This window comes from Amblyomma maculatum, chromosome 10 (genome assembly GCF_055883805.1).
Source record: "Amblyomma maculatum isolate TAMU_Amacu chromosome 10, ASM5588380v1, whole genome shotgun sequence".
NCBI classification, from domain to species: domain Eukaryota; kingdom Metazoa; phylum Arthropoda; class Arachnida; order Ixodida; family Ixodidae; genus Amblyomma; species Amblyomma maculatum.
The window spans coordinates 115,050,367-115,122,455 of NC_139353.1; the positions used below are offsets into that span (position 1 = coordinate 115,050,367).

A 72,089-nucleotide genomic window follows, 5' to 3' on the forward strand; every position below is an offset into this window, starting at 1 on the left:
TGTGTTCTTGTGAAATGGTATGAACCAAAGCCAGGAAATAAAGAAAAAAAAGCCGATGTAGCTCAGTTGGCAGAGCACCGGACGCGATATTCGGAGGTCGTGGGTTCGGTTCCCACCATCGGCACGTTGTTTTTTTTTCTTCGACTTTGTGTTTAAATATTTTTCCCCTAAACAGATTACATTACTAATTTCTGTGATTATCTAAGCAAACATTAAAAAAAGACATAAAAGTACCATCCCCAACGCTTTCCTTGGCTTCGCCGACTGTTGGCTTCTTCTCTTCATGTATTATAACGAGCACCCTCATTTCCCCTTAATGGATCTGCTTGTAGCTTACGGGGGTCTCAGTTCAGCAGTCTTGAAGCCATAGGTAGCGTAAGAAGGTTCTAGCACAGCTTCCGCTATCGCTCTTGATCACGTTCTACGTGACGCTGGCGGTAATAAAGGACGTTCTACGTCCGCCGCTATGGCTGAGGGTGGCGCTGGTGAACACTCTCAAGGTTCGTATACAGACAACATAAATACCTAAGCAAGTAGCAGGGAGGACAGCGGCCGATGTAGCTCAGTTGGAAGAGCACCGGACGCGATATTCGGAGGTCGTGGGTTCGGTTCCCACCATCGGCACGTTGTTTTTCCTTCTACTTTGTGTGTAATAATCTTTCCCCTAAACAGATTACATTACTAATTTCTGTGATTATCTAAGCAAACATTAAAAAAAAGACATAAAAGTACCATCCCCAACGCTTTCCTTGGCCTCGCCGTCTGTTGGCTTCTTCTCTTCATGTATTATAACGAGCACCCTCATTTCTTCTTAAATGATCTGCTTGTAGCTTACGGGGGTCTCGGTTCTGGCAGTCTTGAAGCCATAGGTAGCGTAAGAGGGTTCTAGCACAGCTTTCGCCCTCGCTCTTGATCACGTTCTACGTGACGCTGGCGGTAACAAAGGGCGTTCTACGTCCGCCGCTATGGCTGAGGGTGGCGCTGGTGAACACTCTCAAGGTTCGTATACAGACAACATAAATACCCAAGCAAGTAGCAGGGAGGACAGCGGCCGATGTAGCTAACTGATCGTATGGCGTCGTCCTTTTCTTCTTTGTATGACGTATGCGTCTGCCATTCCGTCGGCGCGTCGGGTGGCTGCGTTTTATTTATTCGTAAAAGATTAGGCATCAATGTTGCTTCCGTTGTGGCTTCCCAATGCGGTCGCCTTCTTGTTGTTGACTTTTCGTTTTCGAATTATAGTTATCGTGTTGTCTGTGTTTATGCTCCGAACGTGGTGAGCGAACGCAGAACATTTTTCGAAAGTCTCGAAATGCATATTAGGTGCGACAAGGTAGTAATATTGATAGGAGACTTCAACTGTTTTTTTCGCTCAGGACCGCGCAAAAAATTTGCCAGTGAGGGATAAGAGTGCTCAGCTGCTGCACTCTTTAATTAATGAGTGTAATCTCGAAGACGTTGGCTATTTGTTCTCTTACGACGCACACCCTAAATACACGCATTTTCAAAGGGATAGCCACGCCAGATTAGATCGAATATATGTCTGTGTTGAACTGGCTTCATTGTGCACAGAGTATGACGTTAAGCCCGTAAGCTTCAGTGACCATTGCTTAGTAATAGGAACATTTGGCAGGAAACAGCGGAGGTCACTATTTAACTGGCACCTGTGAAAATTTAACGTGAAGATTTTAGAGGACGACAGTTTTGTAAGAGAGACAACGAAAGAACTCGATAAATTACTTTCGACGCAGGCCGAAAGCTATATAGTTGAGTGGGAGGAGCTAAAGCAGAGAGTAAAGCTTTTAGCTATCAAAACTGCAAGCGCAATTTGATATGACGAAAAAAGAAAAGAGAAAGAAATGCACGAGGAGCTTGTGTTTTTGCTTAGCATGTATAGCATCCAGCCGGGAAGATATGCACAAGAAATAAAAGCCTTGAAACGACAACTTGAAAACATTGACACTGAAAAAGAAGACGTGTCGCTGAGCACCGTGGCTACATCGTGTCCAGTAAGATTTCGAACTACGTCTGCAGTCCGCGCCCACACAGCGGCCATCAAACTCTTGGAGAAGAGCATAAAGGCCAAACATCCCGTGCGTGGGAAGAAGATCATCAAGGACACAGCCCTCCGGGTAGACACTGCAGAATGCCGACGCGGCCATGCTGCTAGGCCTACTGGGACTTCGCGGAGCCGCAGCTCTGATAATATGGCAAGAATGGTGACGCCAATGGACCCTCCGGTAGTCGCAGTGACTTCTGCAAGCACAACGGCAGGCTGCGGTAACGAGCCTTTACCTGGAGCTAGCACTTGGCCACAGAGCAACGTAGACATTACTTCGAATACGAGGACAACGCTCGAGCTGCTACCCGAGCTAAACGATACACATCAGGCTATGGATGTGCAACAGGAAGTCGTCACTAACGCTTCTCAACGTACAACCCGGCTGATCAAACTACCTGGGCCACCAGTCAACACACCACCGGCAAAGAAGGTAAGGGCCGCCCCTGATAAGCTAGCATCTGCTTATCCAACACCAGCCTTGCAGAAATCCTTCAGAGTGCATATCAGACCTACAGTGCAGTTTTATATCACTAAGATACCCACCAGAACAATGCAGAGAGTAATAGACGCAGCGCTTGGTACCACAGGTTACCAGGGGTTTGTAAGCCACAGGGCATCTAATACTGTCACAGTACATTTAGCCACCATTGAGGATGCACGCAAAATGACCACAGTAACACAGATTCCAATCACGACAAAGGAGTATCTTCCTGTCCAGACGTATTTTGCGTCAGGTCCAAATACTCAGCGATGTGTCCTCTATGATCTAGACCTACAAGATTCCCCGGAGACGGTGGCCAGATGGCCAGAGACCTAATATCAGGAACACATACTGTGTTAGCCGCACGTCGTATGGGCAACAGAGGCACTTTTCTCATCACATTACAGGGACCAGACACTCTTCCGGACAGATTTTACTACAATGGCCGCATAGTGCGACCCAAAACGTACAAACCTAGACCGGTTCACTGTTACAGGTGCTACAGAGAAGGCCATATGCAGAAATTTTGTCCATATGGAGTTAACCCCGAATACATAACTGAATCCGGAGAAGCGAAATTCAAATGCGGCCTATTCAAATCTGATGATCACGATATCACTTCATCTCAGTGTCCGAAAAAAAGCGAAAGCTCGAGTTAGCAAGGGTTGGACGACATAAACAATATGCACCGTTAATGGTTAAAAACAGATTTGCAACTCTGGCCGAAGAGCTGTTTGATGACCCACTAGAAGAAGAAGAGCCTGTTGAGGTGGTTGCACAGAACAGTGCATCTTTTGCTTCTACGCTAAAACATGGACGACGCACAAAACGGAGCACAGTGGCATTCACTACTGATGATTTTCCGGACCTTAAAGACTGCACAAGCCAGCAGGATGCAATAGAAAAAGAAATTGCGATGCTTTCAGCACAAATTGCACAGCTGCGACAAAAGAAAGCACATATAGCCCAACGACGAAAGGAGAGCTCAGAAAAACAGAAAGAAACGCTTGCAGGCAGTACGACAGCAAGGTTAGTGGATGCTCCGAATTGTAAACCTGCCGATAACATGCCTATTTGGAAGGCGGTACTGGACACACTTACGCAACTGACACACCTCATTCAGAGCAGCTTACATCATGGATAGAAGTAGCCGAAACAAGTGGCAACAGATTACACAATGGAACTGCAGAGGGCTCTGTAATAAAGTTGGGGAAATAAATACAAAATTATTGTACGGCAAGCTACATTCATGGGCGTTCTTGATACAGGAGCACAATAGGTTATATTCAATAACAGGATATATAGGGTACCAGTGTCCTTCTATCCCTGATAAACGAGCAAGAGCAGAGGCCGAAACACCAGGAAAAGCTGCCGTTTACATTAGGGCCAACATTCCCCAAACGCCACTTGACTTGAGCAAGTGGCGCAACACTCAGCAGGAAGTAGTTGCTGTACTCACGCGTCCGAACAAAACGCCCCTTATATTAGTGTCCGTGTACGCTCGGCCAAGAAACAGTACTTAATCTTGGATGGGTTAAGCATATTCGCCATTCATACCCTGGAATTGCGATACTAATCGGTGGAGATTTTAACGCTCCGCACACCGTATGGGGATATGATTATGATTCTAAAAGGGGTGATCAAGTTCATACTGCCTTCGCAGAAATGAAATTTACACTGCTAAATCATCCAGGAGTCGCAACACTACCTGCAACACAAACACGCTCACCAGACTTCACGTGGTGGAAGGGCCCTGGTGCACCACAATGGCAGGCGGAATTAGATGCGTGGGGTAGTGACCATGTCCCCATTAGTATTGGTCTTAATTTGGGGCATATGAAGAAAATTCGAAAGAAAGCGTCTGTTACACATTGGGATGGTGTACGGCAGGATACTCGAACGCATTCAGTTAGCCTGAATACTCTCGTTACCACCCTTCAAACGGTACTCAAGGATCACACCATTACAACTACAGTGAACGAAGATCAGCCAACTCCCGACCTGCACCTATTAAAACTTTGGGCACGCCGAAAGCGGGCCGAGATACAGGCTGGTTGCCATCCTGAAGACGTGCAAAGATTAATTGAGGTAAACAGAGTGACGGCACAGGCACGCCGATATGAAAAACAGCTGGCTCATAGGAGATGGGATGAGTGGTGCAATCGTTTGGGCTCAGGAACGCCTAACAAGGCCCTCTGGAGGACTTTCCATGGTATGGAAAAGAGGCGGCAGGTTAAAGATCATGCAGAAAGTGTTAGACTCGCATTACAGCTTACACCAGAAGAGTTTGCAGATCAGGCTGCTGCCCTTTTCTTCCCGAGCCGCGCACATTATCCGGCGCCTTCACCGACAGTGGATGCGGTTGATAAAACAGGAACAACATTACCATTTACCAAATTGGAGTTATTGGCTGCTATAGAAGAAGCGAATGGTAAAACTGCACCTGGACACGACGATATTCCTTATGAAGTATTCAAGAATTTAGAAGGAGCCGCAGTTGACGGCTTGTTGGATGTGGTAAATGAGGTATGGCAAGGAGGAGACATTCCGCTAGGCTGGAAACACTCAGTGGTGGTAACAATGCCAAAGGCTGGGAAACCTCCCATAAGTCTAGAATCTTTGCGGCCTATCTCGCTAACACCCACAATTTGCAAAATCTATGAAAAGATGATAGCCACCCGCCTGTCATGGTGGTTGGAAAGTAATAAAAAATACCATGCTCGACAAATTGGGTTCCGAACAAAACTTGGGACAGAAAATGGACTGGCTGTGCTCGCTGAAGAGGTCATACACGTGTCGCCTTATAGCCACCTAGTGCGCACTGTAGTGGCTACCGACATGGCGAAGGCATACGACAACGTGTTACATGCCAAGATTCTTAGCACCATGGAATGTATAGGCATTCCCTTGCAGGTCATAAAAGCAGTACATAATCTGCTTAAGGACAGGACGTTTTCTATCCGGATAAACGGAAAACAAATTGGCAATTACACCTCGAACAGAGGCGTGCCACAAGGGTCAGTGTTAGTACCTTTATTATTTAATATCGCACTGATCCCATTGGCGTGGAAATTAGCTAAAATACCAGAAGTGGGGTTCGTGATATACGCAGATGATGTCACGATTTGATCTGTTCATAAACAAATTGAGAGACAGAATCGGCATCTGCAAGAGGCTTTAAATACCATAGATGAGTACGTGCAAAGTGCAGGCCTGGAATTATCACCTCAAAAGTCCAGTTACATTCATGTTGCCAACAAGAATGGAAGAAAACAATTGGCAACGCAAAGAGTCTCCCTAAAGATTGGAAATCAGGCACTGGAAGAGGTGGACGAGTTGAGAGTTCTTGGCCTAGAAATTCACAAATCCGGCAAAGGAACACAATGACTTCATAAGGTGAAAAAAGTAGCTGCGACTTCCTTAAACTTGATAAAACGCATTTCGTCTAGGGGAGGAGGAGCTCGAGCGGACATGGCAAGACGTCTTGTACAATCAGTGTTACAGCCGAGGATACTATACCAGGCCTAATTCCAAAGACTCACGAGGCGGCAATGGGCAAAATTGGAAACAATAAATAGAAACGCAATGCGCACTATCACGGCCTTACCAAAACTTACCCCTATCCCTATTCTCCAAGAGTTTGCACAGATAAATACGTTGACAGAATTAATTGAACAACGAGAGGCAACAAGGGATATGAAGTGAAAGTACGTTACGCCCATAGCATCCTTGTACAACGAAGTGGCAGTTCGAACACCACCAATGGCTGACCCCCCCCCCCCCTCCGTGGGAATTCACTACTATCACGACAAACAAGACCACTCGGCTTCGTCGCAAAGAAAAGCTGGCATCTCGACCTCTGGTTGATGCACTTCCAGGTACCTTAACTGCATATACGGACGCATCAGTTATAGAAAATGGCGGTAGAACAGCAGCTACTAGTCCAACACACAGCGAACAAAAGGTACATAAAGAATATCTTTTAGAATACCCGGACCCGCTTGTGATGGAACTCTATGCAATCAGCGATGCTATGGAGGCCATAAATAAAAAAGATTCGATAACAGAAGCCCACATCTATACAGACTCCTTAGCCGCCATAAAACAACTAAAGAAAGTGACGAAGACGCTATGCGTTACCCAGGAAATCCACGCACTCAATAAAAAACAAAGATAAGCATCCAGATACATTGGACACAAGACAATGCTGAGAACGCTGAGCAGAGAAAAGTTGACCACCTCACACACGAAGTTCCACACTAATGCGCCCCCCACCAGGCTCCCTTTCGATGCCCGCTCCGCTGTTTCCATTTTAGCATCCTCTTTAGGGAAAAGTACACGTGCCCTCATTTCCCCGTGTACATTCCCACTCCCTCGTAACTTAACGAGATTGGAGGAGGTTTCCCTTAGAAAGATAAGAGCTGGGGCGGCCCTTACCCCGTCGGTAAAATGCCGATGGGAATCGCAAGCTGACATCGGACCAACCACATGCCCAAAGTGTTCCACACCAGCTGCAGAAGTGGATGTTCGCCACCTGCTATGGACTTGTGCAGGGACAAGGGAATCAAGGACACAGATTCTGCGCGAAGTGGGTCTAACCAAAGCAAGGGAAGATGACTTTTCTAAATGGCTCACCGACAACGCTAAGAGCGGGAGCCTGCTCCGGTTCCTCACGGAAAACCATTTACATCAGTTTATATAATATGCCTTATGGCAAGTTTGCGTACAAAAAAAGCATAAGGCAGCCGTGATAAGAGCAAGGTCTGAAAAATTTTGGGCGGGGGAGACGCCAACTAAGCGAGCGCTGTCAGATGAGAAACGGCACGCGTATCAAAAGGAAATACGGCAAATTGACAACCGAGCTGCTGTAACTAGTGACCCTGCTACTATCAAAAATACCTTTATAGAACACTACAATGAATTGCTCTGCCGTAAACACGAAGTCAAAAATGGCTTTCAGGCAGAATTTTTGCGCCAAACGCCAAAGCTCGATGAGGATGTTAAAACGCGTCTAGAACGACCCATAAGTTTGACAGAAATAGAAAGTGCGATAGACGCGCTTCCAATGGGAAAGTCGCCAGGACCTGACGGGCTTGGCGCTGCTTTCTCAGTTCAGTTCAGTTCAGTCGTTCAGTCGTGTCCGACTCTTCGTGACCCTATGGACCATTTCACGCCACGCTTTCCGGTCTCTCACTATCTTCCTAACATCACATAACTTCATCTGCAGTGCCTCGAGGATGCCATCTAACCATCGCGTTCGCTGCCTACCCCTTCTCCGGCGACCGTCAACCTTTCCCAACATCAAATCTTTCTCCAGCGACTCCTCTCTTCTCATCAGATGACCAAAATAGCTGAGTTTTAACTTTTGAATTTGACCCTCCAATGAGCAGTCAGGGTTTATGGTCGACAATATCGACTGATTTGATCTTCTGGCAGTCCAAGGAACTCTCAAGAGTCTTCGCCAGCACCACAATTCAAACGCGTCAATTCTTCGGCAGTCAGCATTTTTCACAGTCCAACTCTCGCATCCATACATCACAACTGGAAAGACCATAGCACGAGTTATACGGATCTTGGTTGGCAGACTAATGTCTCTGCTCTTTACTAGGCGGTCAAGGCTAACCATTGCTCTCTTTCCCAGAAGCAGGCGTCTCCTAATTTCATGGCTGCAGTCTCCTTCCGAGGTAATCTTGGAGCCCAAGAAGAGAAAATCTGTCACAGCTTCCACTTCTTGTCCATTGATGCTCCAGGACTTGATAGGGCAAGACGCCATGATCTTTGTCTTTTTGATGTTCAGTTTAAGCCCAAACTTCTCACTCTCTTCTTGTACGCGCATCAGAAGTCCTGAGTTCCACTTCACTTTCTGCAATTAAAGTGGTATCATCCGCATATCTAAGGTTGTTGATACGTTTTCCAGCAATCTTCACTCCATATGAAGACTCGTCCAGACCGGCCTTCCTCATGATGCACTCTGCATATAGGTTAAATAGGCAGGGCGACAGTATGCAGCCTTGCCTCACTCCTTTCTGAATCGGAAACCAATCGGTAAGACCATGCCCAGTTCTGAATGTGGCCTCTTGTCCTTCATACAGGTTCCTGAGGAGACAGATGAGGTGAATTGGAACTCCCATCTCTTGGAGAGCTTGCCACAATCTGCTGTGATCTACGCAGTCAAACGCTTTCGCATAATCAATAAAGCAGAAGTAGATGGGTTTCTGGACTCTCTTGCTTTTTCCATGATCCAGCGGAGGTTGGCAATTTGGTCTCTAGTTCCTCTGCCCTTGCGACACCCAGCTTGCACGTCCGGAAGCTCCCGATCCACATACTGCTGCAGCCTACCTTGCAGGATTTTCAACATCACCTTGCTAGCATACGAAATAAGTGCGATTGTGCGGTAGTTGGAACAATCTTTGGCACTGCCTTTCTTTGAAATGGGGATGTAAACTGACCTCCTTCAATCCTGTGGCCACTGCAGAGTTGTCCACATCTTCTGACATAATGTATGCAGAATGCTAACAGCGTCATGGTTGAGGTTTTGAAGCAACTCAGCTGGAATGCCATCACTTCCGCTGGCTTTCTTCTTAGCAAGACTGGCTAAGGCCCATTCAACTTCATTCTTCAGGATGCCCGGCTCGAGATCAGTAATCACAACCGTCTTATGTTGGGTTTGCACATTCGGGTCCTTCTTGTACAGTTCTTCTGTGTATTCCTGCCACCTCTTCTTTATCTCTGAGGCTTCAGTGAGGTCCTTGCCTCGTTTGTCCTTTATCACGCCCAGCTTAGCACAGAAGCTTCCTTTGATATCTTTGATTGTCTTGTACAGAGCTCTTGTGTTCCTTAATTGGCTGTTGTCCTCAACTGCTTGGCACTGTATGTTCAGGAAGGCATTCTTATCTCTCCTTGCTATTTTCTGAAAATGCGCATTGAGAACCTTGTATCTTTTTCCCCCATACTTTGGCCATCCTCCTTTCCTCAGCTATTTGCAAAGCCTCTTCAGATAACCAGTTTGCTTTCTTGCATTTTCTTTTGCTTTGGAACTACCTTAGTAGCAACTTCTTGTATTATATCACGAACATCGGTCCACATCTCTTCGGGCTCTCTGTCTTCTAGATCTAATTCTTGAAATCGATTGCTCACTTCCACAGCATATTCTAATGGAATTTGATCCAGATCATACCTGAAAGGCCTTCTAGTTTTCTGAGTTTTCCTCAATCGAAGCTTAATTTTGGCAACAACAACCTGATGATCAGTGCCACAATCGCCCCAGGCCTTGTTTTTACTGCTGGTATAGCGCTTCTCCATCTCTGCCGGCAAAAAATATAATCGATCTGATTCCTGTACAGACCGTCCGGTGAAGTCCATGTGTACAGGCGCCTCTTGTGCTGTTGAAAATGAGTATTCGCTATGGTCAGGTTGTTTTCTTGACAAAACTCTACTAGCCTCTGTCCAGCTTCATTCGACTCGCCAAGACCGAACTTGCCTACAATTCCGGATATTTCTTCACTCCCGACCTTAGCATTCCAGTCTCCAACGAGAAAAACGACGTCTGATGATGGGGTGCGGTCTAAAAGGCATTGTAGGTCGGCATAAAATCTCTCAACGTCAGCTTCTTCAGCAGTAGTGGTCGGTGCATAGACTTGGATAACTGTTATGTTGAGAGGGTGACCTTGGATCCGAAGTGAAATCATTCGGTCGTTTTTGGGGTTGTACCCTAGCACTGCTTTACCCATTCTTCTGTTTACTATGAGAGCGACCCCATTCCTTCTCTTGGATTCGTGCCCACAATAAAAGACATAATGGTCGCCGGAGTTAAATTCTCCCATTCCGGTCCACTTGAGCTCGCTGATACCCAAGATATCAATGTTCAATCGGTTCATTTCTCGCTTGACGACATCCAGTTTACCATGCGCGCTGCTTTCTACAAAGCATTTAAAGATTACACAGCCCAGATTTTGCTTAAAGTGCTAACGAGTCATACGAACGTAAGCAGGTCCCACCTTAGTTTTCTACCTAGCACATTGTTTTGATTCCGAAGTATGATGAGCCAGGAAAACGTCTGTTGTGGGTTTTTATCGGCCTATAAGCCTCACAAACGTGGATTACAAAATATACATGAAAGTGCTGGCGAAAAGGCTTCAAAGTGTAATACCGAGTCTGGTTGGGCCACACCAGACGTGCGGCATTAAAGGTCGAAGCATCGCAACTAATGTGCACGTGGTACGAACTGTTTTGGAGTGTTGTGACGCGATTGGATCTCGAGTGGCAATGATACAGCTGGATCTCGCCGAAGCATTCGATCGCGTTTCGCACGGTGCCTTGTTCGAAGTATTGACACACTCAAACATAGGGCGAGTGATTGAGGAAGGTGTTCGAATGGTGTATGCGAACTGCACGACACGGATAATTGTGAATGGAGAGCTCACTGACAGCATTCGTGTGCTGTCGTCAGTGAGGCAAGGCTGCCCCCTGTCACCCCTACTGTTTGCGGCCTACCTCGAGCCTCTCTGCCGGTCTATCATAAACAATGAACGTATAACTGGTTTTATGCTGCAGTCAGCACAGGTCAAAATGCTGGCATATGCAGATGACATCGCTGTATTCTGTTCAAGCGGAGAAAGCATTCAAGAAGTTACTGCCCTTGTTGAAAAATTTTGCCGACAGACAGGCTGTGAAGTAAATTGGGAAAAAAGTGCTGGTTTCTGGCATGGAGACTGGGATGTTACGCCTGAATACTTTTCTCGTTTGCAATGGTCAAAATTGCCGACCCAGTATTTAGGCGTGCCGCTTGAATCGTACCAAGATACCACCCCTTTCTGGGCTGGCCAAGCAGAGAGAGCGAGAGAGAAAGCTGATTCATGGCAGGGCAAGCCGTTGTCAATGTTCTCACGCGCTTATGTGTGCAATGTTTTCCTTGTGGCAAAGATATGGTACGTAACGAATGTGCTTTCGGCGACGCGTGTTAGCATTCAAAAATTCATCGTGTCTTTGCCGTTTTCATGTGGGCATCAACATGGGAAAAGTGCAGCAGAACCAACCTCTTTCTTCCTGTTAAAGGGGGGGGGGGGGGCTTGGGCCTTGTGCATCTCTTTTTGCGACAGGTTGTCTCGCGTTTTTTTTTTCCTTCGTGATCAAAACGACAAATTCTTGAGGACTGTCATGCAAGTACGACTGTGTAAAATGCTTCCAGAATACGTTGTCTGTTCTGGTGAGAATATGAGTGGCGCTTTAAAAGGGTACATGCGCGAAGTTGTCTTGTCTTTCAGAATGTTGCATGCACGTTTTTCAATGGAATACTTGGGCAAAGTGTGTAAGAAGAAGCTGTACAAAGATCTTCTGGATGTCACGATACCGTTGCCGATTTACCGTGCACCACACCGTGGAGGCCCCGGAAAGGATGTCTTAAAGCGTGTGAAAAAGATGACAGTTAGGCCTTCAGTTAAAACGTTCTTCTTTAAGCTACATTCCAACACATTACCTGTTAAAACCTGGTTACATGAAAGAGGCTTATTCGTTCCCTGGACAACAGACTGTCTCCTTTGCAAAAAACCAAAGACAATCGAGCACGTCTTTCCGGACTGCTGGGACCCAGTCTTTCACTGGGATGTTCTCCAGAGAACACTAAAGAAAGACCTTCCATTAGATCCGTATGGCATACGGTTCCTTCCAGTCGAGAGTGAGGGTATTCCTTTAGATTTAGACATGGTCTTGGGCCTCCACAGCCTGTGGAAAACAAGCGTGCAAGTGCAACATGCAGATGTCAACACGCGTTTTGTACGCGAGAACTTTATCGAGAGTGTGCTGCTCCTTAGAGAAACGTATCGGGTGTTTTATGATCCACCTGACTGGATCAGTGTGCTCGATGAACTGGCTGTCCTCAAAAAATTTTAAACCTTTTGTGACAGCCGAAGTCTGGTTGTTGCGAGTTTTACCATTATTGTGGATCCTTTTTGAATTGATGTGAACTCAAAACAGGCAATAAAGAAAAAAAAAGCCGATGTAGCTCAGTTGGAAGAGCACCGGACACGATATTCGGAGGTCATGGGTTCGGTTCTCACCATCGGCAAGTTGTTTTTTTTCTTCTACTTTGTGTTTAATTATCTTTCCCCTAAACAGATTATTACTAATTTCTGTGATTATCTAAGCAAACATTAAAAAAATGTCATAAAAGTACCATCCCCAACGCTTTCCTTGGCCTCGCCGACTGCTGGCTTCTTCTCTTCATGTATTATAACGAGCACCCTCATTTCCCCTTAATTGATCTGCTTGTAGCTTACGGGGGTCTCGGTTCTGGCAGTCTTGAAGCCATAGGTAGCGTAAGAGGGTTCTAGCACAGCTTTCGCCCTCGCTCTTGATCACATTCTACGTAACGCTGGCGGTAACAAAGGACGTTCTACGTCCGCCGCTATGGCTGAGGGTGGCGCTAGTGAACACTCTCAAGGTTCGTATACAGACAACATAAATACGCAAGCAAGTAGCAGGGAGGACAGTGGCCGATGTAGCTCAGTTGGAAGAGCACAGGATGCGATATTCGGAGGTTGTGGGTTCAGTTCTCACCATCGGCATGTTGTTTTTTCTTCTACTTTGTGTTTAATTATCTTTCCCCTAAACAGATTACATTACTAATTTCTGTGATTATCTAAGCAAACATTAAAAAAGACATAAAAGTACCATCCCCAACGCTTTCCTTGGCCTCGCCTACTGTTGGCTTCTTCTCTTCATGCTCATTTGAGAATTTCAATATGCTTGCTTTACAAATGGGGCAGTAGAGGCATAATAACCGCCGTGGCATGAGTTCTTCACTGTGACCACCAGCTTTGTTAAATGAAAAAAAGTAATTCTTATCATTTACTTTGCTCTTTGTAAAATGTTGCCTTTTTAGTTGAGAGTTCTTATTAAAGGTATGGCAGCAGTTGCTGTAGGCCCATAGCTAAAGAGCTGTTTGACTTATTTCTGCATTGTACTAGCTGGCTCGTACATGGAACTGAGCCTTAGCAAGCTTCGCGGTGATGCAAAGGGATATTCGCAGTGATACAAAGAGATATAGCCGAGTGCGGGCAAGCAGGTTAAAATTTCTTTGGCACTATTCTCAAATAAAAGGAAGTCGCAGTTCACCATTTTCACTGTTTCAGAGTTCAGGAATGGCTTTAAGATCATGAATAGCACATAAAGATGGTTTCCGCACAATGTCTTCTAGTCACACTCCGAGCTTAGGTCTTTAAAATTATTGAATATTACTGGTGCTCTTATACTTGCTGTCCTCAACTGTAAGCACTAGTTCATGACAGCAATTTGCATTCATAGCAGCGGCAAGTAATGATCATCTATTATGGAGTACAGAGGCCACAGTCAGCACAGCAGAGCATGCTACTGGAAATGGAAGGTGCAGCTGAACAAATACTCAAGCAAACTTCTAGCCGGTTCTGTTGATTTCGGCAGAGCAATCCACTGCTCCAGGGACCGATCTTGGCTCAGCAATCGCTCCCCATCTGCATTGCGAAGATGGGGCCTGTGTTCCGAATCTGCATGTGGAATACAGTTACTCCAAAAAGAGCAGAAAATAATGTTCTGTAAGTCCCTAAACCCTGTGATTGGAATTGACCATTAGTAAAGTCTTGTCATCTATCACCTCGATCTGCTCATAATTTAAGTAGCATTATAAAAGTCTGCGATTCTGCAGGAACCTCTGATCTCACACCAAGACTTCAGTGCCCATAGCAGTCACAACGCGCATCTAGAGATGGCAGGTAATGTAACTCGTAAGAAATGTTATGCTAACTCTTCTTTACCTACTAAGAGAGCAAACAGTATTTCTGTCATCGAACCTTCTTTTAAACACTATTTCACGGCAATGGTAAAAGGCATTTCGAGTCAACTGGAGGTTTAACCTAGTACAGTGGCGATGAACGAGCCCCTGAGCCTGCCATGTGCCAAGGCGTAAATGCGTTTCACTGCAATGTACGAGTAAACAAGCGGAAGGCTAGAAGCTTGAACAATCTGTTTCCAGTGAACAGTGACGTTTGGGTGGTTAGGTTGGAATACCAAGCAAGCACTCTGCCCGTAGCTTCATCTACTACATTTCCTCTCAAAGGTATAACCAGCAAACAATGTCTGCAACTTAAGCCAGGAGTACAATCCCAGCATGTCCTGAATGTTCTGAAGACTTCGATCATCACATTGACTTTTTAATCATGCCAGTCACCTCAACATCAAATCAAAGCAATATATGTGGCAGCTTATGGAACCCTCGCACATACAAAACACACCGAGAAATGCAAGCCAGTCAGTCTAAAGGCAGCCTATCATCAGAATATTTTTCATGGCCTTCACAGTGCCACCAAGTTTGCTCCCTCACCACCCTATGAACATGCAGTGTTTGCAACCCAACTCGGGTTACACAAAATGTGGCGGCTCTTTAAACGAAATAGGAGCAGTGCACCAAGAAAGGCGAAAGTTCGTCCCTAGCTCCCATTATGTCAACTGAAGAATGTGCAGAGTCGGACCAGAAATATGGATTTCTGAAAATATGTATTCTGTATAGAAATATGAGTGATATCTAGGAATCTAGGAAGATAGTGGTACCAGTGCAGTAAGCATTCTGCCCCTTGTGCATCATGAAGGGCCAATGCTCTCGAACTTCCAAACCTTTTATCATGGAAAAACACGCTCACCCGATCAATTATGAATTGTGAAAGGCTACACACTCTAAAGTGGAAACACTTCCATGCAAAAAAGTAAAAAGAAGCCAAATGCAAAATGTGATATGACTGTTCAAAGAATGTCTGGAAGTGCATGTGGCAACCAAGAAATTCATAAATGTGGTAGCCATTCATAATCTAGATCCAGACACAACACTAATTCCATGTCAACATCTACCGTCGCTCCTACAAACCATGCATAAACTTAAACAAAAACACCACAACTGAATGATACTTTAAGAAGCAAAGGCTTGTTTTGCTTGGAATTCTGCATGCACTCTTCATTTTGAAACCTGCATGAATTTCATATTCCCACATCTGTGATGAATCAGTGGTATACTGAGTAGAGAAAAACTGCACTCATTTTGATTTACATTCCATATCAAAGAAGATGCCAATGGGGCATCTCAACCCTAAGTCAGATTTTTTTCGCTCCATTTGTAAATAAATAAACAAGAAAATCAATACTATTGGTACTGTTGAATGCATAATTACATTTACACCTTATTGACATTTCTGGACTGAAGGTCTGAGTTTGGTGTCTGTCATTTATATGCGCTTAGTAGTTTTTGGGGATTACTTCAGTCACGATCAAAGTATGAAAAAGAAAATATCAAGCCCAATACAGGCGAAAAAATTCAAAATAGCTCAAAACTTTTTTTTCCCTTCTACTACCCAAGGCTCGACAATGGAGTTTAAGTACGTTTGCTGCTGAATCATACTGCCGTCGCATGTTCGCCGGCTCCATATCTCATAATCCGCAATATTTATGGAACATATAATAATGATCTAGCCCTGTTGTAACGCAGGAAGGTTTTACCGCTTATTCAATCCGTGTAGTTGCAACTGCACAAGCGTCGGATCTTCAACTGCAGCGCAACATAAGGCCGGGGCCGAGGCACTTGGAACTGGCCCATTCTAAATTCTTGCCGAAGGCTGAATTGCAGTAGGCACCCGCATCGTGCACCCCGCAATGGTCATACGAGTGATGATTTGTACGGCAGATTCTACTCTGAGCGAGCAGCCCCTGGCACTGTCTCTTTTCCAAGACACTGCAAACGCATTCACCCTTCCCTCTTCAAAAGCAAACTACCGTATGTTATAATGACATGCGCGTCTTGATGTTTACGAACTAGCGCTGTGTTGGCATGCATCATCAGTTCCGCGCAAAGTTTTTAGGAGAATGTACAGGGAAGATGGAAATTAACTTACCTCCGAGTTGTCAAATGTATGCCGGGTGGTGGCCGCCCTCCAATAGTCCCGTCGTCAGCGTAGTGTTTGCAGTGAGAGCGCACAATGGAAACGCACTACCTGTCGGGCACGCGAGCGCACTTTTTGCACAGGTATGCACACAACCTTACCACGCTTCTGCACATCGCACGAGCTATTTTGTTGCGCTCTGTGCGTCGTATATCTCGAAGGAATGAAGCCGCCAGCAGCAAGGCCCCCAGCAGCACACAAGAGAAAAAGGCGCGACGCCACCAACTCATAATGGCTACGGCTAGCACTTCGATCCGCTTCGGCTGCCTCGTCTGGTTTCGACTTCTTTCGGTTTCGGAAGTCGCTGACTTAACGACTTTGCTGCTCGCCGAACAGTGGCAAGCACGATGTCGGGCGTCTACGCGCTAACGCTGCATGTTTGTCGTGTATGCGCGCCTGTAGTTTGTACATTCAGAAATGTAGCAGTGCTAGCGAAAGGCCACCGTGAGTTTCGTTTATTTTCTCGCGATGCTGAACAAACTAACTGCGTGCTTTGCTTGTCATGGACGTTAGGTTTACCGCGGTCTGTGGTTCGGCGAATCGGAGCTTTGGCCCAAATTCATTGCCAAGTTCCTTGCGAAAACTCCTGTTCCTAAACAGTTACAGTAACAATTGTTTGTTAATATTGGAAGACTATACGGCGTTTTACAGATCAAGTGATTTGTTTGGAAACAGAAGATGCTGAATTGTGCTCGCTCATAAAGAACAGTGGGCGAGCCCAATTCGGCTCGCCCTCTGTTCCTTTATGGGCGCCACATCTATGGCTTTCAGCTCAAACTGCTCCCCTGAGAGCGATCATTTCTTGTGTGATATGTGCCTCACTACTTCAGTATTTAACTCTTGAATGGGGACAAATTTTTTTAATGCCTGTAGCTTATAGCAAAAGCAAGGACAGTTGGGTGAAAGCCTGACTCTCAGTCAGGAAAGATATGCGATATGCAAAAATAGCTTACCGGTCAAGCTTCAAGTGAAGACAAAGTGGGGTGTTTGCACGCTCTTTATTTCAATTAAGAAAGTGACCATAAAAATATTTCAACTTATCTCTGTGGCCTACAGCATATAGTGAAGAAGCTAAAGCAATCAAGCTGCTCTTTCCATGCAGCATAATGATTATGCACTGCTGGTGGAAACTGCACAACATATATTCGTGGAGTTGCACGTGCAGCTTTCCTCAATGCATCTTGCGTGACGCAGCCTACAGTGACACTGAAAAATAGGCCATCTAAAAGACATTTCCTTGCAATATGATGATTCAGCATGTGTGTGTATAGTGTGCATAGCTTCAAGATGCAACACATACTATTAGTATCACGTCTCATAAAGTACTAGGATTTGTGTATCTCTTCATTAGTCTATGATCACCGATTCAATCCATTCTTTTTTTCTTTTCATTTGACAATGAGACGGACAACATTTGCAAGTGTCATTACGAAGCAGAAAGATTCAATTCAGTGTAGTGCAGTTCAGCAAATGTTTGCTATAGTCTTAGGAAACTTAAAAATGGTGTATATAGATGTAGATGTGCAAGTCAAAACTCAAAAGGCTGTAGCAGCTGTTTTGCTCAGCCTATCCTTGTGCTGAAAAAGAGAGTCAGGCTGGTTGGTTATAATGAGTCAATTGCGTGAACAGGTGCTCTAAGATAGTAAGGGAGATAAAGAAGCAGAATTGTTGTCATCTTCTCTTCCATCCCATCTGTTAGTGCTGTTCAGTCGTTTGTGAATTGTCTTTCTGTGGTCTTTACAAGTGAATATGAGCTCGTGAAGTTCAGTACTGGAGTTGGCTTTCACATTTCTGCTATCACATTTACTTTTCCTTCTACAGATGAAACTCCAAGCCAGTTCTTCTTACAAACTTGTGATGCCTGATGGTGGTAATAGTGTGCAGTTATAGTGTGTTGCCTCTATTCATATGCAAAACACAATGTAAGGGAGATTTTGATCGCCAGTTTGACCGTCATCTACTTGGCAGGCAACACATCAATGTTGTGCACACAGCCTTTGTCGTGCATCTATGGCTGCATCCAACTTTCAGAAACGAATGGTTGAAAGAGAAGCAAATGATGCTATTAGATCTAGTTGAAGTATCTCGCTTTTGACATTGTTTTACAGTGAGCTCGATATGTCGAGTAGTTGTTGCTAGCATGCATGTTGTCATATAAAGATTTCTGCATAATGAAAGGAAGAAAGCACTTTTCTACTAATGTTGAAAATGTGCTGCAAGCCAAGACCAAAATTGTGAAATATAAAAAAATGTACCTGTCGCAAGTAATCATGAAGTAATCATTAGATGAAAGCTCTAACTTTGACATCTTTCATATTGGAAGGACCTACACAGTCTCAACGACTAATGTTTTAGCATGCAAGCATGTACATGGCCACGTAGTTTGCATGCTCTCTTAGAGCATCTGTTCACGCACTGGCTCCATGTGCTTCTACAAGCTCGCACAAATACGTGACCAGCTCATTCTCATTCAATCTTGCACAGTGGCTGTGCGTGCTTCTGTGAGCTCGCTCATGGGCTCATTCAAACTCACAAGAACTTGTACAATCTCATGCGTTCCTGCACAGTGGCTCTACGTGCTCTCATAAATCCACGTTTAATCTCCCAAGAACTAACATATTCTTATACATTCTCATTCGCTCTCACATTTTCTTGTACAGCTCACATACAGTTTTTTCAGTAGGGAGCTCTTCCAATTTTCTCCACACCTTAAGTAGTCGCGAAAAGTTTACAGCGGGCGGCTATCTAGCCGCGAATTCAGAGCGTTGGCTTCGCGCGCTAGCGTAGTTGTAGCCACCTAACATCATACTCCGACTGGCGCGCGACAAGACGAAAGGATGTACAGACAGGCATTGGACAGCAAGAGCTAAGAGGATAACTTTCTATACGCATCACATCTCAGGCGAGCTCTCAAGTTAACGCGACATATGTGACTGCTTTAAACAGTTTGCCTCGTACCGAAAACATGCGTTTGCGAGCCTTGGAGAATAACTCGTTTCGGCTATATAATGCAGAATAACCTGCGGTGCAACAAATGAAGCACTATGGAACAAGTTTTCATCTTGCTGTGCATGCAGGCCTGGTGAGTGAGGAACACGATCATGGCTGCGCAGCGCTCGTCCGACGCTTTCGTAAATCCTCGTCCAAATTATGCTTTTGTTTTTAAATACTATCATTCGAGTTATTATGCGCGCAAAATCAGTCAACGAGGCCATAGCAGGGGAGACACCGCGACCTATAAAGGAGATTTCCTCGCCTAGCAAACGACACGTCCGTCGTGCTGGACCATTCCTGGCAACAACAACCCAATGTTGCCCGCGCGCCACCCACTGATCGCGGTACTTTCAGTCTTCTAGTGACTTTAAAGAAAAGGTGACAGCTGCGTCTCCAACACGGTAGCAGCGCCGCTCCAGCTGCAGCGCGCCGTGCCTACCGACCGCCGCTACCCGATGACTCGACTTGGTATCCCATGTCTCGCCGCTGGTATGACGTCATCATCTCATCCACGGCGCGCCGTGTCTACCAATCACCGCCACCCGACGACTCGACTTGATAGCCCATCTCTCGCAGCTGCTATGATGTCACAGCCATCTGGGGTCATTAAAGATCAAACGTACCTACCGACCGTGGCTACGCGAAGTGCTCAAAATGGAGTAGTATTGCTCTCGCAATAAACATATGCGGTCTGTGCTGCTAAGGCGAGGCACGCGCAGACAGCCAGCCCCTTTGACAAATTTCTGTCATCTGCTCCGGTGGGCTGCCGCTGCAGCGGCTGCCGCCGCGCGCTCGTCGGCGCTGGTGACGCCATCCATCAATCGGCGGCAGAGCACCAAGCCGCGCTTCATCTCCTGGGGCCAGTTTTTGCTGAGTGTCCGCTATTTACCAATCTCTTTCTCTATGCCTTGTTAACCCGATTTGAAGCTGTCCAGACTGTCGTGGCTGTGAGAAACAGAAGGAAGGTTCCGCATCTAATGCTTGAGTAGGTAAGTAACATTGGTGATGTTTAAGGCCATTTCCCGACTATTCGTGGTACCGTTGCCGCACGCCTGTGCAAAGTCGACTTCACTTCATAGCCTGCTAGCAGTGTGGGCCGCCAATGTGTGCGTCACGCGGCGACGGCCTAGACTTCTATCAGCTGTGCACTAGCACATGGCTGATTGCTTTTCACAGTGGGCATGAGATGGAACGCTGACTGATACTGTAGGTTCAAGATCCTTACAGAAAAGCAAGTGACAAGCTTACGCTTCGCGTCATGCGCTCTGTTGTAGCTTTTGCATGGCTGTGAAACAAAACGATGACGCTTACTAAGTATTTCTTATTAAAAGGAGAAGGAAATGTTTCTCACAGAATTTATAAAGCTTACGTTCCTGTATGCGGCACGTATATCTCAATGCTAAGCGGCCTTATGTCAAACGCGGTCACAGGCCGAGGATTACGATTTTTCCATGCGATGCGTGGTATCGCGCGTCATTCTGCACTTCTGTTGCAGTGTGGTCACGTTTACTATTTTGCTTGTATTTTGGTACACGCTGCCTCTCATGCAGGCCTTGTCATGTGCTTCTCGCCCGACGTCCAATATCCCAGGCACGAAAAAGCGCCCGTTATGTTGTCATTTAGAAGATGTGCGCGATTCAATCGGGAACGCTCGTTCGCTACGCACGTCGTTTCGGCGACACTAGTGAACGTAGCAGACATATACCTTGCATTCAGGTGTCGTTCTCATGCAAGTTCTTTACGTACGCTTCATTGAGATGTCATGTGCGTAAAAAGCACCGAAGGCAGGCACGGGCATGGAGGCTTATTCAGGAAAAGCGGACTGAATTTTCGTTTATCTGCCGTGTGGAAGAATGTTCGCTAGTTTTTCCAAGCACGAGTATGCTTATGCAGCATTTGTATGGACATCTGCGCTCTGGAGTGCATGTTCAGCGTCCTGTTAGAAATTGTGAAGATGTAATTCGGCTTAAATCCTCTTCCCCGAGTCATTTGCTGAAGAAACACGGCTTTAGATGAAAAATTATTCAACCATACCCTTTCGGCACTGTTGATGTGCTCCAACTGCCGGTTCCTGCTGCGTCTGAAGGTGAATTTGTAAGCCACATGGCTCCTCTCGATCAAATTGAGATAAGAGGGCGTGCAACACCTGCTATACATGCATCGCATCAGGGATTGACTATGATGAATATGGAAAATGGAGGCAAAATTGCACGAATAAACCTTCTTTATCAATTGCTGCATAACCAACTTGCTCTTGATAAAGCTATGTACATCATGATATTAGCGGCGAGGCCGACAAGGCATAAACATTCTGAAACAATAAAAGAATACTCTTTCCGCACTGACTGCCTGAAATATTCGTTTCCCCCCTTACATTAAGAGATTACATCTTCGTCATCCCATCAATTGTATATTCACTGGATATTTTTCCAAAAGTTGTTGAAAATCACCTCCTCTCATTATCGCACATTTCAAATGTCAGCTTAAATAAGTAACTTAATGTTTATTGCTGCAATATTTGGTCGTATTATTGTTTCTATTTGAATCTATGTGTGCCTTGCCTGACCTATCAGTGTGATCATGTTTGTCAGGTGTCAGTGATCTTCTGTGTATAACTGTGCAATTAAGTGTGGCACTGTATTCCCATTGGTTACTCTTTTAATCTCCTTTTAAGACTACACATTGTGCATTTGACATTTTCACCCTGATATGCTTTGTATTAAATGTCCTTCTTGTTAAAGTCGACAGTGGATTGACAGTATGGTATATAAATAAATAAAGACGAAGTTATTGTTGTTGCCCGTTGAAGTGTTGCACGCACTTGGACACGTGTCACAGAGGTAACCCAAATACTGGTCTCATCGGCGTACATTGTTATCTGGACGGTGGAAGGGAGGTTCTATGAGAGGGCGATGAGCATTATATTAAACAAAATGGGCTGGGCACAACACCCTGGGGCACACCACGGTGGGTATAATACTCTCGAGTCGAGCCACTTTCACACTGAATAAAAAACGATCTTCTTGTGAGATAATTCTCTATCCACGCAAACATCCGGCCAGCGATGAACACAGTTTCCAGCGCATCAAAGATGGCTTCATGCTTCAGTTTGTCGTAGGCACCTTTGAGATCAAGAAATAGTGCCAAGGACAGACGTTTGTTTCGTTTCTGTTGTTGAACCGTAGACACGATGTCAACAACGTTGTCAATAGGGGAGCGATCCTGCCGAAAGCCGGCCATTGCTTTCGGTTTTATTGTATAAGGCTCCTAAGTACCACTCAAGGCACGTAAAAATCGTTTTTTTCCATGACATGTTCATGCAGATAGGAATGCATGACTTCCCTGCTACCTGATATTGTCTACCGTAAATTTCTAATTGCCAGTTTATGGCATTTCAGGTGCACCTGACTGCTGATGACATTGAAGAGGAACCAGACGTCCCTTTGTTTTCGTGCATCATTGCATCGGGTATGTTTATTAGTCTGACTGCAAAACAAACTTTATACTTTACTTAGTAACCTAAAATGCGCATTAAAATTTGCTAGGCTTGCACTCCGCTTAAACGGGCCAAGATGTGCGGAAGCGCTTTTTGACATGGCCTTTCTTAGCGGTTTACCGATCACACTGGCGAAATGGGCCTTCAAGAAGTGAAAATTGAAGGTTTCAGTTAAAGGGAAGGGGCTTTGCCGCTCACACTTTTCCGTTGATGCTGCAAGTGTTAAACATCTTTCAATCGTATAATTACCGGCATGTAATTGAAGGCACGTATGTCGCCAGTTCAAATCCATAATGAAAACTAGTCTCCAACGTGACTAGCAGATGAGTGCTAAATGGGAAACGCAATGACATGCGAATATGGGGACATTTTTGCGCATGGCGTATCAAAAGACCATTAGCAGAATACTAATCATAGCGATTTCCTTTAAAATACTTCCTTAAATATCGCGCCTCGTAACAGGTTTATGCGGGGTCTGAAACTGTATTCAAAAAGTGTGATGTAAACCGGTGAAAAAAGGGTGAATTGGGAGTCATCTTTTGTACGTAACTTAAAAATACATCTTTTCTTGCTCTATCAGTAACACAAGATGAATGTAAAGTTTTATTGTTGGTTTCAATGCTAGAATTTATATTAAAGGTTTCAGGCTTCCGTCTCAACGTTTCATAATGCGTCATTTATTTTTGTTCCCCCTGCTAATGACTCTGTTTACATAAAAAATACGAAAAGGCCTGGATGTCGCATATGCTTTGTCATAAACGAAACTACCGTTTAGACTCAATGAGAACCTCGTTTCTGTAGATATTTGCTACTCTTACAAGTACTACATAGTGGCACATAAGACAAGCATTAGCTCTGTATCTAGGTACATATTATTGAGTACCATTAGGTAAATGGTGATCCTAAACCAATGCGTCCGCTAAACTTTGATTTCAGTGCGCTTATGACAATACACATTCATTGCTAGGCGTCAGGTCTGGCTGTGGCAGGCAGTTTGTCTAGATATTGCTAGCAGGTAGTAGACATTACGTGCAACATATATGTAGTCTAGTTTCACTAGGAAGCGTTAATTACACCATCATGGTTGTCTGGAGCTATTTAAGAATTTGGAAATGACTTTTATTCTATTTAGTACATACTGCAGACCCTTTTCAGGGTCCAAGCAGGACAGGCATATATTGTTCAGAACACTGAAAAGGACCAGAACACAAACAAAAGAAATTTGCCTAAAAATGAGCAGACAAGTGTTGCGAAACTATGACAGTGCCATGACATGGTTCCAATCGATTATTGTCCGCGAAAAAAAAGAATATTTAAAACAGTCAGTTTTCGCAAAATACGGCGTCAATGAGTGAATGTGATGATGTCGGGTATGCTGTGTGGATCGAGGGGATGTGTACTGCGAATAATCCAAAGCTAACCTATGGTTAAGTAAAGAATAAAGAAAATCAAGGCGATAATTTCCTGCTCGCGTTTCAAGTGATTCAATATTGTTAGCCGCCATGAGCTCAGTGGGGGAGTCGGTGATTTTAAATTTCAAATAGATAAATATAACAGCTTTTCTTTGAATGCTTTCCAACTTATAGATGTTAAGTTCAGTAAATGGGTCCCATACAACCGAAGCATACTCAAGCTTTGACCAGATGTAAGCGTTATACGGCAGCCGTTTTACGTGAGAATAAGACTTTCTAAGTTTATGCCTCGGAAAACACAGCTTTTTAAATGGAGAGAAGCATATCTTCTCTATTTGTGAGTTCCAGGAAAGATTGCTTGTTATTGTTACACCTAGATAATTGTAGCTATAAACCTGCTTTAGTGTTGATGCTCCGAGGGTATACACGTGCTTAATATGGTTCTTTTTATGTGTTATTTGCATCAAAACTGTTTTTTCAATGTTAAGAGCCATGGAATACTAACTGCACCAATCAATAATATTGTTACGAAGCGGCAAGCCGATGAAAACAGGAGAACAGAAAACATAGAGATGATGCTCGTTGGGCGCGAGATGACGTTTAATCAATCTGTTAGCGCGCCTAGCGCGAGCGCTCCTGCCCGCGCCACTGCCTGCTTCTTCTTCCTTAATAGCGTCCTTAACATGACCCGGGGCCACCGAGCGATCGTCCCGATCGTACGATGTTGATGATTCAATGGCATGATGATGGGCGTGTCTGGATGCCTGATGAAGAAGAGGAAGAAGGCAGAATAGAACGGCTTGCCGCCAAGTTGATTCCCGATCAACCTTGGCCCAGGACACTCTCTGGCCACATGTTGCCGCGACTCGATGGCGGAGGCCAAGGCACGCACCGCATGGCATAGGCAGTGGAGGATGTCGAAGTGTAGCGGTGTCTTGGTGTTTTAGGTCTTGGGGTCGTTGGTCGGCACATCGGGTCTCTCCTTGTGTCTTGTGGTCATGTGTGGCGTCTCGGGTCAGTTTTTCCTTCGTGGTGTCTTGTGGTCGGGCGGGCCCTAATGAAAAATCCTGTATAAAATTCGTACAGGTTTACTGTACAGGATCTGGGATACAGGATTGTGGGCTAAATAAAGAAATTCCTGTACTGCCCTGGAAAGTCCGGAATGAAACCGCGCGGAGCACTGACTCCGGAATGGCCTCTATGGTTGACGGCCCTCGTTTCCGAAAAGAAACGCGTCGCCAGGGTGGAAAAAGCATGCCGCAATATAAAATAACACGACTACATTTAAAATTTACTACCACACAGTCTGCACCAATCAATAATATTGTTACGAAGCGGCAAGCCGATGAAAACAGGAGAACAGAAAACATAGAGATGATGCTCGTTGGGCGCGAGATGACGTTTAATCAATCTGTTAGCGCGCCTAGCGCGAGCGCTCCTGCCCGCGCCACTGCCTGCTTCTTCTTCCTTAATAGCGCCCTAACATGACCCGGGGCCACCGAGCGATCGTCCCGATCGTACGATGTTGATGATTCAATGGCATGATGATGGGCGTGTCTGGATGCCTGATGAAGAAGAGGAAGAAGGCAGAATAGAACGGCTTGCCGCCAAGTTGATTCCCGATCAACCTTGGCCCAGGACACTCTCTGGCCACATGTTGCCGCGACTCGATGGCGGAGGCCAAGGCACGCACCGCATGGCATAGGCAGTGGAGGATGTCGAAGTGTAGCGGTGTCTTGGTGTTTTAGGTCTTGGGGTCGTTGGTCGGCACATCGGGTCTCTCCTTGTGTCTTGTGGTCATGTGTGGCGTCTCGGGTCAGTTTTTCCTTCGTGGTGTCTTGTGGTCGGGCGGGCCCTAATAAAAAATCCTGTATAAAATTCGTACAGGTTTACTGTACAGGATCTGGGATACAGGATTGTGGGCTAAATAAAGAAATTCCTGTACTGCCCTGGAAAGTCCGGAATGAAACCGCGCGGAGCACTGACTCCGGAATGGCCTCTATGGTTGACGGCCCTAGTTTCCGAAAAGAAACGCGTCGCCAGGGTGGAAAAAGCATGCCGCAATATAAAATAACACGACTACATTTAAAAGTTACTACCACACAGTGCGGAATCGAACCTCGGTCGTCATGGTCTTCAGACGGGCACCTTAACCATTACTCTACGGCGGGTTATGGTTGCAGTGGTTATTATTCAGTATATGTTGCTACTTTCGCTCTTTCGTACTTTGCATATTTTCCTTGGCTGCAGAATTTGTGGCCGTAATTCACCGATCGCCCTTTAAACACGCTGAATATTTTTCCAGGCTATCACGAGGGTTCACAAATGTGCCGTATCTTTATAATTCGTCGCTTTATTGAAGGCAAACCTCAAGATGTCGTAATTTACTAGTCGTGATGTGTTTTTCATCGTCTACGAACGCTTGTACACTGTAAACCACTTTGCACCCTTAAGGATACATTAGTCATTTAACACCATTACAACACCTATGTTTTTTCGTGAAATGGGTGTTCTTAATTGTTCGCATATTCTTTACCCCCACTCGGGATTTTTGGAGTGTTAAAAAGGTTCATTTAGTAGAATGCACCCCGCCAATCTCCTAGGGTGTAAGGGTGTTTTGCTTTTTTTTTCATTTTTCATTAGTTACGAAAACTTCAGGATAAAGGGAGGGATCAGCGTGGATTTCATTTGCAGAATGACGAAGTCTGTTCAAGTAATTGTGAAAGCAGTACAAATGCTGTCACGGTGCTGATATCATGTGCTCTTTACTACACGTTCAGGCGCTCATTTTTTTGCAAACGGTTGCAAGAATGAAAAAGAATACAGTATGTGGGGTTCAATGTCCATAATTAGGCTATATACAACAGTAACAGCTAGGGAGCGTCGGGCGTAGTAGAGCAATCCGAGATTAACTAGTAATGCACTACACATTGGCATTGTAAACATTACATGTTTTTAGTATCCATTACGGCAGCCTTACGAAATCTGAGAATTGCACTACGCCGGCCAGAGTCCATGCATCGGATATAACCTCAAGCCAACATTTTCATCCACCCCGTTACCATCGTATCGCGGGCTCAGAGTGATGGCGCCAAACGGAGCGTGCAATGCCGTTGCGGAATTAAAATTCGTCCAGTACTTCTTTTGCATCCTGATGATCTAGGAGAAAGTTGCACATTACTGCACGCGCATTGTTAACTACATGCGCAGCTCGTAAACATTACTGCATGTTACTATTTTATTTGGCCACATAATTAACGCCTAGACCACCAACACTCTTCCTCACCTCACGGCTTTCCTGCCTCGCATGACCCCACTACGAGTAGCCAGATGCGTACATCTCTGCACCGGCACGTATTCAGCCACGACCTGCTGAAAAGACCTCGGACGAGAGCGTTACGAGGCGAGTGGCCGTCGGAAAATCGGTCTTCTTCCGCAACTTCGCAGGAAGCCCTGCTTGGATAGAAGGCACCGTACAAAAAAGACTAGGGCATCGATCTTGCCTGATCAGGTCCAAAACCGGAACGGTTCGTCGGCACCTTGATCACAAAACGCCAGGTGCTGAATTCTACCCGACGGAAGATCCGCCATTGAACGATCAGACCAGCGCACCAGCAGCAAGCGAACAACAGTCCACACTGCCGGCTCCTTACAAGATCGCGACACCACAAGCGGAAGCTTCGCCTGAGGACGATCTGCCTACAGCGCCCCACTCCGAACATGAAGCTGAGGCCCGACAAAATGACTGCGCAACACAACCCTGCGATAACCAACAAAAGTCCAGGCATGATCAAGCTCTGCCAAGGCCTCAACGTGAACGTCGTCCAATGAACCGATACGGTGACCCAGTCTAAGGAGGAAGGGGTGTTGTGTACGCGAACCTACGCACTGCCACACCGCCTCCTAGCAAACGGACGCACGGCCGCTCCAGTTGCAATGCCTCCTTGCAGCTGCGAGCCGGCCGCTTCAGAGGGACCAGCGGGGGTTCCCCCTGCCTGCGCCGACGACGACGCGCGGACGTAATCGAGCCGTGCGTTGCCTCGGAACTGGACCGTCCTGGGACCATGTGGGCGATCCGGGCACGAGAAGCAATGCCTTCTTTACAGGCGCTCGCGCTTCTCTCTCTCCTTCTCTTCCCCTCTCTCCTAAAGCACAATAAAGTAATATCCACCCAGCAACCGAATCGAGAGGTTCCTCGCTCACGGGGCTCCGACGCCCCAAACATAACATGGGGCATCAAATATTCATTTTCAGATTGTAAAATGAACATTCAGTTAAGCTCAATTTTCATCTATCAGTTGTTTTTGCGCTCCATGTACCTATAAAACTGGAGGCTGACAGTCTTTCCTTGTTACCTCCTTGTTACCTCGTTATGAGCGCATATGAGAAAGCGCTTTGCTTTGTAATTAAATTTTCCATGTTTTAATGCGGGCTTGCCTCTCATTCTAATGCATGCCGCGAGACCGACCTTCGTGGCGACAGAGCAGAATATATATGCAATTGTAGCAATTGTCATTGCGGAAACAAGGCACTGCCTTCTCGAGAGTCAACGAGCATCAACCGCCCGATATAGCGCAAGGTTACGGGCCACAGAATTTCATCCCGGAGATCTCTTCGTGCTCGAAGACGGCGCACGGAACACACTTAACGCGCGCTACGAAGGACCCTTTGAAATTACAGAAGTGATCGAGCCAAACATTGTAGTCATAGAAAGACTACACCACGCACCTGGTAAAATCAACCGAAAAACAGTAAACGTTGAACAACTTCGGAGGTACAAGGAGCCTGATCTCGTCGCTAATGAGTTTATGCCATCTCCCCGGAATGCTTGCAACTGAGGACAGGCGCACATTCGGGAGGGTCGTGTCAGCGCTACACCGACTACGCCGACCAAAGTGCCCGTTTAGGCATTGTCTACCTTGACCATCGAACGCTGACGCCGCTATCCGGCACCGCGCCCAGCCAAGGCTAAAACGAACTTTCTCACGGCCGTCGGCGCAGCACACGAAACGGCAGAGCAAGATCACATGAGGAGAGAGAGCGAGCCGTCTCTGACGTGTGTGACTGGTGTACGTGCCTGTACCAGAGATTCAACCGTGGGAAGAACGGATGTTAAGGTGTGAAATGTTAATACCGAGAGTCAGTCGAAGCTGGACCGAGCGATAGAACGGACACGCATCGCAACAACAGAGTTCGCACAGGCGCGTTCTTCTTGCGGACTGAAATCCACCTAATTTGCTAATGCGACCTCAATAAATTAGTTCTCTTAATTTCTTTGAGTGTCTGCTAACACAGTCGTTCTGGCTGCTGCTGCTGCTGCTGTACGAAAAATACACGTTTCGTCTCGCGATAAAACCGAAAGCGAGGCTGCATCGCTGCATGTCTGCCACCAGGTGGCCATCGGTATCGTCGTAGTGGAAAACCCCTCAATCACTATACCTCAATAAACTAAAAGTAGCGCCATCTCCTCTCTCCTCCTCCGGCGGCGCCGCTCCTCCTCTCGCATTTCGACCGTGGCTCTACCTACGGGGTGCGCGACTAGCGCGCTCTCTCCGGAGCAGGCGCCGGTCTCAGCCGGCCGCGCGCGCGCCGATCGAGGCGGCCGTGCGATGGTAAAAGCGCTGGCGCCGGGTCTCACTAGAGAATTTCAGCTTGCATTTTGTCGCTTTGCGCTCAGGTTAAAATATTACTCACCGCTGAAGCACAATTACCGAATGTTGACAAGGATTTCCCGCCAGAATAGTTTCAGCTGTGAGTGTCTCACACCACATGTACGCCATTTTGTCGTTGGTTCAACTCGCCGTCATCTCCGTGTGTCCGTAGCTCGTCGCCATTGGCCAAGCTCAGCGGCATGCTTTAAAAAATGCGTAACCAGGCGGCGGACAGGAACAATTTTGCAACAGTCTGTGTATAGTTTCTTTGCAGCGTTGACTGGATTGCGAGCTGCCGATAAACTTGAGAAGTGTGGCAGCAGTTGTCTTCCATGTATTTTCAACTTCAGCTGCTGATCAGAATTAACTAGGCGGCGGAAGCTGCAATCTGTGTGGTATCTTTGCAGCTTTGGCTGACTTGTGCGCTACCTGTAAACTTGGGAAGGGTAATAGCAGTTATTTTTTTTTTAATATTTGGCGCTAAGACGGTACCGTTTTCAGCTGTCATGGTGTGTCCATCATACGTACACAATTTTCGCTTCGGTTTACCTCGCCTTCACCTCCTTGAGGCCGTCAGCCGTTGATAAAAGTGCGCAAAATGCTCGAAAAAAATTTGGCTGCGGAAGCTGCAGTCTGTGTGGTTTCTTTGCAGGTTGGACTGAATCGTAAGCTACCGTTAAACTTGAGAAGCGTTGTAGCAGTTTTTTTTTATATTTTGCGCTGAAACGGTTTCGTTTTCAACTGTCAGTGTGTGACACCATTCGTATGCGATGTCTGCTTTGGTTGAACTCGCCTTCATCACCGTGCTTCTATCAGCCGCCGGCCAAAGTGCGCAACATGCTTGAAAAAAAAAAATAACTATCCAGCGGGAGCAACTTAGCAGCAGTCCGCGTGCCAGCAGAACACACGGCAATATGTGCCTCGCGCGCGCCGCCCGCACCGCTGGAAAGGAGGAAGCTCCACACCCAGCAAAAAAAAGAAAAAAAAGCGTGCGCGAGCACGTGACGGCGCTCGGCCAATGAGAGGGTCGAACGACGAAGGAGAGCGCCGCAGAGGAAGCGGCCGGCAAACTTCACATGTTGGCGCTACTTTTAGCTTATTGAAGGGTTTTATCGTGGTGACGTTTTCCCACCATTTTGTTTTTCAGCGTGTGGCATGGCGGCGGTGCTTCCTCCACGCCAACGGCATTTTCGGACATATTTTGCGACGTATTGAAGTGAACCGTAGTGTTTTTGTGTGCATATTTAACTGCAGATTTGAGTAGTTTCGTTCACTGTTGTCAATGTGTCGAGAAGTGGCCCTCGAAGTTCCCTATGAAGCTTTGCGTTCTTTGTTGTCTTCACGACGATGCTCGACCTCCCTCTAAAGGTAAGAGATCTTATGTATTGGCACATGGCGGGAGCGAATTTTAGAACGCATGTTTTACAGAAAGTATGCCTGTCATACTTCTGAGTTCGACGCTCAGGAAATTGCAAGCGTACAGACTTGTTCGGAGCTCTCCGCCGAGAGCGGTTGCAACACTAACGGGGAGGGGGGAGGGAGCTGGGTGCGCTGAACAGTAAACATCGAGAAATCATTCGGTTTACACGATTATAACTGGAAGCCATGCATCCATGTTAGAGATTACTAGCGCATACTCTTTAAGACCTCTGCGTTCTGCCAGATTTAAAAGTTGACAAGTTTGAAAGGCAAGGAGAATGCATTTGGTCGATTTCCATCTCGCCCAGAGGTTGCTTCGCGCTCATGGGCTGTATGAGCGCGAAGCAATGTGATACATTGCTATGTGCAATCTATTGCAATCTATGTGATACATTGCGTAAGCACAATATTTGAGAAAATATTTTCTCTATCTTCTGCACAGGCGTTGGCCGCTGGTTTGTGCATCTGATTGCTTTGTATTTTTTTCATGCTCTCTTCAGCTTAAGTAGCAGTTTATGCCGCACGATCGGTCGTAAGTCGTCGGCATAGTAATACTAGTAGTAGTAATACTAGCAGTAGTTGTAGCATTAGTTGGCACAGCATGCCGAAATAAGTACATAAAAAAATTGACCACGGTAATTTGTGCTTCTGTGATAGATGATTGATTGGCGTGTGATAGTTGGTGAAGAGTTGATGCACTCAATATAATTCATCATTGATGAATTAAAAAAATAAATTTAAAAAAGAGGGTTTAAAGGCAAGAGAATGCTCAGACAGAACGCTTGATGTTGCTAATTAAAAATATAGTGTATAATTGACCAATTTGTTAATTGAAACAAAAAATGAAAATGCATTCAGAGTTATCAGACTGGTTAAAACGGTAAGCTAATGTTTTGTGGTGCTAAGTATCGGTGTATAAAAGAAAAAATGGGAAGTGAAAAATATGGTCCGTGTGTGAAAAACAGCTGCTTGATAACCTCTACAGAGCTTATTTTATCTATTCTCACTTCTGCCACAGTTTTGTTCTGGCCAAATTGCTCAGTTGTATTTATGACCGCATTGCATTATGTCTGCAGGACATAACACATGGGAGCTCACAGCACAGAATTTGTGGCAACTGGAAAATATTCAGGACCGACATGTGAAACAATGGTGCGTGTTCTGGCTGCAGTGCTTCTCTTTAAAGGTCCACGGAAACGGCCCCCAAGAAGGCACTGATAAACGCGTTCAATGTGTAGAACGAATTCTTTTGAGCATTAAACCAAAGTATAACTCCTTAGAACAAAGCCAGTGATTTATTATTAATTTTTAAAAACAGCGTTTTTTGAAATTCGCGGGCACAGAGGATGTCGTTTGGCGGTGTCGCATGGAACTATTTCCCAGGACCGTGACGTCACGGGTATGTTGACTGGCAAGGAAGCCAGAAGCTGCCATTTGCTGCGGCCACTGCAGCCATGACGTCACGGACACATTTCCGATAGCTGCGAAAGTCGTCTGCTCGAGCGCTGCGCGAACTCCTCAGGCGCCTCAGGCGTGTGCGAGCGAGGTGAGAGCCTCTACGCACGCTGCACATATGGTAACGATTTACTCGTGCGCTGCGCGAACTCCTCAGGTGCCCCAGGCGTGTGCGAGCGAAGACAATGCCTTCACGCACATGGCACACATGGTTCCAATTTACCGCTTCCGCATCTATCTGCCGGTGGCTCCGTAGCCATTCGCTTTTTCTTCCGTGTCAGTCCAAGATGAAAACGCCTTGCTGTGTCGTCGGCTGCAAAGCCAATGACTGGCGAAGCGTTGAACTTCGGCATACTCTGCCCAAAGATGCGCGTCGACGGGCTGCTTGGATGGAACGCGTCGGACTGCAAGCGTCGGACGCCCGCCAAAGTTTCCGAGTTTGCGGTCGTCATTTCGCACCCGATGCGTACTTCTATCATCCGGCAACTGTGCGGCAGTCGGGTATGGATATCAAGCACATGAGGCTTCGACCGAAGTCCATGCCGACACTCTTCCTTCCTACCAGGAAGGTAAGTTTCCCGGCTAAGATGAATAATTTTCTTCACGCGCGTGAATGGAAATAGGATTCATTTGCGTTAGGCGCAAGTCAAAATGTGTAACGCTTGAAAAGGGCCGTGTCGTGGTTCGGCTGCTACGTAGGTGCGGAGAGGAGTAAATGCTGTTGTCTTCTAACAGTTATGATCGACGCACATTGGCCGGTGTGGTTCAGAAAGGTAGTAGATACTATAGTGCGCTTTCTCGTGGACAGGTTATGTTTCTGTATGTCCCATAGGTAAGGCGTAATTGCAGTTGGAACGGCGCGTGCCACGCCTTCGTCTGTGGTTCGGGATGCGCGCGGGTTCGATGCTAACCTTGGCTTGTAAACACATCGAGATGGGCATCAAAAGGGATCGTATCTTGTGCGATAATTCAGTGTACACGCGAGAAATGGTGGTTTAAATATTATCGCTGCAACGATATACCTTTCCTTCGAAGGGGAATGCGTGAAGTACCCTGCCAGCTAAACCGCAGAACAGCGGAGACAGTACGAGAAAGACACATGCGAACATGTGCTGCATCCAAATTGCGCCGCCGTTCCCTAGAAAAAGCACCCGCGCAATCGTCCAACAGTCCGTTATTTTCTGCCAGTTAAGGAACGATTGTTCTTTGAGCAAAGATTTGATAATTGCAGTGTCGTTCCAAGTCTAAAGAACTATAAAGAAAATGAAGGGGGTGGGGGGGTTGAAATAGTTATAAAACTCTGTAACCACATCTGTGCGTCTACTATAAGTGTGCGTGATTGACAGTGAGGCATATAATTTTGATCTCTGCGCTTCTTCCGGAGTGAAAGCAGCTGTGCCTGTGAATTTTTGTTTGCTTTCTATTTTTAATTTTCAGCTCATTGAATAGAACATTCCAATGCAGTTAATTTCTGTTCACTGGTACATTCATCAAATAAGTTTTCAGTATTAAGTGAACTGAAAACTATTCTTTGCATTGCAGTAGTGTGCAGAAAGCTAAACAACATTGCAAAGTTACTTTCATATGCAACAAGCGAATAGGGTTGGCTCTTTATAATTAAAGAAACAAATGAGCATTTGTTGTTGCGCGAGTCTGTTCATTTCCCTGGCGTGTTCTATGCCTCCTGCTTTATGCTCTGCTGTTTACTACACAATACAAGTTAGGCAGCCCAGCTTTGTTCGATATACACAGTAGACTAAGTGATGTGCTTTTTTTATAACTTCAATAAGAGTTGCCAATTTAATTGGTTTCAGCCTGAAGCCCAACCACAGACTGCGGCAGAACACTGTGGAGCCACTGCATCTACTAGCCAGCCAAGAAATGCAGTAAGTAGTAGCAAAAGTTGACTTCCACAAGACACGAGCTGTATATAAACTGGTTATTAAGGAACTCAACAGTTATGCAACACCTTCACTTACAAGAAGCCAGAACTACCTTTCAGTACAACTTTCAGTGTTCCTGTGCTGTGGAGAGTTGTCTCACGGTGACCCCGCAGGGGGCACCTGTTAAAGCAGGTGTTTGTGTGTTTTGTGCGACCCCTTACGGAAATGCCATATCTGGACTTACAAAAAAAATCCAGATCAGGTATATCAGGAATTGGGCAGATATGGTATATTAGGACAGATCTGGGCCAGATAAGGCATATCTGCCCAATTCCTGATTTCGAGTACCAGATAAGGCATATCTGGTTGTATATGCCTGATCTGCCCAATTCCTGATTTCGAGTACCAGATAAGGCATATCTGGTCAGATATGCCTTATCTACTCAGTTCCTGATTTGAAGATCTAGCCCGCATGGCAGGTAGGTTTTGAACTATATATCTATAGATCTGCATATCAACATAACACTTTATTACAACACACACAAAACAATTTCAGTATTCCAGCTAAACGCACGCTCAGTCAAGTTTGCGAAGGGAAACCTGAATTTCCCCTTTTATTTCAAACCTTACAGGAAAATAGCTTTGAAACCACAGGTTTTCTTTTTACCCTGCCTATATGGAATCGCTCAAAGACGGTCCTGAATTACGTGTGTATACCGAGGGTCAAAGACATGCTCATCCATTAGTAAATGTTGAGATTCTACTCAATTACGCGCGATACTATAACAAACTAATGAGATATCTGAACAGAATAATATCTACACGAGAACCTAAAGTGAAATACATTAATCTATTAAATTAGATATTACAATTTTATTCTGCTCTTTTACACACAGAGCTTTAACCAGTAAATGCTTTTAGTTTGAGCTGGTTTACTTGCGAAGCTAAATAAAATAAACGGCAAATAATCGAACTTGACTATTAAAATGAAATTTAACGGTTTGTCGACACCCGGAAAAGGTAGCGCTAAACCGTAGGGCGATAAAACACACACTGCTGGGACTGCTGATAATACCAAAACCTTAGCAAAGTACATATAGGCTGTAAGGAAGTACTGGTGTTACCTTAAGCAGAGACTGCAGTGCAAAACGAGCGAACGCGCCTAACTCGTGGTTTCTTTTCAGATTAGGAGAGAAAACAAAAAAAGCATGTCCGATGGCATTTGTCATGACAGCGACAACTCTGCCCCTAAACCAAATAAAGCATGAAGCTACTTAGGTAGTGCAAATAATAATAATAATAATAATAAACAACGAAGGACCCTACCCACGCACTGAAATTTGTAAAAATTGCTAGAGCGAAAGACAAATTAGCAACGAAATGTACGGAAAAATATCACATACTGGCAATTACCATCCAATTTACTGATTGGGAAATTAATTTTCCATCAAAATAATAAAGTGAACAATATCCTGGGGCTGGCAAGTGCTAGTTCCCGACAAGAAGTCTCACGCTCACGGTTTTGGTGATCGGGCGTGAAGATGAGGCGGCACGATGAGTGTGCGATCCGACACAATGGTGAAGATTTGGCCGTGCCGCCCAGCGCAGAATCCCCGAAAAGCTCAATCGACCATCAGGTTCGCTGCCAAGGCTGGGGAGGCAGCTTCCACCCGCAGTGGGACACAGTAATTTCCTCTGTGCCGACGGTCAGACTGAGGCTCTTGTAGGTTTGCTGTCGCATCTTTGTTACATGCCCACAGCTAATAGCGAACAGGCGCTGGCACACGCACACACACCAGCATACACAACATGCAGCACGCCCGCCAGCCGCACCGAACTCCGATGTCTGCCACCGAAAAGGAACGAGCTACCAAGTGCTTAGGCGCACGGAGTTGAAAGGGGGAGGGGAAAGAAGCAAGCACGCACAAAACGGAGAGCGCGAGGCCTACGCGGTATAGAGCGTGCCAGCGAGGAGGAGAGATGAAATGCGAGCCAGCGACGCAGGGGCCGGCGCTGTCTGGGAGGGAAGAGGGGAACGCGGGAGAGGAGGAGTCACTGTCTAGACACTGCGGCCCTCGACGAAGCAACCGCCAGCTGTCTCTGAGGGTGAGTCACCGTCTGACAGCGCGGAGGGGGCCGTATACTGAACTGCCATCATTTTCTTGATATTTTGAATCACTCAACTTAACCGACCATGCTGTTGTGCACCGGACTGCGGCCGCATTTTAAATGAAAATGCAAGTTAGTAGGCGGAAACAGGAGCATGTACATGCTCCCTCCTGGATTAAGGAACACATGGTGTAATAATTATAGTGCAGCGAAATCTGCAGAATATTTGAAATATGAGTTGTAGCTATTTTCTAAATTGGATACAATTAACACGCAGGCCATGCTGAGTGTAGAAAAATTGAAGCTCGACCACATGATGCCAATGTTGGATATTTGCAGAAAGTAGACGAAGGCCATATATTGCTAATATACAATAACTATGGCAGCTACATAATTAAGGCCCCGATGAGGTTATATAAAGTCCTGTTGATGCCAGGCATATGGCCCTGGTCTGTTTATATAAGGTCATGACGATGCCATATATGCCCTTTATCAGGCCACATAAGGTCGCGGGGATACTATATATGCCCCTGATCAAGCCATATAAGGTCCCGTTAGCTGTTCAGATATGGATTATATGTTGCATGATATGGCCAAACCTGAGCCATATAAGGGCAACATTTTGCACATATATGACCTTATCTGGCCCAGATAAGGACTTATTTGCTGCCTTATATATTTGTATCTGGCAGCATATGTTCCATATCTGAAGCAGATATGGGATTTCCGTAAGGGACACCACGGACCCCGAGCGCCCACGCTTAGCCGTGCGTGGCATCGTCGTGTCTGGGGAAAAGGGGATCCTGGTGGTTGAGCCGATGCCGAGTGTTTGGACCTTTAAGGCCCCTCGGCGGAGGCAACACACCACTTTGGCCCACGCTTCCCATAGACGGCACCTCCGGGCTGACCCACCCGGGGGAAATCGGCAGTCGCTTTTTCCTGTTCTCCCCTCCATCTTTCCCTTTCCTATTTTCTTTCTTAGAACTGTCCTGTCCTCTCTTACCTTCTTCATTTCTTCCTACTTCCAGCCGGCGAGGGTTAACCTTGTGTGGCTAGCTACCCTGAGTTACGCCATATTGGGTTATAGTTACGGTGTACAGCTGGCGTGGGCAGGAATTGACAATTTCTGTCCCGTCCCCTCGTTGGGCTCCATGGTGGGTGGCTGGCACTGCAGCCGAACAATACAATTTTTTATGGCATCTAAACTCCTTAATCCCGATCGTCCTCCTTCTAAAAGGGGGCGCACCGAGACCACCATGTTCTTCTGAAAGAACATAAACAACTTTCCTCGTTTCCACGTGGTCCACAGTGACCACGAGGAAATCACTGCACGACTTGTGTCCCCATTTGTTGTTTCCCGAACGTTGACTGAGGCCGTTGGCCAGGGCTATAAGATAAAGAAACTTGGAAACGGTGACCTGTTACTAGAATTAATTTACAATCATCAGTATCAGAAGCTAAGTGCAGTCGAATCATTTGGAGAAATACCGGTACACATTAGCCCGCACCGATCACTAAACACTGCCCGAGGAGTCATCTCTGATGATGACCTTAGGTACGTGAGTGAACAAGAACTTCTTGAAGGCCTGAAGGAACAAAATGTCACAGATGTTTACCGGATAAAGATCAGACGAGATAACAAAGAGATAGAAACAAAGCACATTGTACTCACCTTTGCTGCAAGCACTCTCCCAGAATCTGTCGAAGTAGGCTACACAAAGATAAAACTGAGGCCCTACATCCCTAACCCACGCCGTTGCTTCAAATGTCAGAAATATGGCCATGGCTCTCAGAGTTGCCGTGGCCAACTCACATGTACAAAGTGTGCCTCGCACGAACACCCTACAGACAACTGCGAAGAACAGCTGCTTCTCTGCTCAAACTGTGAAGGTAACCACCCAGCTTATTCACGCTCATGCCCATACTGGAAAAAAGAAAAAGAAATAATTACACTGAAAGTCACCGAAAACATATCTTACGGAGAGGCACGAAAGCGGCTTTCTCTTCCTCAAAAGCCACACTACTCCGTTGTGACGCAGCAGGGCGCGGCATCACAGCGGTCGTCGGCACCTGCCCAGGAAGCACGCAGTTCTTCCAGGGCAGCGCCACCTGCGCCCTCGGTGGAGTCAGCTAGCGCTACTCCACCACCACCCGCAAAGCTGGCTGCGCGGACCCCCAGGTCAGCCGGCCCAAAGGCCTCGACCCATGAGTCGAGGCCTAAAACTGACAATCCTGTGCTTTCTGCACAGTCGTCCACCGCATCTGAAGATGCGATGGACACAACTTCTTCACCCCAGCTGCCTAGGCGGCAAAGCTCACTGGAGCGAAAAAGAAAGGGAAAAGTCCCAATAACAGGTCCCAAAGACCTACAAACCTAAATTTAAACTTGTTCCTTAAATAACTTTTAATTATGGCGCTCCTCATTTATTGGAACTGCCGAGGACTCTTTAAAAATTTAGATGATATATATGAAATTCTTGCGGACTATCAACCAAACATACTTTGTCTGCAAGAAACCCATTTAAAACCAGCAGACTCAAATTTCCTTAAGCAATATAATGTATTCAGGAACGACAGGCAAGGCAGCTCTCACTCCTCTGGTGGCGTTGCCATTGTAACACAAAAATCAATCCCCTCTCGAAACATCTCACTCAACACAGACTTAGAGGCAGTGGCAATCAGAAGCTTAGTTTATGGCAAAATAACAACCGTATGTTCCCTGTATATTGCTCCAACTTATAAGCTAAGTAGCGAAAGTTTTGAAAAATTGATTGATCAACTTCCGGAACCTTGGTTGCTGGTCGGAGACTTTAATGCTCACCACCCATTATGGGGATGTACAAGGACGGACTCCCGAGGCGTTCTAATCGAAAAATTCTTATTGTCCTCGGGATCATGCTTACTAAACACGAAGCAGCCAACTTACTACAACATAGCTTATAACCCTTACACATCCATAGATCTAGCCATTGGCTCCTCGATGTTCCTGGCAGCTACAGAGTGGACTGTCATTAACAATCTATACGGAAGTGACCATTTTCCGATCTTAATAAAATATACTGGGAACGGAAATGAAAATGTGTCGAATCACAGAAAATTCAAAGAAAATGCAGCCAACTGGAAGATGTTCAGGGAACACTCATCACTGCCTTGTTCATCCATTAGTGGTCTAGATGTAGATGAAACTCAACGCTTGATCACACTGCACATTATAGAAGCTGCAGAAAAATGCATCCCACAAACGTCAAGTAAGCCACGAAACAAACGAAGACCCTGGTGGAATGCAGAATGTAAGACTGCTCGTGAAGCTCAGAACAAGGCATGGTCGAACTTGCGACGACACCCCACAGCTGAAAACTTAATTGCCTTTAAGCGAGCAAAGGCAAATGGCAGGCGTGTTCGACGCATCTCCAAGCGAGAAAGCTGGTCATCATTCCTTTCTTCAGTGAACTCCTATTCTGACGCACACAAAGTTCACAACAGGATAAGAGCACTTAAAGGATATAGCACAGTCCCAACGCCCCTTGTCAGCACCAGTGGTGACTCTCTTGAACATCAAGCAGACACACTAGGGCAACACTTTGAATACATATTCAGCTCAGCACACTATACAGATTCCTTTTTGCGGCACAAGGCAAGAGAGGAGAGGAAGCACATACATGATAAAAGGCCATCCTCAGGAGGATACAATAGCCCATTCACCATGCAGGAGCTGAAGATTGCACTAGACACATGTGGTAACACAGCACCAGGTCCTGACAGGATCACATATGGAATGCTCAGGCATCTGCATGTGAACACTGTTGAAACCCTACTCTACCTGTATAATAAAGTATGGGCCACAGGACGCTTTCCTAAAGCATGGAAGGAAGCGATCATCATCCCAATATTAAAACCCGGAAAAGAACCCACACTTGCTGCTAGTTATCGGCCTATCGCACTAACCAGCTGTCTATGCAAGCTTTTTGAGAAAATGGTAACGCCCTCTCCATTTCCTTGAATACAATGGTCTTCTTTATCAAAACCAAGCTGGTTTTAGAGCTGGGCGATCAACAGCTGATCAGCTCATTGCCTTTGAGTCTTATGCAAGGGATGCTTTTGTACATAAACAACATTGTTTATCTGTTTTTTTCGATCTTGAAAAAGCATATGATACCACTTGGCGCTATGGTATCATCCGCGACCTCTTCTCTGTTGGCATCACAGGAAACATGTTGAGCACAATTCGAAGTTACTTGTCTGAACGGACCTTCAAAGTTCGTGTTTGCAATGCATATTCAAAGCAGTACATTCAAGAAAATGGTGTCCCTCAAGGTGGTGTTCTCAGTTGCACACTTTTTGTAGTCAAAATGAACTCTTTAAAAAGCGTGCTGCCAAAAACTATTTCTTGTTCTGTATATGTTGATGACGTCCAGATAAGCTTCAAATCTTGCAACTTGGCCATCTGTGAATGACAAATTCAGCTAGGTGTAAACAAATTGTCCAGGTGGGCTGATGACAATGGGTTTAAATTTAACTCTGGAAAGAGTGTTTGTGTACTTTTCTCTAAGCAGCGTGGCATCAGGCCTGACCCCAACATTACACTGAATGGCCAGAGCCTTGCCTTTAAAAAAGAACATAAATTTCTTGGCGTAGTTGTTGACGAAAAACTTTCCTTCATTCCCCACATAAAACAGTTGCGACTGAAGTGTCTCAAAGCGATGAATTTGCTAAAAATTCTCTCTCACCGGTCATGGGGCACAGACCGCGACTGCCTTCTGAACCTTCTGGATAGTGTAGTTCTATCACGCATTGACTATTGCTCGATGGTTTATGGGTCAGCATCATCCTCTGCGCTAAAATTGCTCGATCCCGTGCACCACCTCGGCCTTCGCCTCGCTACGGGCGCTTTCCGAACTAGCCCAATTGCTAGCCTCTATGTCGAGGCGAACCGATGGTCACTGCAACGAAGGAGACAATTTACTTCTCTAACTTATGCTATGAAGGTACTATGCCAACTGGACCATCCATGTCGTCGGCTCCTGCTTGACAAAACTGGCACAGCACTTTTCTAAAAAAAAAAAACCATCTCTAACACCGCCATATCCAATCAGAGTTGCCACGCACATTGAATATCTAAATGTTTCGGTTACCAGTCTTCATACAACTTCCATAAAAGACCTAATTGCTCCTTGGGAAATGCACGGTGTTAATTGCGACCTGTCGTTTCTTGAAGTGGCCAAACATGCATCACCTATTGCCATACAGCAGCACTTCATGTCACTTCAGGAGAAGTACACTTGTGATGAATATTACACTGATGCTTCGAAGTCTGCTCAAGTCTCCTGTGCAGCACATGGACCAAAGTTTTCACAGTCAAAAACCCTGAACAGACATACTAGTATATTTACCGCTGAATGCCATGGTATCCTTTTAGCTGTGAGACACATTATAGAAAATAAAATACAGACGTCGATCATCTACACAGACTCCCTCAGTGTTTTAAAGTCCCTATCCTTTTGGAAATGGCAAAATAAGAACCCAGTACTGAACTCTCTTTATAACACCCTTATGTTTGCCCATGAACAAGAAATTAAAATTACACTGTGTTGGGTGCCAGGCCACCGCTGTATACCTGGTAATGAGGCAGCTGATAGGCTGGCTGCTTCAGCTGCCCTTCGAAATGACACAGACATTGATAAGATAACTTATCATGACCTCAAACCACACATAAAAAACATGATTCGACAACAATGGCAAGAGGAATGGGACGCAGCATCAGAAAATAAACTACACACAATAAAGGCAAAAATAGGCAGGTACACCACAGAAAAACAAGACAGATTTAAAGAAGTAGCCCTGTGCAGGCTGAGAATTGGCCACACATACATAACCCATACATATCTTTTAACCAACTCTCCTGCACCACACTGCTCGAGATGTGGTGATCGACTCACTGTCATACATGTTTTAATCATAAGTGCACAACTGGAACCAGAAAGAAGACGTCATTTTCCCTCCTTGTTCACTCATCAAATACCTGCACACCCATCCATTTTTATTGGCGACAACCAAATGTTTCCTTTAAAACAGGTGCTTAAATTTTTATCACAAGTAGGCTTTTTACATGAAATTTCTTATCGACGTGGGTCTCAGCCCGCTCCTCCTTCAGAGGACGGATGAGATCTTTTAATACATCTACTTATACATTGCGCATCCATTATATATCACAAATGAATTTTAGGCCCTATACACCATTGTTTTTAGCGATATTACAGAGCGAATACATTTTTAGGCCCTATACACCAGTTTTTTATCCCTTCATGAAAAATCACAACTACTCCATCATATAAACTTGAGTGCACCATTAACCTTGAGTTTGGCGCTCTTTGGCCTGAGTCGCCCTTGCGCCATTAAAATCCATCATCATCATCATCAGTTGTTTCACGGTGTAAGGCAAAAGCAGGGTAGACCCATCGATATGCTGCCCAGAAACTAACTCTATCCATGCTATTCCCTTGCTTCATACTACAATCCATAACAAGCAGATGGTGTTCATAAAACTTTGTTGTATCATAGCGAACAACTGAGAGCACTGCTTGTTTTTGGCGATTGTCAGTTGTAGTAAATCACAATAAATCCCTCCCTTTCTTCGAAAGAAACTGTCGCAAACATGCATAGGAAAATGGTAAAATCATTCCTATGTTTTTTTGTTACACGGTGTTCTTTTTCAGTCATTCTGGTCTATTCAACATGTCCTAGCTACTCAACTTTCAGACGGATGCATTTGCCTTTTTTTAGGAGTCAGTTCGGAGCTGCACATGCTCTGCTGCATGGCACAGTGCAGCAACACAGACCCAAGAGCAATGGCCCGATGCACCCAACTGCACACCGCAGCATCGGTCCTGTTGTAAGTAGGATGCATTGCACAACAGGGTAGCAGTTGCCAGAGTTACATGTGTAAGCCTGCATATATGTTTTGGGGGTGGAGCCTCAGTTTGCAAGCCAACAAGGTTGACGACTGGGAGAGTTGGTAACGGCTCATTTTAAACCAACCAAAGGATGAGACACAGGGAAGAAGAGAAAGGACAAGAGAACGAGTCTTCGTTGTTTTCTTTCGTTCAATAAACATTCAGTTGGTAGCCCAGCCTTGTCCTGTTCTCTTATTCCCTGTGTCTCGTCCTTTGGCTTGTTGAAAATTGCAAGTCAACTTTTTGACAAGTGGACTTGTCTTCGTCTGGGCAGCATGGTCGTCAGGCGTCACTAGTTGGGGTGACCGTGCTGTCCAGACGAAGACTGAAGCTCCCGCTCAAGCATGAAGACTAATCAGCCAAGAAGATGCACACAGGAAAAAACAGAAGCAGAAAGAAAGACTGGTTCGTTCTTTCTGCCTCTCTGTTGTTTCCTGTGTGCGTCTTCTAGGCTGGTTAGTCTTTCTTCATGCAATGCACCAACCAGCCCAACCAACGTGTTTTACTCCCGCTCAACCCTTACTCAGTTTCTTTTCACTTCGTGCATGCATCTTACCTCATTCTACCCTGGAATATCTGCATGTTGTAACAAGAGCAAAAAATTGTGGCAGCTACGCAGGTCAACCTGAACCTGAGAGTCCTTGTTGCGGCCAGGACTCAAACTGAACTGCCTGCTGCCCCACTATCACCCATACCAAAATGCTTTAGAGCACAGCGTGCATCAACCCCACAGCCACGGGAACTGCCATCTCATACAGTACAGCCAGAAGCAGAGAGTTTGGTTTTCGACGATGGCTTGGACTGGGATGAAGAGAGAGAGCCAGCTGCAGAGCATGACACCACATATATGCCGTCATTTGAGACAAGTTTTGGCAAGTGTGTGAAGTGTGCGATTAATACTAATATAATGCTTACATGAGTATGTAAACTACAGTAGGCTCATGGTCACTGCTCAGCTCAAGAGTGAACAAATAACTCTTACCGATAGTGTGCACAGTTTAATGCATGAAAAATGCAAAACAGTGACTGATGAATGTGCATACTTAAAAGCCCTCCACTGTAGTGCCTCTTTCTTTCCCTTTTTTCACTCCTTCCTTAATGCTACAAATAAGTTACTCTTTGAAAGCGATATGCCAACTGCGCATTTATTTTTGCATACGGATAATTTATGTGTATATTCTGCAGTGCTCCCTAAGTAAATGTTGATAACGTTTGAGGGCGAGTTTGCATGTCAGTTCAGCAGGTACTGGAGTATTAATAATTTGAGCATCACCTCCACACACACCTATGAAACATGTAAATCGGCATAACTGTTTACTTGGAAGACATTCATTTTCCAGTACAGGGATGCAGTTGTGCAAACCTCAGACCAGGGTAGCGCTGTGAAAGGCCCAACCTTTTGTATTGCTAGAAAGGAGTTTCAAATGAGCCCATGACAACTCTAATGCAATGGAATGCTTTTTATTTGCAGTTCACATTCGGAGATACCTCTGCAAAATGAACAAAAGTTCATTGTATTTGAGGGGTGTCTGAGAGAGCTGGTAGGCACCTGCCGCACCTGCTCCCAACCCTGCCGCAGTCACTTTACTGTGGAAGGCACGCTGCTTACAGTGCGTGCTTCATGTGCACTCGGCCACGAGTTAACCTGATGGAGCCAGCCACAAGTGGGCAACAACGCAGCTGCCAATCGTCTGTTGGCTGCAGCCATACTTTTCTCCGGCTGTCCAGTGGCTGCAACGCTTCGTTGCTTGAAGGCCATCAATGTGCAGACCATCTGCGAGCGGACATACTACAATTATCAGCGAGCCTACCTGCTGGCTGCTATAAAGACGGTATGACTGCATGAACTACAAAGCTCTCTGAAGCTTCAAAAGCCTGGCAGAAGCCTCATTTTCATTCATAAGATAAACCAGAACGGCAAATCTGTCAGTAATAATTTAGGCATATATGAAAGAAATTTGATGCAAATTTACACTTTTCGGATTCAGTGCTGTGCATTAACATATTTCAGCTGTCCGTATCATAAAGCACTAAGGATGCATGGCTATGTACAGTAGCAAGTGAAGCGTTCCATGGCCAGAGACCTAGTGGAAACTGGGCCTCTTCAAGAGAGCTGAAACATACATTCGACACTTTTAATTTCAATGAAAATAATGTAATAATGTATGCTCACCCGGAACAACATATCAGAGTTTGATTTTTAAAAAATTTTGAAGTGCTATAAAAAATTTCTTGCAGCTAGCTGTCCAGCTATATTTCTGTCAACACTCCACGTACAGCCCAATGAGGCCATAGCTGTGATCTTTTCTCCCAGGATAGCTATCGTGTAAAAAATAATTATACGTGGCAACCTTGAAAAAAAAATGCTCAAATTGTGGAGGGGCATAGCTCCCAAAATATGAAACCCAAAAGCCAGCAACTTTGGGATATTATTATGCATTTTGTTGACAACATCCATACTGATTTTGGAGGGCCTGCTAAGTATCCTTCATGTTTGCAAATGTGTGCAATTGCAGTCAAGACATTTGGGTTGCCAAATTCAGAAAATGATTTACCATAAAAAGAGCCATATTAAATTTCATTCCAACCAAAACAAATGATGCTTCAGAACATGACCAATCATATGCATGTTCTGTGGCATTATTAATGTACTTCTAGATTTCAAAAGGTAGCGAATATAACCCTGTTGGCACGTTCATTGCGTTGACTAAAGCTGTGGATTAGAAGGATTGAGTCCCAACTTTAGGTGACTGAGTGGTCAGGGAACAGAGAAGAACTGTGAATTACTCTTTCAGTGACAGGTTTTTAGTGAAATCTTGGGCTAAAAAGGTCTAGCATTCTTTAATTATATTTATTTTGGCTTCGTGCTTACTTGCTCAACCCTATGCGCTCGCTCTTTTATGCCTACCAGTGCAATGCTTGCCTCCTCTAAGGATGCGCATCCTGCACCAAGCCACATAAACAGAACATGTAGTAAGCTGAAATTGTTGAAGCATTGACTTCACCCATGAGCGAAAGCAGTGCATCAAGCAGAAGAGTCGAGTGGCACAAAAAATTTGCCGGCTCCAAGTCTCAGCAGGCCCCCACTGGGGATTCCCGCCAACCAACTTTTGCAGAAACCTCTCATGAGTGCACAGATGTGCTTACCTTCCTGCCAACATTCTGTTTGGAATATCACAATCTTTCGCTCCTTTTCAGAAAAAAAAAAAGAACATTGAGGGAAAACAGCAAAAATGCAGCTGCCAATTCCATCATTCAGAAAGGCACTAAGGCCACCTACGTCAGCGATGCATTGAGTTCACAGGTGCCAGAACAGTCTGTGGCTCAAAACAAGCTGTGCAAGCAACTCGTTAGATTATTTCTTTTTATCAGTATGTGGACACTTGCGTGTGTTTCGGCTGCAGCCTTTAGCGGCATTTCTCAAGAACCTTAGCCCTTACTGCACCTAAATGGGAATGCCCTCATAAACAGAGTACTCGAGTAACTCTCAGCCACACATGCGACCCCATCGATAGCGTGCCAGGGCGCCCAATACACACACTTTCTGGAGCAGAGCTGGACCTTTCAAGGCATCCGTTGCTGCTGTTATTGTTCTTACTTTATTGGTCCGAACAGCCACCTGTAAGTATTTTAGCGGTCATAGCAAGAACACAGCCTACTGTAACTTAGCAGCAACCTAAAAGATAGATATCAAACCTAATTTCATTTTTAGAGTATATTTTGGAGTGCCTGTCCTAATGCAGAATAATCGGTTTGGTTTGGTTTGTGGGATTTAACGTCCCAAAGCACCTCAAGATGAGAGATGGCGTAATGGAAAGCTCCGGAAATTTTGACCACCTGGGGTTCTTAAACTTGCACTCTCTCTTTTTGCCATTGGTACCTGCTGGTACCACTGGTCCACGTTAAGGAGCTCTCAACAGTGGCTTTTTCAGGGACGGAAAGTCTCTTCTGGTCGCAATTACTCCAACAGTTCCATGATCGGCTCATTCCAGCAACAAAAACATTTTCCCCACACAAAGTCTGCTTGTCCGAAGGGAAGAGATGCATAAGGCAGACTTATTCTCAGCAAACCAATGTCTAGATTCATAATACCGTGAAAGTTCCTCCAATATAAATTTCATTTTTTATGTCTTCTGAAATAATCTGCACAGTACATGCGCTTTCAGTTGTATTTCTCAGCCATCAAAGCATGTGAATGCACGATATGTTAGTGAACTACAGCTGGCTAAGCTCATGGGCAGCTGATCACAGCTAGGGGACTAACCCAACAAGGTTCATATTATCAGAGCCAAACATGTCCCTTTAAGCAGCGAGAGATAAACAGTAAAAGAGCAAACTTTTTCAGCCACTCACTTTGGCACTAAATTTAGAAAATTGTTTTTAACACTTCATGCAACTACCTTTTCAAGCCTTATTTAACAGCATGTGTGTGCTAAGTAAGATTGTAAAAACCTAAAATAGAGTTCATATTTTATATCAGGCACTTAAATATAGAAGGTATCGATCTTATGTAGGCACAACAAGTGAAAACATGCTGTCCTGCATGCAGCTTTTTCAGGAGCAGCAGGCACTTCTGGCAGCTGACCTTCAAGGCATGCAGCTTGACCTTGCTGGCGATTGTCGGTGCGACTCACCTGGGTACAGTGCCAAGTACTTAACCTACAGCCTGCTTGCCACGAAACTTGGCAAAATTGTCTGCACTGAGCAGGTTGTGGTTAAAGAGGTGAGTTTTCATTACCTGCAAACAAGGAGCAATGCAATGATGGCGCAACAACATTATGTAGGTGATTTACCTGGCTTGTGTGTACAGGCCCTCGTTTGACGTCCCAGTGCCACCGCAATTTTGTGCCAGCAAAGAAAAAAGAAAAAAAAAGGAGTGTTGACAAATCAGAATGAGGTTACATAAGTAAAATGCATTAAATTGAAATCAAATGTCATCAGTCGTGCGAGTTGTATACAAACACAGAAGAGGACTACAGACTACATAGTGAAGGTCAGAGGTGCAGCCAGCGGGAGGGCTTATGGGGCTTTAGCCCCCCCCCCCCCCCCCCCGAAATTGTTTTGTACTGTCATACACCGCAGACCAAAACAACCACTAGAGCCGGAAATCAATCTGGACTTTGTCTCCAGTATGTCTTTTTCACACTCAAAAAGAGATTTCTGCGGGAATAAAAAAAGCGAAAGGTGCATTTAGTTTTCTGAAATCGTTCATTGGACCATACAAGGGAGACAAGCCATACTACTATCAGACAAGCTGACAAAGCACGCAGATATGGAATGCATGCAGAAATTAAAAAAAAAAAACTTAGAAAGGAGCGTGACATCACATGCACAGCCTCCACAGGCCAAATTCGATCTTCTGACGCCGCGCTGTCTTCTCCCTCTCGGGCCTCTTGTTCGCACTGAATCTCTGAGTTTTTGTGTCGAAGTGGTCTACTGAGAGTCCTCGTCTGTTCGTAACATTCCAGTTAGTTAGAGTGCAGATGCTGCATTATAATCAAAGTTATAAGCACACTAGAGAGTGCAGGCAATCATTCCATCTGCAAGTCCGTCAGGAAGACTACGTACTCAAGCTAATGTTAATTGTATGGCTGAAAAACTGCCTATGATGAATTTTCAGTTCTGCATTTGCTAAATTAAAAGAATGATTTTAGTCTGAGACAATTCATGCGCAGGATACTCGATGGAGCGAAAGTCCCGGATGGTACTAGTTTTCCGCGCAATCTTTGCATCCCGGCATGCAGAATTTATGGCGGTTAATAGGTTGGAGACAGGTATCTCGATACGGAGGTGGCTAAGCAGCAACTTCAGCCCCCCTCGAAAAAAATTTCTGGCTATGCCACTGGTGAAGGTACTTTTTACAGAAAATGTTCAAATGGTAATCAGGAGCGGGTTCACACAAAGTGATATAATGCTTTCACTACTCACGGCATGTCCTCATAAGAAATGAAATCCTGTTATAAAAGTTTGCACCGCACTAGCAACTTTTGATCTGCTGATGGACATCTGAGTAATTTAGGGGAGGAACTGTAATGCACACAAGAGGACCTGAATGTGTATAGGGTGATAATAGGACTGAAAAGTGACATCAAGTAAACTGAAGTAAGTTAACAAGGTACGAGAAATAGAAAATTCACTTGTCTATGTTAAGTAGCATTGCTCATTAGGAACCAAAGAAGGAAGTTACCAGTGGAATAAGGAGCAACTGAGGGGCAGCTTAAAAGCCCCGTCAAGTGAATAGCCGCACCATAATATTGCTATGAGGAAGCCGAAGATACGTAACATGGAAGACAGATAACTGAAAGTCACTTCACATAACAAACAAGATTCCAAACAAAGGCAAATGCACCAGGGTGGAACGGAGTAAAGTAAGCTGGCGAGATGTGGAAATTCAAAAGCCACAGCTGGTGCTGGAGATAATTAGAAGTGAATGAGTGTGGAAGCTAATAACTGTAATGAAAGAAAAAAGTGGTTTCTTAAGTTATTTCATATTGTGCTTTTTTGTTTCTTTCACAGTCAGATGCAGTGCCTAACAGCGTAGCAATGGAGAAAGGACTGAGAAAGTGCCTGGAGGGCCTTGAGGATGCAGGAGTCACAGTATGCTCTTTGACAACAGGTAATTTCAGGCTTCTGTACTTCGCTATAACATGACAAGGCAATCTCTTATGTAGTCCAAGGTTGAAAAAAAGCTTGTCTTACGAGGAAAAGGCATGATTTTGAAACAAATATCAGCTGAAGGAAAAGACAGGAAACGAATGATTTCAAGGCCCGTATGGGTCCTTTGTTCAGAAATAGAAATGAAAACCAGTTCGGCCATGTTTATACATGCGATGACCACCGCAATAAGCATGTGTAAGCTTCTGGCATGGGCTAATGTGTCCGGTTAAGTGTGTGCAGAGTTCATTGGTTGTGGAAGGACTCTAGGAATAGGTGCAATGATAATGTTGATTCTCTGGCAGTGATTGTGGCAGAGTTTTGCGCAACAGTGTGATCTATTTTTGAGATCATCTGCCAAGGCATTCTACTTGCTGCAACTATTAGCGACCCTCCTCAGGGTACCAAAGAAAGAGTTCAAGCAGGCCACCATTCCTCATGCAGCAGACGTAAGCAAAACAATGGAAGATTTTTCACTAGCTGCGATGTTAAAGTATGCTATGTGCCTACTAGCAAGCTGCGGCAGCAACTTGTGTGTGGAGCAGTTTATAAAATCTCACGTAAAGATTGCGACGCAGTAATTGAAATCTTGATGCTGCTCTGTAGATTCTATGGTAATCGGAGCCGCTCATAAGGGCTCCGTGCAGAAACCCATGGATGGATGGATTGAAACGGGGTGGTAGCAGTAGCTATCATGCTCGTTTTTCTCCCTATATCTTAATTATTATTTAGATTGGTTAACTAAACCACCATTCTATTTATTAAATTTTTGTTTCTACATTACTAACATTATGTCACTTCTCTGCTTTTAAGCCACCAATCTTCCAGTCGCTTTTTGCTAGTTTCCACCGCCGGTTTATTCACCCGGCCACTGGTATCTCTAAACCCCAGAGCTTCAGGAACTGAGCCTGCATCAATTTCCGGATGGATACCATTACATTCCAGTATAATATGGTCAACTGTTTCACTGGAGTTACCACATACAGCACATGCGTCATCTTCATTGTTAAATTTCTTTTTGCAGCTGCGTGTTATAAGGCACCCTGATCTAGCTGGGCGTTTATTTCTAGGCTGGAAACACGAGAAATGGAAGACCACAGGAGGAGAAACACGGGCAGTTGGGAAAGGCCGAGCAAAAAACGGAGGGGGGGGGGAATAAAAGAACACATTTTTCTTTGGTTTGCATAACAAAAGCAATGAAAGCTGGGGCAGAGCATCGACACCTGACGAAGGACCCCGTATAAGATTGGAGCTCACGCAAGGTATCGTAGACAGGCAAATATAGACCACAGGACAGCTTAAGTGAAAATTATGCAATGATTAACTGTATCCACAAGCACGGCCCCCTGGGCGTGCATAGCGGTCCCAGTAGATGTGCATTCCATTTCTTGGGCATGCCAAATGACACTATGCAGATAGTGCAGATGCCTAGGAGTTGCCCAATTTTTTTTTTAGAGTTGAGAAAGACTGCTAACGCAGGTGAAGGTAGTGTGATCTCTTTTGGGAAAATCGCTTCATGCAAAATCTAGGCGCGGCAAATCCAGGCATGATCGCCAGCTCACTGCTCATTGGATAGAAGCGATTCGTAAAGCTTATTTGGGGACGTGAAATATATATAATCAAGCCAGTGAAAATCGGTACAACCCAGCAACCCAGCGACTGCAACTTAGAAATTCATTTGGTCCATAGAAAGAATGAACGCCGAATGCGACCCACGCGCAGCAGATCCACTGTGTTTCCACGGTGCGGCCGGGCACACCAGCACTACAAAAAACTCCTTTTCGCCGTGAGGGGCGCTCGCACTGCGGAGCGAGCTACTCCTGCACGGTGCTCATAGTAGCATTCATTTGACCTTTGGGTTGGCGGGCCATTTGTCCAAGAGCTTTCAGAATGCCAGTGCAATGAGTTATAAGTCATGATGTTCCACTGCTTCTGTAAACAAATATTTTCTCTCAGTAATTAGTTTCTGCCGAGTAGAAAAGCCAGGTATTAAACACTGGTTTGATGTATGGCACGTTGCCAAAGGTAAGTAAATATGGCACTGTGTTGTTACTACAAGAGACTCAAGGTTATGCTTTGCAAGAATAACAATTTCTTGTTTTGTTCTAGGCCTCAAGAAAAAACTGCAGTTGTGTAGCCGCAAACACCCCATAATACAGGAATGGGTCGAAAGCATAATTGATCATCTTTACTGGGTGGCCGCTATGGGCCGAGGGAATGGAGACCTCGTGGTCAGCATGTGGAACAGCTGGCTTAACCATGTTTGCGACAAGCACGATGGCCACGAGGGACCCTATGAAAAATGCGTGCATGCCCCTCTTGGAAAGCGCCAGTGGTTGAAACAAAGTAGTGTTGTAGAATGCTGTTAGTACTATAATTACTCCATTTTGAATTTTAGTCCGCAGTAATAGAATCAAAACTGGACTTGACCAAATGCGATTTCTTTCAGATTCCAAGGCCTTCCAGCATCTGAAGGAAATTGTTACCAATCGTTTGTTCCTGCGTGACATCCGTCAACTGTCTCCCGACGTGCAGACCTTTTCATTGGAGTCCTTCCACAGCCTGCTAATCCAGTTTGCTCCCAAGGCAAATGCCTTCTCAGAGGAAGGGATGCAAGCAAGGTATGTATGTTTTGACATGTGGCATGCAAGCAAATCAACAATTTCCCTTGACATAGGACCAGGCTGGCTGTGATGCACTTCAATGAAAATGCCCTGCGAATGCAAGCGGAGACAGGAGACGGAGAGCAGCGATGGAAGATTCGAACGTCTAAAGCGAGGAAGGGACACTTCACTGTCTGTCCAATTAAAGAGGAGCCAACATACAGTAAGCAATTAATGGACACCTAACAAACACCTGTACACAGAAGCATTTTTTAATAATTACAGCCTTGTCACAAGGTCACCAGACTTTCAGTATTACTAAAAGTCTTACTAGTCTATCATTCAAAGACAATAGATATACCAAATTATTATCATCTTGACGTGGATCGTGCAAACTTGTACAAATATTCAGTCTAATTCTGCTGTTGTACAGTCAAACCATACCTAACTTGGTGCTTTTTTTTCCCACAGGCTATATTGACAACCTCTTGGCCAGTGTTCTGGAAAGTTGCGAGGGCTCTTCCTACAAGGAAAGCTTCCTAAGGAATCGGCCGCCAACTCCGCACCACATGACGAGCCACACAGCAGGCCTGAAAGCAGGACCTCATCACTGCCAGGCATTCAAGGTTTTCAAAACCACCACCACCACCTCCACTATTCCTGCCTGCACTACCATCAACATCAACAGGTTCATGAATCACACATTGCAGTGCAGGGCTACACAGAAATTTCAACCACCTGGGTTTCTGTAACGTGCACTGACAGACATCGCACAGTACATGGGCGCCTTGCTTTCAGCCTCCATTGATAAGCGGCAGCTGCGGCCAAGATTTGGTACCACATACTTGGGTTGGGTAGTCGAGCGCCCTAACTACTGAGCCACTCTGGCGGGGCAAAAGAAAAGTTATTGATCATTCATCATTTAATATATTAGCACCATTCACAATTCTCTGTGTTTGGACACTACCTGTACTATGTTAGAACTTCTTCATCGAGAGAGGAAGATTGCAAGTTGCAAGGACCATTGCAAGTTCAAGTGGTATACAGTCTAAGCTTCATTGCTTCCTTTCGCGGCCGCCTCGGCTCCACTTCATTTAGACAATCCACGCAGCAATAGGAATCCCAGGAATCTCGCAGGACAATGCCACCCACAGTGACACAAGGCGCAGTACTAGTAAAGAAGACAGGTGAAGCTTGCAACGTTGGCGGAGAGGTCTCTTGCTGTAAGCATGAAACGCTACCTGGAACCACAACAAAATCTCCGCACCCATCTTGATGGTATCCCTGCCGAAGTGGAGGAAGAGCCAAGACGGGAACTAGAATTCACCGATCTCAAGGTCAATGTTCTGCTAGACAGAACTGAAGCATTGTATCATCAGATAAAGAACATGGAAGAGAACTTTTTCGAGGAGACTAGACAAATTGATCAAAGGAAAGTCCTCAGATGCTGCTACATACGACAAGGTAGTAAAAACTACTGTGAGACTCGTCTCAGGCTCGGGACCCAAAGATCTACCCAGATGGCGCGCCAACAAGGCTTCGTGGGCGACTTAAGTTCCTTTCGGAGCGACTTCAAGTCTTTGCTGCTATTTTGAAGAGCCATTTCTGCTCTGTTGACTCACTACCTAACCTTGCCCACATGAGCTGCCACAATCCACATCATCACAATGACCCATTAGGGTTTCTTTCGCTACTTTTGGTATGAGCGAAGACCTTTTACAAGACTTCTAGAAAGCCGACCTTGATTGGGATGAGATACTGCTGCACCTTTGGAGAAGATCTGATGCTCATGAATGGAATATAGAAGCAGCCACTTTACAACTTCTGCATTGCTAGGTTTCTGGGAATGCATGGTAACATGGAGTTACATAATTCTGACTGCCCCTCGATTAATTTATTAGAGAATGTTCAGCTTCACATTCCTGCACAGAAGCTGCCGAGCAGTTCACACGTCGTGAATATGACCTCTCGACCAAAGCCTCCTATTAACATTTTTTTTATTGAAGTTTTTAGCAAAAAAACAGTTTTGTAGTGAGACCGAAGCGAAAGGTGACGTACAAAGATGACTGAGATATTCAGCTCCCTTACTAGGCGTTTAAGAGCAAATGCGTAGATTTTCCGCTACGTTAACAACTTGAAGAACAAGGAAAAGGCGACTGGACTATTTTCGGCAGAAGTTTAAAAAGCAGAACGTCACATTGTTCATAACGAACAGCAGTGCCTTGAAGCCGTAAAACCCCTACACAGGGGCATTTGAGGTATAAATAAAAAAATTGCGTGAAAAAGAAAGCCCCACTTTTTATGCGGTTGAGTATGGCAGCTTTGGTTGCATTTTGACAACGATGGACTGCTATGAGTCCTAGGTGTCTGCGAATCAAAGATGACGTGTATGGAGCATGGAATCTCACCCTTTTGCCGAAGAACTCCCATTTTTCCCGACTAATCATCCTGCAGACACACGAGCAGGTTTATCACACTTGCTTTCAAGACACCTTAACACAGGTGTGCAAAAAGTACTAGAATCCTCATGCGTGGCAGCCAGTTAAAAAGGTGATCCGAGGGTATTTCATCTGTAGAATGCCAAGCCGTTTCAAAAGGTAACATCTCCACTACACGTCGACTGCATCAACAAGTCATCCCCTTTCGTTGTGACAGGATATTTCTTCGCTGAGCCTGCGCTGCACCCAGAAGCAACAGATATGCAAGCGATGGATATGCAAGCAACAGATATGCAGGCAGCAATAACATAAAGCAAGAAGCAAAGGGACTGCAGGGCCATCATGGATAGATCCAGCCGCTGCAGCCAGGCCAGCTTGCGTAGCGGAGCAAGTTGGCGTTCAGACAGGTGACTGGCGATGCTTGTTATAAGAACCAATACAAATGCTGACAAGAAGAGTGGAAACACTACCAAGTAAAGAGAGAAAGAGAAAATAATTTAATGAAAAGGAAGGCAAAGAGGTCGGCGGGCACATGTCACCCTGGCCTGCTACTACCAAGTAATTTACTAAGCGAGTATATCTGCAGCAAAGTAGGCGAACTTGAAGGTCAACCAGTTTTACATTATAATAGTAGCATTACCGAAGGCATTGTGAGCACTGAGGAAGTCTGAAAGTGCAGAAGAGAGAATAAAAAAAAAAAGAAAAAGAGGAACACTTGAAAAAGACAAAGGAAGTGCAGTAAAAAAAAATACAGTGAACGAGTAAATGGCGGTAAGCAGAAAGACACTATATTTGCCTAGGAAGAGAGTAATGCAAGCTTATTCTGGCATGAGCGGGCACACAATGTGTGCTTCCAAGTAAGGGCATTGCTTGTGCCACTTCTCATAACTGGGCTGTTGATAGATATAATAAAAAGAGATGGCTACGAGCAACTGGACTTCTTGTGTACATAACATTATTTATACGCTGGCAGATAACTGCTCCCTGCTGTGATTCTCTTTTTCTAGCTTGTACCACTGATTTGCTAACCTTTGACAGCATGAAATTTTTTTTCGTCTGCTCAGTTTAGCACCATTTGCACTTGTGTGGCTTCCCGAGCAACTAGTCTTGGCAGCTAGTGACACTGGGTGCGATGAAGAACCGCAACGATATCTGTCACCGCAAAGTGCCGAACAGTATGGAACAATATAGCAATGAAGAAATTTGCCTTAAAAAACAGGTTAAATATTGAAGCACGGAATGACATTTTGGTGTAAGAACTGAACGGCATTAAAAGTGCTGCCCTTGATCATGACTTTGTTCTCTTTCATTGTGAACCAATAGTAAACTGACGCGACGGCCAGACAGCGTCTGTAATGCACAAACTTGAGAAAAATTGATGACGAAGTCAAAATAGGAATGAAAATAGCAGACGTAAATAAAAGATGCCTGCTGTAAACTTTCTCAATAAAAAGAACTATTCACGGCTTCCGTACATCTGATTTCTACACATGTGGTAGGCAACACATTTGCCATTGACAATTCACTCTCTCGTGACCTCCACACTACACTGAATGTTGTTCACAGGTAAGGACAAGTTGTACTCTGTCTTGCAACAAGCGTTAGTGAGAACACTTAAATGGGCTGCACACACAGCGACATGCACACAAGGTAAAATGCACTAAGAACACGTACCGTGGGCCCTGAGAAGGGCCGGTGAAATCTTGCTGCTGTCCTGCAAAAGCCATGCTGGTCCCCTGCCAACAGTATTAAAACAGTTCGCGAGAGAAATGGGCTTATAGCAGCACTAAGCAAATATGCAGCTAACGGGAAAAGTGTATCATGACATGGGTGGGTCATTACCTGCACTTAGAGGCCAGGGTACCGAAAGCCCACATAGCTGGCTGATGGAAAGTGGCGCCGGATGCGGGAGACAACGCATGCCGGCAGCACAACCCTGTTGCCTCTCCCGAGACTCCTCCATACCCAGCGCGTGAACGAGCGGTACGCGAGGAAACGATAGGCGCTGAAAAAAAAACAGGGGTTGAAGCATATAAGTTCAATTGCGAGACACTTCGAGATTACCTGTGCAGCTCCCCGTCCACCTCCAGGTCGACGCTGTTCTCCCTCATCTCCCAATAGACGACCCTGAGCACTTCAGGGGTGCAGCAAACGCTCTCAAATACCGGATGCATGGTAATGCAGCCCTCCGGATTCTCCGCAACCACCGCCGGAACGTCGCAGCAACACACTTGCTCCAGTTGTGTGGGCATTGTTTCGCAGAAGCCGCAACTGCACCTGCGTTAGCCTTAAATGTGCACCTGCATATTTTGTATGACTTATACAACTAAGCATATGCAGACGATCATAATTTGACGTAAGTTCAATGCGCGAAAACACGCAAGAAACGTAACGGCCGGGACGCGTCCCGTTACCTTTCTGGTGTCCGTGTGTGTTTTCGCGCCTTGAAATTACGATGAACTATCACCAATTAGCTCAACAAAACGTTCTTTTGATCACAATTCGATTCCTCAGGTTCATCACTTACCCCTCAACACCATCGCCACCGCCGTCGTCAGGGGAGTCCGGTGAGCCGGCTAACGAGTCGCTTTCACCGTCGTCGCGATTTAGCGCCGGGTTGACAAGTGGTGTGTTCTTGTAGGGCTCGAAGCCCATCTCCGCTGACATCCGCAAAAGTCGCTGCTCAAGCTCGGGGTCCATGACGGGACGACAAAGGGCGCAAAGATTTGGCGAAGACAGGCAAGCGCTAGAAATCTATGCGACGCAAGTTGACGGGTTTACGCGAACACGCGAGTACGGTACGCCAGCGAGCGCGCGGCAACCGGAAGTTCGTCTGGGTGACGTATCTCTGGGCGGAGCTTTGAACTAGCTTGTATTCTTTATTTTTTATGACTCCCTTCGGCGTACGAGTTCAGAGGGAAAATTGGACGGGTCATTTTTAATCGCCGATATCTCTGGTTTGGCAGAAGCTAGATCAAAAATTTTTGTGGGAGAATGATGGGTGGTTCAATATCTATCAGTGTTATGGCGTTGTTTACTCTTCTTGATGACCCCTTTTTGGGGACCTTTAAGTTGGATTATGTGTTCTCCATCCTACATAAATAATGCATTATGTATGTAAGCACTCCAGTAGAACTTTTTGCTGGGTTAGTTGGTGCATGTTATGAAATAAAGAAGCGTCCACAATAAACAAATATAACTAAGTGTCACGGACAACTTGTATGAAAGAGGACTGAACAAGGGTAGAGGGAGATGCCTAAGTTCGCAGGTCAACGTTTTGACCAGTTGGCTTGTCTTCATCTGGGCGGAGAAATCATCACTGGCACGGGTTTAAATACGCTGAAGAAAAGCTGAGGAGGAGGAGGGTGCTTGATAAGAAAGTAGGTCAAGAACTGAAAGAAAAATAGAGAAAAAAATTTCTTCAGTATGGATTTTGCAGCCTGGACTCTGTTCCTGTGGCCTGAAAAAGAAATAAAAGTGGCAGCAGCAGGAAAAACTACAATGCAGGGTAGATGATTAGTCAGCATAGTCCAGGGTTTCACGGACTACCGTCTGGCGAAAGGCGAACATTGCAGAAACAAACATACACTCGCCAAAATGTTCTAAAAAATGGAAACGTAATATTTCGGGGCCCGTGCGGGTCCCTTGATCACATGGAGCGCTGCATGGAACTAGGGCAGCTTAAATGCGATAAAATTGGGTAGTGTCCGATTGTAGATCTCTGGAAGATTTCCACGTGTCCTATTAAAAGCATAACACGAGGCATGCTTTTAGCAGGACACATGTAAATCTTCCAGAGATCTACAATCGGACGGTATGCAATTTTAACCATATTTAAGCCGCTGTCGTTCCATGCAGCGCTACATGTTAACAAGGGACTCGTACCAGCCCCGAAACGTGGTTTTTCCTTTTTTTTTTTCAGAAGATTGGAGTGAGTGTATGCTTGTTTTAGCAGTGATTAGTCAGCACCTAAAGCAGTTTTAGTGCAGACACACTTTTCTTGAAAAACAACATGCATTCCAAAATGTCCTGATAACTGATATCTGCAGGGGAACAATTCTCAAAAGCTTTCCCCAAAGGGGGAGAAGGAAAAAGAGATAGAATATTAACAGGACAGTGAACCATACCTCCCACTGTGGTTCACTGTCCTGTTAATATTCTTTTTTTTATGTCCATCTCCCCCATCTGGAGAATGCATTTGAGAATTTTTTTTTTTGTGTGTGTGCAGTCGTGGCCGAGCGGTTAAGGCGATGGACTAGATATCCATGCAGGGTGTTTTGCTGGGCTAGTGCTGGCTGGCAGATGAGACAGTGCGGGCTGGCAGATGAGAACAAAATCAAAAGCATATTTAAACCCTTGCCAGCGATGCCCGCGCTGCCCAGATAAAGGCAAGTCCACTTGTTAAAATGTTGGTTCAACCTGCAAACTGAGGCTTCAACCCTCTACTCTTTTCCAGTGCTCTTTCATACAGTGTAGCAATCTTCTTCCTCTCATTCTACATGAAGAACTTGTAGTGGAACTTGTATTCGTTCGTCATTGGCGCTTCGTTATTTTATAGCAATATGTATAACTATGTACTAAATACCTTATTCATTCTTGGTAGTTGGATTTCAGCCGAGACTTGTTTCAGACCACTTTGAATATTATGTTGAGCATCAGTGTTCCTTAAATCCCTGTATTAAGTGAATGAAAGGCAACATGAGTGGAGAGGTTATCATTGATGTAAATGTGAGCAGACAGAAATGGAGCTTCTCATGGCTTCTTTATTCATGTGTCATTAAATTGGGAATTCTTTAGCACTCTCATAATAAACTTTTACTAATGGATGGCTACGGCTGCTGCAAAAGCTGGTTAGTATTGAAATCGTGCTAAAACAAAATGCTAACGCATTATATGCTTACTTTGAGGCCTGTATTTGAAATCGGATATATTGTGAGATATGCAAGCGCCTCAATATGGCCAAATTATTTCAGGTTCAATCGTTTACATAATTCATTCAAAAAGGCCAAATGCTGAGGCAAATATAAAGTCCTAATTTATCAGAGGTGAGATTTGGAAGAAAGAAAAAAAACAACCCTTACTGCGACTATAGATGAAGCCACAGCTGGACCCAATTGCTGTATGAAGCTGCTGTAACATTCCTAGCGAGCTAATTTGTGTGGTACCAAGAGCCTGCCTATTAATATGGCCTGAATATCAGTATTCTATCATTAAAATAGATCAGAACAAAATGAAGGCAATAAGCTACATAAAGTCAAGGAGACTGAAAAAGGATTGAGGGGCAGCCGCACTCTGCCAGTGGATGTTTTGACAAGTGAACTTGCCAATGTCTGGGCAATGGTGTAGTTTTTGTTTTTGCTTCCCAAGGACTAAGGCGAGTAGGGAAGGAACAAAAAGATGCTGCCTTGGAGATGGCCTTATATTAACTTGGAACTTGTGATCCATAACCTGAAGAAAATAAAAACTTTGCAGCAGCAGTTAAAGAACAGTGCATTGTACAAGATGAATAGGTGATCCCTTAACCTGATGAAAATAAAAAATTTTGCGGCAGCACTTAAAGTGCAGTGCATTGTACACGATGAATAGGCACAAGAAGCAGGTTGAATGTTTGCATGTGTTTGTAGGAGAAAATTGATAATTTTGCAAGTGAATTGACATGCCAACTTAGCTGCGAATAGCAGTAGGTACTGTGAGAAATAGATCGCACAAAAGGCAGGGAAGTAGAAGACGGAGTTTCTAGGAAGGCATTGCTGACGAGTCTGGAGGGTGACATTGAGGAAGGAATAAATAAGGTAGAAAGGAAATACTTGAACAGAATGAATTATGAGACGCCGCACATGCAAAGGATGAAATGCCAAAAAAAAAGAGACAAATACAATACAAAGTGAGAAGCACCAACAAAAGTTTCAAAAAGCAATGCAGCTCATACTGTAGAGGGGGGAACAATTTTGAAAAAACAGTTGATGTATAGAATAGATGAATAGATGATCGTTTGGAGCGCAGGTCATCCGTTAACGCATAAGAAAATTACATATTGAAATATTAACATAGTTTACAGGGAAACTTGGTAGACTTAGTAGTTTCTGAACAATATTCCCCTCTGGATACCTTCACCACAACTGCAAAGTATGAAAGGACCAATATATGTATCGTGTGGCTTGGTAATACACCTTTCCTCTCATGCACACTCATACTGGGTTTCCTGAAGAATGCATTTCACTAACCTTAGTTGCCATTTTTCTTGTGATATTTGGCAATAGCAGCATTCACAGCACTGTTAAGACTGCCATTCAGTGGAAAACATGAAGGCATGCTGAAAAAATTTGTATTGCTCAAAATGTGTGGCAGCCACTCAGCAGCGGATGCAATAGAGCAAGGTGTCTATGTGTTTGCAGTGTCAGTGCGCGTTAACTATAAGTGGTTAGAACTTAGAGAGCCCTCCACTATGGTGTGTCTCATAGCCTGAGTCGCTTTGGGGTATTAAGTGCCCTAAACCATAAAGAAAAAACGTTTGACATCAGTGTGAAGTGGCTGAGCTGAAAATCATTATACCATTCGTAAACTCTGACTACATGGCCACTTCTTGCCTGGAAAATCATTACGACTTGTAAGTGTATAAAATTAATGCAAAGAAATTCGTGAGAAATGGCAGGCTAGATCACGCCGTGCACTGATGCAGTGAGGTTTCATTGCCACTGCACTATCATGCTTTACTCATGAAGTGCTCCCTTGGCAAGGGTTTACTTAACAATTTGATATTATTCAGAGAAATATAGGAGCAGATGCCTACTGCAGTCCTAGTTTCTAATATATGGCTGTGTTTTGGAGCACATCCTGAGTGGATATTGTAATCATGCAAGTCTGCTGCTGCATGCAGTAACTGTTGCAAATTAACCTCTCTCCTTTGTTTTCCCTTTTTTTATACTGGTCTCTTTGCAGTTCCTGAATGACTCAACCTTATTAAGAACGATGGGCTTATGGCAGTGCAACAGGGATATGAAAGTGGTTCTCCAGGCTGATGCATGGGTATTGCCCCAAGACACAAGAAACGGGAGGAGTTGCAATATCGAATAAATTGCAAGATTGAGTCATGCACTTTACATTGTTCATACAAGTAGCAATAGTGGACCGAGCAAGACTGGGCTCATAGGCAGCAAGTAGGAGTGAAAGGTGCTTTATGAGTGATGAGTGTGAATAAAAGCTTATATTGCCCATAGTTGTTTTAGGCATTGGCTTTATGATAACTGAGCCGATATTGGATATGTCTAACCTATTCGAGCATATCCGATTGGGGATGGGCAACATCCAGAATTTGGCCCCCTGAACCCCCAAATTTCACTTCATCAGATACGACCAAAGTAGATTTTCATATTAGCTTTAACCAAAGATGACAGCTTTTGTGTATAAATGATAAGTGGTACCTTCAGTGATATCATTACTGGGTGCACGGTAGAAGTAGGTGGTAGGATAGAGACGATACCGGGAAGCTGTCTAATGAGACTAAATATTTGACTAAGAAATGCCAAAGTATAAAAGCTTCAAAACCAATCGACAATTGAACTGGCAGAGCTATCAAAGGTAATCAACACGTACAAAGTGTCCTACGTAAGGAAGTATTAGATGAAGAAAATTGAGCGTGTTCTAAAGAACGCGCAGCCTTAAAACAGTGAATCTATGTATCATCCGAAGTAGTCAGGACAGCAAGATTGGCTGTAGTAAAAATCAATCAGACGTTCCACCAGTGACGAAGAACGAGATTGAGAAAGCTTTAGAAACTATAAAAAGGGGGAAAGGAGCTGGGAAGGATCAGGTAAACACAGATTTGTTGTAGACTGGAGGGATACCATGCTAGGAAAGCTAGCCACCCTTTAAGTGTAAGGCCTGGAGTCATCAACAAAACTAGAATCATAGAAGGTTGTTAACACTATCTTAATTCATAAAAAGGGGAAGTCAAGGACTTGAAAATTATAGACCAATCAGCTTACTATCTGTAAAATATAAGGTTTTACTAAGGCAATTGCTAACAAAATTAGGTCAATCTTAGACATTTGTCAAGCAAAAGATCAAGCAGGTTTTCGGAAAGGGTACTACACTCTACTATCGATCATATCCATACCATAGCAAAACATACATTTCAGTTAGTTGGTACATCTTCGAAAACTTTACCAGTGCTTCGATAGGGGACAGAGAGCAGGAACAACAAGCGCTACTAACTGAAGATTATTTGAAAAATACACAGCTATTATACTGACAAAAGACAACCAAAGTGCATGTGCTACTCCCCACCCCCCAGGAAATATTAGGAATCTAGGTAAGAACTTTTAGTCGTGTATATTTGCTTAAGGGATGGTCATGTACGTGTTGCTGTTCTTGTACACCTAATAGGCATCATGCAATTCCCAAGTCAGTTGATCTTGACGTCTGAATAACTTTTGCTCTGTAAAAAAAGAGGAGTGCATGCTTTTTTATTTGACACATTTGGCACACTTGGTTTGTTCAGGTGAGTTTCAGTAATGTAGGGCTAAATTTGACGAAGGAGCACTATTCAAAGGCGTTTTGTGTTGGCGTAAGTGCGTGTTCATGAACTTCCCGGTTCGGCCTATATAGTTCTTGCCAAATTTAAAAGGTATGTCATTGACCACTGCCTCTTCATACGACACAAAATTCAACTCATGTTCCACTTGGCAAACATTTTTCCTTTTGCTTCATTTTTGTTTTCATTCTCTGGCTCTTCAGTCAACAGCACAAATTCTTGCTAGCTTATTAGTATTAAGAGCTGGAAACAGCAATATAATGCCAACTTGCTTATGCCTATGGGATAACTGATGGATGTATGATATCACTGATAACTGATGGATGTATGATATCACTGCACACTTCTTTTCCTTTCTGCTGGAAGGCCCCTGTGGATCATGTTTACCAAACTACTATCGTTTTAGGATTTTATTGCAAGCGTTTCAAGTGATTCGGAAAGCTGGCTAACCTGAGCCTCTGGACCTGCTGCTTGAAACTTGTGTCTAGCATGGACGCATGCTTTATTTATTAATCGCTGATCCTAAGCATGTCACTGCTATGCCGCACTTAACTATCTTCAAATGTCCTGAATAATAAATCAGTAAAGACTTTTCTGACCACTGTAGAAAGGAACAACAAACATGATCTTCGTTCCCTTCTATTTAAAGATTCAGGAATTGGGGCTAATTTCTTTCTGGTATTTTGACTTTCCAAATTTTGATGTTTTTTTTTTCCAAATTTTGATGTTTACTTTCGAAATACGAAATGAAATCAGCTCCAAACTTGGCTGTTGGAAATGAAGGAAGATCAAATTTGTTGGTTCTTTTTACATATGTCGTAAAAGCATTTACTTAGTTTTTCATTCAGAGCATTCGAAGATAGTTAAGTGCGGCATAGCAGTGCCATGCTTATCTGCGACTACTAAATCATGCATCCACGATATAGACAAGTTTCAAGCAGCAGGTCCAGAGGATAAAGTTAGCCGGCTTCCCAATTGACGTGATAACACTTGCTTGCAATAAAATCCTGAAAAAGAGTGTCATTTGGTAAACGTGATTCACAGGGCCTTCCAGTAGAGATAAAAGGAGGTATGCAGTGATACCATACATCCGTCATTTATCCTATAGGCTTAAGCAAGTTGGCACTAGATATGCGGTTGAGTTATTATTTTGTGCTCCTAATAAGCTAGGAAAATTTCGTGCTTTTTTTGACAAAAGAGCCAGAGAATGAAAACAAAAAAGAAGCAAAAAATGCCAGCCAAGTGGAATACGAGTTGCATTTTGTGCCATGTGAAGAGGGCGTGGTCTATGACATACCTTTTAAATGCGGCAAGAACTGTAATATGGGCCAGGCCGAGAAATTCATTAAAACGCAAAACGTCTTTGAATGGTGCTCCTTCACCAAATTTAGCCATACATTACTGAGACTCACCTGAACAAGCCAAGTGCGTCTAATGTGTCAAAAAAAGCATGTGCTCCTCTTTTTAACCGGACAAAAGTTATGTTCAGACATCAAGACGAATTGACATTGTATGAAGCCTATTGACAAGAACAGCAACACGTGCATAAGCATCTGTTCAGTAAATACACATGAATGAAGTTTCGCATTCGGATATCTAACTAATGTCTGTTCTTTTTTTTTACGGGGTAAGGCGCAAACGCTTGCACTTTTGGTTGTCTTTCCTTCCTTCTCATGTTTGTCCCCTGTTGCAGCACTGGTATTAGAATAGAATAGCTGATAGAAAAATGCACGGTATACAACCAGACCTTACACATAGCATTCTTTGATAGAGAAAAAGCATTTGACCCAATAGAAGCCTCTGCAATCGTGCAGGCATTGCTCACTGCAGAATCTGGATGTAGACAAACCGTATGTGAAAGTACTTAAATATATCTGTAGTGGTTGTATAGCAACCATTATTCTGCATGAAAGAGGTAGCAAAATTGCAATACAAAAGAGGTGCTAGGGAGGAGACATGACTTCCTTAGTACTATTCACAGCTTGCTTCGAGGGAGTATTCAGACTTGTAATGGGAGCATTTAGGGATAACAGTTGATGGAAAATACCGAAGTGATCTACAATTCGCTGATGACGTTACCTTGTTAAGTAATTCAAGAGATGAACTAAAAAAGATGTTTGGTGACCTAGGCAGGGAACGAAGAAAGAAAAGTAGGCCTGAAATTCATTATGCACAAGACTAAAGTAATGTTTAGCAGCCTCGAGAAGGAACAGCAGTTTACAATGGGCAATGAAGCTCTGGAAATGGTAGGCGAACATGTCTACTTAGGACAGGTAATAACTGCAGATCTGGACCATGAAAGGGAGTTAGATAGGAGAATAAGATTGTAATGGAATGTATTTGGAAAGTACTAGCAGCTGACAGGTGAGTCAGAAAAATAGCTAATGTTAATGACATTCTAAGAAATCAAGAAGAAGAAATGCGCATGTGCCGGGCATGTATTGTGCAAATAGGATAACTGATTGTTGTTTAGGGTAACAAACGATTTCAACGGCTGGAAAGCATAGCAGGGGATGGCAGAAAGTTAGGTGGGTGGATGAGGTGTACTTTGCGGGGGTTAAATGAATGCAGCTGGTAAAGGAAAGGGCTAATTGGAAAAATGTGGAGATATGCCTTTGCCCTTCAGTGGGTATAGGCTGGCTGATGGTGCTGTCTAATGTAATTTGAGTATGACCAATTTAGATGAACACATGGTGATTGGGAACCTCCACAATTCGGCCCCTGGACCTCCAAAATTTGATGAAAATCAGTCTGACCTAATTTGAGTATGCTTCAGTGCATACCTCCAAACAAATTCAGGTCCCATCTGAAATATAAATTCTTGCAATTTTGTCAAAAATAGGTGTCTAATCTTATTTGAGTGTGACCAATTCTGCGATGACTTTCAAATTTAGGTGGGCCATGTCGAAAACTTGGCCAACCTCTGGATTGCTGAAATTTGACCTCATCCAAATTTATCCAGATTTTCTGTCTAGCTTAATCTGAGTATAGCTGACTCAGTTGTGATTACCAGATTCAATGGGCCACTGCCGGATTTTGGTTTCTTGATTCCCATAAATTCAACGAAAGAAAGGGCAACTAAGTAATTGTTCTAGGCAACAAAACGCAGAACTCATAATGGAACGAGGCACGGAACTTGAATGTTTCTGAATTTCTGCACATGATCAGGCTTAAATGCATCACTGTAATCTTTCATTCTAGCGCTGCGGCTAAGCACCATTAGAGGGAAACTCCGTAGTGGTGGAATGGCTCCTCTGATATCGTGACATGAATGTGTGGCCATCTACTAGGGCAATGTATACATTTTAGTCACAGTTTGTAAGCTTCCAAATCATATCACCTTCATAAAATTTTATTCCTGCTCTCAGTATTTTCACTGATGCAGCTCTGATTTTTGGTGGACAGTGAGCAGTAGGATGCTCAGAATATCTTATTCTCAGCTTTCATAGTGCCTTGTTCTTTCTAAACCAAGATTGGACCAAAACCTCAAATTTGGCATATTTTTGTGTCTTTATGTTACAGACATCCAAGCTGCATGCATCTTTTGCTTGCTGTCCAAACATCTGGATCAACTGAGAGCAAAGGGAGCAATTTCTGTGCCTTTGGTGAGTTGAGCTAGCATTATGCTGTACACAGTGTGTGCTAACTGGAATATTGTTTTGGTATTTAAACCCTCACATACTGTTCAAAGAAATCGTAGCCTCATTTAATTTGTAATATTTGTAATTATTATGTGGAGGCTGAAAGATGCATTTTAGATTTGAACTCATGTTATTTTGTATTTTTGCACATATTATTCGAGCAAAGCTATGCAAAAACATTTGAAGATAGTAATCACATTCCTCTGTGCATGAGAATGAAGCATCAGTTTTGATCGTACCGCCTTTGCCAAAAGTAACCGAGCTGCATGTTTTGCTTTTCACTTGTATTATAAAGCCATTATATATTCCCAGATGATAACTCGTTAAAAAGTGAGGCAAGGCTCTGGTCTTAAGTTGTCACATATTTAAAGCTTCAGATGTAGAATGAATTTACTGCCACACGGCTGAGAAGCAGACTCTGCTGCCTGGTTACTTTTGGCAAAGACGGTTCCTCTTCAGGACTAAGTTCCAGTGGTAATGTGCATAAGTAGAACTCTAATTATATTTGTGACCAGGACGCATACTAGATCTGGCTATTGGTGCAACATATTTTAATCAGTAGGATTTTTGCACTCAATAAAAAATGCCTTCTACATATAGGTGCCTCAAGAGGGACAAAAACCAAGGTACTTGAATTAGTGCCACAATGTTCCACACATTTGTGTCTGATCTGGCTGTTCAAAACACTGCACTGAATATGATAGCCAGGAAAAACTGATTAAAAGGGCTTATAGACTGGTATTGAAAAAAGAAAAACTTGAGCCTTAGACAGTTTTTTTTTTATAGAAATTTTGAAGATGGGCTGCTTTGTTGTGCCTTGCAGGTTCTAAAGTGTGAAATATTTTATTAAACTGCAGTAACAGCTTTTGCTGATACAAATTTGTAAGCCAGTACATGGTAACAATGCTGTCATTTGTAGAAATAGCGAACATTTTAAATTCTGTTCTTCCTTTTTGTTTGTTATTCATGACAAAGAGAAGCTATATACACCATGCATCGGATTCACCAGCATCATCCTCGCAGAGGCACAAGAGATTCTCTTTTTAATTTTGTACTCAGAGTTCCCGACAAGTGCTCGCTTAGAGCCTCAACTGCAGCAGTCCTCTAAGGGAGCACTTAAGGTGAGGCTCAAAGGAAGTACCTTTGCAAGACAAACAGAACCACCTTTGCAGGCTGCGAGGTTCGATACTGGGTTTGGGCCCACTGCGAAGGAGGGGCGCGCAGCGGGGTTTACGGAGCTTCTCCCAAACGCACACCCCTGGAAAAGCCGAGCGCCATGCCGGGGGACGCTTGTACCCATTTTTACCGGTGGGCGCCCGGCGGTGGGTTTCGAACTAACCACCTCCCGCAGCACACCGCAGACCCTTCACTGGGTCTGCAGTATGATCAAATAAAATAAATAAAACACCTTTCCCGGTTTCTGCTGCAAAAGGAAAAAATTATGAAAAATTACCCTTTATAAGGGTAGATTTCAACCTAAAATTACTCTTTCTGAAGGGTGTAAGGGTGTTAGTTATAGACATTGATATCCACCCTTAAGGGTGTATTTTGGTTTACAGTGTATTCTTCATCTACCCTTGTCCCTAACTGCTCTCATTCCAAGTCTCTAAATACTTCCTCTAATCAAGCTGTGAATAGTGCTGGGGAGATCATGTCTCCTTGCCTAACACCTTTCTTTAGGGGAATTTCGTTACGTTCTTTATGCAGAACTATGGTGCTGTGCAGCCACTATATATGCCTTCCAGCACTTTCACGTACGGCTCGTCTACTCCCTGATTTCGCATTGCTGCATCACCGCCGAGGTTTCTACGGACTAAAATGCTTTTTCGTCATCAGTGAATGCTATGTATATGGGCTGGTTATATTCCGAGCATTTTTCTATCACCTGGTTGATGGTATGGATACGATCGATAGTAGAGTACCGTTTCCGAAAGCCTACTTGATTGCAGTCTAATGTTGTCCTTATTCTATTAGCGATTACCTTAGTAAATATTTTATACGTAACAGACAGTAAGCTGATTGGTCAGTAATTTTAAGGTCCTTACAGTCCTATTTCTTATGAATGAGGACAATGTTTGCATTCTTCCATGGTTCCGGTACCGTCGATGACACCAGGCACTGCATGCACAGTAAAAAAATTTCACACCCTTAGGTGTGCAACTGGCTTGTCGCATAGGGAGCACCCTAAATATGGAAATATTTACACCGTTCTGCTGCAGCACCATTCCTTCGAGGAAGGGTGTTGCAGCACCGTGTTGCAGCACGCGGTATACGTGCTCGTGCCGCAAATCCCAACCTGAGCATTCCAAATGACTTTGTATGTCCCTCATAAAGCAAAACGTAGGCTTGAGCACACTATGTGTGCTTACGTGCTGTGTTGCGAAGAAATGAAGTAAATAAAAGTATAAATGGTGTATGGGTAACTTGACCCATACGCATGTAAAATGCAAACCTGTTTCTACAAGCTAGAGCATTGGTCAGACATCTGCATCCAAGCACCAGACCAGCTTCTAGCACCAATGTGCTTACTCTATATGCCTTAGCTGGCTGAACCTGAAGAATGTGCCCATAGAAATAACATTTCTTTGAATAACCAGTCAGAAACAATGCACTTTCACACTTTCAGCCCAAAAGAAAGTTTAGGAAACGACAAGGCTGTGGCAACTTCCTAAGCCAGAGTCCATTTGTAAAGCACAGTAACAAAACGGCTTTTGTAGAACAGTCAGAAATTTCATTTATTGACACTTAACAAATGTATCTCGCCTTTTCTTGCCCATACGCCATCAAGAAAACTAGTATACTTGGCTTGCATTTACTCAAATTAGAGTCCTCAGAACTAAGTAGGGCCCAGTACTTTAATATAAAGGAGAAGGTATAAAAGTGCCACAAAAATTTGCACTTACGAACATTGAAATCGCAACCACATCATGAATTTTTTCACAATCTTGCTCATAAATTTCATCATAACTGTTCCTGGTGTATAAAATTTATCTTCAAGAAGAGCTGCTCTAGGACAACTAGCTCATTGAGTGCTTAAGGTTAAAAACGCATTTTGGAGAGCCATTTTTTTCCTAGGAAACAATCTTTCTGCATTGCCTGTAGACAATAGGCGTTGGTGCTCAACGAAGAGGTAGAAAAAGTGTTTCTTTAATGCGCTCGCTACAGTAAACTACATAAATGTGAGGAGGTTCTTTAATAACCAGCAATTAAAGGGTTGATTTTGTGGGATTAAACAGACACACGACCAGACCGGTCAAACTAGGAATAACCTTTTTATACAAACACTTTAGACTAGACTAAAAAGCTACATAACAAATACCAACCTTAACAGGCAAAACAAATATGAATATGAACTGATAACAGTCACCGAATGCTGGAAGAAGGAAGTCCATTGCGTGGGCTCGTAGTGTGCGGAACGCCCAGTGTTCACAAACGCTTGGTTCAGGTCAGCAGGTGGCTTGGCGGAGGGAAACGCTCGGCCGAGGCGAGAGGCCAAAGGTTGCCGTTATGCAGCAGACTCTAGATTTCCAAGTGCGTCAGTTAGCGCACCCAGCACGACGCTGAACGTCCGTAGGAGTTGGCCCCTCTCAGGTCTGGTCATCTGGGTCATAGGACAGGTGGGACGCGATCCGCAGCTCTGTGGCCACTCCCAGGTCTGGTATCTAGTGTCGTAGGCCAGGCGGGACACGATCAACCGCAGCTCCTTGACCACCCGTCCTGCTGCAACGCTGCTTCGCCGATCTTTCTCCTACGTGTCACTCTTCGTTGCGTGGCACCTCGCCGCACGCGCCACATCTTACGTCGTCGTCTTCTCTTCCACGTGCCGGGAGTTGTAGACACCATGTGGCGCCAGCTCCTTACAGTAAAGCGTGACGAGAGCTGGATAGTCTTGATCCTGAAGTAAAAAAAAAAAGGTAAATTTGTAATGTATAGGTGTTAATTCAATCAGTACTAAGCTGCTTTTACTTCGTTAAACTGAAAATATCCCTCTAGACAATATTTAGGTCTAGTCTGATAACAAAAATATCAAAACCAGCTAGTAAAACACGACTTACCTGATACTATGCTAACTGAATGCAGAATGATATGGTAATACATTCCTGTTCTTCAGGAAAGGTCTTACACACTAAAGTACAGTAATCAGCTTTTTATGCGTGAATAACTGCCAGCTGTGAGATGCGAAGTATATAAAAACGTAACTGGTGCCATTTTCTCTCAACATTGTAAAGTTAAAGGTAAATTCTTTGGCTACAAATACATTCTCTAAATTTCCACTTCGTACAGCACATATATTTGTTTTGTTATTTGTCTATAGTGGAGTCCTGTAGAAGCTTACCCGCTACGTGTACCCCT

At 44.5% G+C, this 72,089-nt stretch overlaps 2 protein-coding genes across 2 annotated transcripts; one reads left to right on the forward strand and one right to left on the reverse strand.

Annotated features, from left to right (window-relative positions):
* Positions 1-35,280: 35,280 nt before the first annotated feature.
* On the forward strand, positions 35,281-56,753 carry LOC146177290 (uncharacterized). The gene is made up of 12 exons (XM_084581511.1): positions 35,281-35,287; positions 44,479-44,739; positions 45,548-45,699; positions 48,417-48,590; positions 50,384-50,483; positions 51,859-51,873; positions 52,478-52,546; positions 52,631-52,867; positions 52,971-53,142; positions 53,199-53,347; positions 53,596-53,812; positions 56,627-56,753. The coding sequence occupies exons 1-12, from the start codon at positions 35,281-35,283 to the stop codon at positions 56,751-56,753; spliced, it is 1,680 nt and encodes a 559-aa protein (XP_084437637.1).
* Positions 56,754-57,410: 657 nt separating this feature from the next.
* Positions 57,411-58,262, reverse strand: LOC146177291 (uncharacterized). The gene is made up of 3 exons (XM_084581512.1): positions 58,090-58,262; positions 57,627-57,839; positions 57,411-57,567 (listed from the first exon to the last, which is right to left on the reverse strand). Exons 1-3 carry the CDS (start codon positions 58,260-58,262, stop codon positions 57,411-57,413), a joined length of 543 nt encoding a protein of 180 aa, XP_084437638.1.
* Between the last annotated feature and the right edge of the window lie 13,827 nt (positions 58,263-72,089).

Coding starts and splice junctions, on each gene's coding strand:
- LOC146177290 (XM_084581511.1), top strand. Junction 48,591..50,383: donor AGCAGGTTGTGGTTAAAGAG/GTGAGTTTTCAT, acceptor TTTCTTTCACAG/TCAGATGCAGTGCCTAACAG. Junction 53,143..53,198: donor GAGGAAGGGATGCAAGCAAG/GTATGTATGTTT, acceptor CCCTTGACATAG/GACCAGGCTGGCTGTGATGC.
- LOC146177291 (XM_084581512.1), bottom strand. CDS start 58,262: ATGGACCCCGAGCTTGAGCAGCGACTTTTGCGGATGTCAGCGGAGATG. Junction 57,840..58,089: donor GGTGGCGATGGTGTTGAGGG/GTAAGTGATGAA, acceptor AGGCTAACGCAG/GTGCAGTTGCGGCTTCTGCG. Junction 57,568..57,626: donor GTGGACGGGGAGCTGCACAG/GTAATCTCGAAG, acceptor TTTTTTTTTCAG/CGCCTATCGTTTCCTCGCGT.